Source organism: Hordeum vulgare, chromosome 6H (assembly GCF_904849725.1).
Source record: "Hordeum vulgare subsp. vulgare chromosome 6H, MorexV3_pseudomolecules_assembly, whole genome shotgun sequence".
In the NCBI taxonomy this organism is placed as follows: domain Eukaryota; kingdom Viridiplantae; phylum Streptophyta; class Magnoliopsida; order Poales; family Poaceae; genus Hordeum; species Hordeum vulgare.
This window is the reverse complement of record NC_058523.1, coordinates 14674119-14746207: the sequence shown is the minus strand read 5'-3', so window position 1 is coordinate 14746207 and position 72089 is coordinate 14674119. Positions and strand designations below refer to the sequence as shown.

General features: G+C 44.5%; 2 pseudogenes; both read right to left on the bottom strand.

Moving 5' to 3' along the window:
* Positions 1–31401: 31401 nt before the first annotated feature.
* LOC123404903 lies at positions 31402–33027 on the bottom strand (annotated as a pseudogene).
* A 14344-nt stretch (positions 33028–47371) lies between these two features.
* LOC123404902 lies at positions 47372–71473 on the bottom strand (annotated as a pseudogene).
* Positions 71474–72089: the final 616 nt, after the last annotated feature.

Here is a 72089-nt window from a genome sequence, read left to right as displayed (position 1 = left end):
TGCGCCTTGAAACGTTCAATTTCTTGTACGCTATCTCCGGTGATAATCAGATCGTCGACATAAACTCCAACTAGCAGGTTTGAGCCTTTGAAGTTCTTTGTATAGACTGCGTGCTCGAGGGGACATCTCTTGAACCCGAGCGAGACCAGACTTCGGTCTAACTTTGAGTTCCAAGCTCTTGGCGCTTGCTTTAACCCGTAAAGTGCCTTCTTGAGCTTGTAAACTTTCCCTTCTTCGCCTTTCTTCTCGTAGCCGAGGGGTTGTTCCACGTACACTTCTTCTGTGAGATCGCCGTTGAGGAAAGCGGATTTAACATCCATATGATGAACCTTCCAATCCTCTTGTGCTGCCAAAGCTAGGAGCACTCTCACCGTCTCGATTCGAGCAACCGGTGCAAACACCTCATTATAGTCAACTCCTTGACGTTGAACGTAGCCCTTTGCAACGAGTCTTGCCTTGTACTTCACAATGACACCCTCCGTGTCCTTCTTTAACTTGTAAACCCACTTCAAACCTATCGTCTTTTGGTTTGGAGGTCGGGTTACCAAAGTCCACGTGCCATTGCTCTCAATTGCCTTCATCTCCTCATCCATGGCGTGCGTCCAGCTAGGACTTTTTCTCGCCTCTACGAAGTTCGCCGGCTCCTCAACTCCGAACAGACATAGTCCGGAGTACTCGAGCGTAACTGGCTTTGTGTACTTGTAGACTTTCTTGAGGGTCTTGTAGCGACGAGGCCCTGAGGAGTCCGTTGTGGCTTGCGAAGGAGGCGACACAAATTGTGTCGGTGTTGATGCACTTGAGGAAGACGGCTGAGACCTTGGTGTGTCATCGACATCCGTGTCGTCGGCGTAGTCGTCGTGACCGTGACCATCATCTTGATTGTCGTCGTCACTATGCGCCTCGTTGTCGATGTTGTCGTCGAGATCTCCGCCTGTGTCGTGCGCGGCGTTGTCGCTATCTCCTTGCGACCTATGCGCGTCGTCGTCGGTGTCGGCACCATGATGATCACTACCATTGTGGTCGCCTTGGTTGGGTGTCTTGCCAATCACCTGGACATCCTCCCCTGCATCATCATCAGTTGGAAATTCAACTGCAAATATGTTACTGTTTGGAGCATCGTCGGCTGCGGCGCTCCAATTCCACGCTTGGTTTTCTTCAAACACGACGTCGCGTGAAATCCGTAGACGCTTGGTTTGTGGATCGTAGAAACGGTATGCCTTGGTGCCAGAACTGCTCTCGTATCCGATGAACACCATCTTGGTGCTACGATCGGCAAGCTTTGAGAGATGTGGCTCCGCCGTCTTCACATGTGCCACGCACCCGAACGTCCGTAGATGAGACACATTCGGCTTACGTCCGTAAATTGCTTCATACGGAGTCTTGCCGATCACCGCCTTCGTTGGAGCCCGGTTGAGAAGATAGACCGCCGTCGAGACAGCTTCTCCCCAAAAAATCCCCGGCAGGTTCTTGCTCTTGAGTAAACTCCTTGCCATGTCAACGACGGTTCGATTGCGCCTTTCAACAACCCCATTCTGCTGCGGCGTGTAAGGTGCCGTGAGGAACCTCTTTATGCCAATCTTCTCGCAGTAGTCGTTGAACTCATTCGACGTAAACTCTCCGCCGCGATCTGTCCGTAGAGCGCGAACCTTCAGCTTGTGTTCCATCTCCGTTGCAGCCTTCAGCTTCTTGAACGCTTCAAACGCCTCATCTTTAGACCGTAGGAGAACGACCCACATATATCTCGAGTAGTCGTCTTCCACAAGGAAGAAATACTTCTTTCCAGCGTGAGTTGCCGGGGTGATAGGGCCACATAGATCACCATGGAGCAGCTCGAGTGCATCACTTGCACGATAGGTAGACTGAGCAGGGAATGGCCTGCGGTGCTGTTTTCCAACCAAGCACCCGTCACATACTCGATCAACATGGTCAATAACTGGCATCCCGGATACCATCTGCATCTTTGACATTTTCTTCAAGGCGTAGAAGTTAACGTGTCCAAATCTAGCATGCCATAACCACGAATCATCATCACTCTTGGCAAGCCAACACTCCGGTTGAGATTGATCAAGGTTGAGGATATAGAGCCTATTCCGTGTGCGATTAACACGAGCTAGCACGTTTCGGAGGTTGTCGAAGATCGTCATCACTCCGCTCTCTATATTCACCTTGCATCCATTCTCGTCAAGCTTCCCAATAGAGATGATGTTGTTGCGCAGCCGTGGGATGTAGTACACTCCGGTGAGTATGCGATGTTCGCCTGTGAGACCCTCAAAGAGGACAGATCCTTGCCCGCAAATCTCCACAGCTGAACCATCACCGAACTTGACCGAGCCTTCAACATCGTATTCCAGCTCGAGGAATTTCTCCTTGCACCCCGTCATGTGGTTACTGGCACCCGTGTCGAGATACCACGACACGTTCTGATCACCGGATAACTTTGGTGTCACTTTTTCCTCATGAAGTAGCACCTTCCGGCTTGGTTTCACAACCACCGTTTCAGCGAGATCACAAACTTCGGCCATCAGAAGACCTGGACCTTCGTCTTCCTGCTTTGCCAAATTTGCCTTGATCTCCCGCTTGTTAGGCTTTGGACAATCCTTCGCAAAGTGGCCCATCTTATTGCAGTTATAGCACTTGACCTCGGACAAGTCCAAGTTCCGTGGTTTCTGCTCTTTAGATTGGCCCGCCTTACCACGACCTTGTGGTTTGCCTTTCCTTTGCCTTTTCCGGTTTGTCCATCGCCCTTCGTGTTGCTTGAGCCTTCGCCACCGTCACGCCTTCCTTTGCTACTTGGGGCCTCCCAATCTGCGCGCGAGTACATGAGTTGGTCACTACCTCCTCCTTTGCCTTTTCGATAGCCACGAGCATTCTCTTCCCACGTCCGCAGGCGTCCGATCGCCTCCGTTATGGTCATGTCGTCGATGTCGTAAAGCTGCTCGAGCGTGCCGATGATGTACGTGAATTTATCAGTCACTGAACTGAAAAACTTCTCCACGATCTCGGTCTCCTCGAGCTTTGAACCAAGCGCGCGGATCTCTCCCACCAGAGTAGTAAGACGCATGGCATAGTCGTTCACCGATTCAGTTTCCTCCATCTGCAACTTGTGAAATTGGCGCTTCAGCACTTGTGCCCTTGCCTTGGTGACGCGATCTTCTCCGATCCTCATCTCCTTGAGTGCGTTCCACGCCTCTCTTGCCGTCTCGAACTCCGCCAATGTCATCAGCACGGAATCCGGTACAGACTGGGCTATGGCGGCCATGGCACCTTCGTCAGACTCGTCATCGACGTCGTCGTCCGTGATTGCCTGCCACACTCGAAGGGTTCGGAGAATAATCTTCATCTTCACCGCCCACACGCCGTAGTTGGCGTCGGTGAGCATCGGGTACTGGATGGGGATGTTGCGATGCGCCTGGACGTTAGCGCCGCTCGTTCCTCCACCACTGGTTGCTGACTTGACGCCCTTCTTCACCTTGTCGCCGTTCTTGTTCACCTTGGCACCGCCGCTGCCGGACTTGACCGACTCAGCGTCGCTGTCCGTCATCGTAGATCGTAGATCGTCGAGGCTCTAGATACCAATTGTTGGCTTTTGAACGTGCGTATGCAGCTGTACAGGCGTGCCTACGCGATTCTTGCTTCGGCCGGCTACTTGACGGAACTTGCGTAACTAGCGACACCAATAAAACTGATCAATGAATTTGATGGCTAAAGGCCCGTGTCGAGCCTTTGCTTTGTATTGCTTTTCGTTTTTCTGGTGTTACAATCAACACCCCTAGGGTGTCTTTTATACACGTCCACAAGGGACTATGGAAATAGACTAGGACTAGGAATCCTAATAGTACTAGGACTCGGTTTGGCTTTCTTTCCTAATCCTACATGAGCAACATGATTAACATCTACAGGAATCAACCTCTGACGGTTGCAGTGGTGGTGAGGATGAAAGGCGCGGGAGTCGAAAGTTCCTCTTGCTTCCAGTAAACTGTAAAAAATTCCTCGAAAACTGGATATCTAGGGTATGAGGGCTTTTATGAGGGGGAGCTAGATATTTTTTTACAGGGCTAGGTCCTTTTGCGAGCTATGGATCGGACGTTTTTCGTCTGAAATTGTGAAACGGCGGTTATTTATAGTTTTGTGCCTTTTAAGATATTTTCTAGAGGTGCTCTTAGCACCAAACGAACACCACCGCCAGTGCGCCAGACTACTATTAAAGTAAGGAGGAAGTCGAGAATGAGTATGAAAAGAAGGTGGAGCATCACGAAGACGACACCAAAGAGCACACACAAACTGCTCCAGCGGGTTCACGCAAGTGGCCAAAAAAGTTTAAAGATTTTGATGCAGATTAAAGGTGGAGAATAAAAGTTATCCCTTCAATCAAACATGGTAATATAGTGTTTTGTATTCAAGTCAATATGCTGATAGCCGTTTAAAGTAAGTTTAAAATTCATGTGAACTTTTAAGAGGGGAGGGGGGGTTAACGAATTAAACTCGGTGGTTCCTAGTAGTTTACAAATATTTTGTATTGTAAAAATCCTATCAACTATTAGGATCAACGTTGGATGGGTTTGAGGGATAGAGTTAGATGGCGTGGGCCCGTCCACATGTCTGTGGACAGGCTCGGAGTCTGGAGATGGTCACCTGACATGTCCGTGTGCATGCAGATTTGGGGAGTCTGTTTGATGAACGTTGTTGGTGATGCCCTTAGTAGCTTAAGGGCATGTACAACGGTGCTATCTTAAAGGTGTCACATAGGATAAACATTGACATCGACGAGAAATCATAAAAAAATGAGTTCTTTCTCTTGTTTAAGAGATCATCTCTTTGCTCAACGTATCTCACCATATTTTTACCAATAACTAGTTACGAAAGACAACTCATTGCAGACATTTTTTTCGAAAAGGAGGCATCGCCCCGGCCTCTGTATCGAGTGATGCATGCAACCCGTTATTAAGTACTGGAATAATCCAAAATAAGTACAAAGTATAACGGAAAAGCGTGAAAATAAATTACAAGGCGATCAAGGCCAAAGCCGATGATAAAAGTAGGTGTAGTTGACTAACTCCCTATTCTATCAGCATGTCGCCATCCATATCGGCTGAAGATAGCCTGAGCTACCGTCTCCCATCGGGCACACTTAGTAACCAAAGGCTCCCTGGTTTCCACAGGAGTGAGTAAGGACCACATGCGGATTAAGGCGGTAGCCCTGAAGGTGGCCTGCAAAAAATTAATACATTGTTGTCTGTTAAAAAGTAGGTCATTTCTGCAGTTTCATACAGCCCACAAAAGTGCAGATGTTCCAACTCGAATTAGTTTGGCGAAAGAAACATTAACCCCGTCCAACCACGTCTCAAATAACATGTTAATGCTAGTAGGCGGGGTAATGTTAAAAGCAATATGGATTGAGCGCCATAAGATTTTAGCCAAAGGGCAGTCCAAAAAGAGGTGCTTAATTGTTTCATACGTCTGACAGAAGCTACATCTTCGATTTCCTTTCCAATTTCACTTGGCCAAGTTATCCTTAGTTAAAACAACTCCTTTGTGGACAAACCACAAAAAGATTTTTAACTTAAGGGGAACTTTAACGTTCCAAATATGCATAGATTTTGGAATAAGTGAATTATCAATAATATGGTCATACATTGATTTCACTGAGAATGTACCATTGGAGGTTAGTCTCCAAGTAATACTATGAGGATCATCAGAAAGAGTAACATATCCTTAGTTAAAACAACTCCTTTGTGGACAAACCACAAAAAGATTTTTAACTTAAGGGGAACTTTAACGTTCCAAATATGCATAGATTTTGGAATAAGTGAATTATCAATAATATGGTCATACATTGATTTCACTGAGAATGTACCATTGGAGGTTAGTCTCCAAGTAATACTATGAGGATCATCAGAAAGAGTAACATCCATTAGCCTTCTGACTAGATGTAGCCATCTACCCCATCTATTGCCAACTAAGGATCTGTGAGACTGAATGTTGACAGGAGTCTCACGTAACACTGCCGCAACAGACGTCTGTCTGCGCTGGGCAATATTATACAGCTGCGGATATTGAATAGCTAGTGGCACGTCACCTAGCCAATTATCCTCCCAGAATCTAGTAGATTCACCATTGCCTATGATAAATTTAGTCCTGTTAAAAAAGGTCATTTTTGTCCTCATTAGACCCTTCCAAAAAGGTGAATCTCCAGGTCTCACAGTGACGTGAGCTAAGGTTTTCTGCTGTAAATACTTGTTCTTCAGAATTTGTATCCACATACCTTCTGATTCCATAGAGAGTCTGAAAAGCCACTTGCTGAGCAGACACCTGTTCTTAACCTCTAAATTTTCAATCCCCAACCCTCCCTGATCCTTTGGCCTACAAATAATATCCCATCTAGCCAGCCTATATTTGGTCTTGATCTCATTACTCTGCCAGAAAAATCATGATCGGTAAAAATCCAACCTTTTTCACACCCCACTGGTACTTTAAAAAAGGATAGAAGAAACATTGGCATGCCTGTCAACACTGAGTTGACTAAAACCAACCGTCCTCCATAGGATAATAGCTTGCCCTTCCAGCAGCTCAATTTTTTCTCAAACCGATCCTCGATGCACTTCCAGTCCTTAATAGTTAACTTTCGGTGGTGAATAGGAATCCCTAAGTACGTAAACAGTAACGTACCACCCTCACAACCAAAGAGTTGATTATAGGTGAGTTGTTCTGCTTTTGCGTCCCCAAAACAGAAGAGTTCACTTTTATAGAAGTTAATCTTCAGCCCAGATAGCTGTTCGAATAAGCATAATATTAGCTTCATGTTTCTAGCTTTTTTGAGATCGTGTTCCATGAAAAGGATCGTGTCATCCGCATATTGTAGGATGGAGACACCCCCATCTACTAGGTGTGGCACTAGTCCCCCTACTAAACCTTTGTCATTAGCCCTCCTGATCATTAGCGCCAACATATCTGCTACGATGTTAAATAAAATAGGTGACATAGGGTCTCCTTGCCTAAGTCCCTTGAGTGTCTGAAAGAAATGACCTACATCATCATTTACTTTAATACCGACACTGCCCTTTTGTATAAAACAATCGATATGTTTTCGCCAAATCTCGCCAAACCCCTTCATACGTAGAGTTTGTTCCAAGAAAGACCATTTGACTTTATCGTAAGCCTTTTCGAAGTCTACCTTAAAAAGGACTCCGTTAAGCTTCTTGGAGTGCAATTCGTGAAGGGTTTCATGTAGAACGACCACCCCTTCAAATATATTCCGACCAGGCATGAAGGCCGTCTGCGAAGATTGCACCACAGAATGTGCCATCTTAGTTAGCCTATCCGTTCCCACCTTGAGCAGACATTGTTCAATACGCGAAGCACCCTCTTTCTTTGGTAGCAACGTAAAAGATGAAAGAGTTGTAAGTGCCCGGAGAACAAATCGTGAAACATAGACATAAGATCTTTCTTAATAATATGCCAACATTTCTTATAGAACTCAGCTGGGAACCCATCTGGCCCCGGCGCTTTACCGTTTTTCATACCCTGAATCGCTTGTAACACCTCTTTCTCTAGGAATGGAGCGGAAGGACTCACATTGTCGGCTTGTCCGATCTGAGGAATATCCGCGATCTGATGCTCGTCCATAGACACAAAACTATGAGTCGGAGCACCAAACAACCGTTTATAATAATTTGTGATGTACAATTTTAGATTCTCATGACCTACTATTGTACCCTCGTCTTGCTCTAGTTGTATTATCCTCTTTTTCCGGTGCTTGCCATTCGCAATCAAGTGGAAAAAATTTGTGTTGTCATCCCCCTGGACAATGGCCCTAACTTTAGCTCTAACATCCCATTTCATTTCCTCTTCTCGAAGATTCGAACTCTTTGTTCAGCCTCGTTCTTTAACGACCTGACGTGTTCATCCAGCATGCGAGTCTCTGCCTGACGATCCAGAGTGTCTATAAATTGGAGCAGTCTATCTTGCTCATCTTTATAAAGTCCAGAGACATTCTTAGCCCAACCTCTCAAGAATTGTCTAAGTTGGCGGATTTTATTTTGCCAGATATCAACACTAGACTCCCCCCCATCCTTGTTCCATTCCCTAGCAATCATGTCCACAAACCCCTCATGTGTGAACCAACTTGATTCAAAAGAGAAAGCATCTTTTTTCCCCTTGTGAGTGGCCTGGCCAGAATCTAGTAGGAGCGGGGTATGGTCAGATATAGCCCTTTGAAATGCACAAACCGTGACTAGCGGGAATTTCTGTTCCCAGTCAACACTAGTAAGTACCCTGTCCAATTTTTCAAAAGTTTGATTATGTAGAGAATTGGCCCAAGTATATTTCCTACCTGAGAGATCAATCTCCCTTAGGTTTAGGCTCTCTATAATTCTGTTGAACATAAAAGGCCATCTGCCATCAAAGTTATTATTGTTCTTCTCATCAGCTCTCCTGATGATATTAAAATCACCACCTACCACTAGTGGTAAAGTGACATCGCAAATTCGAACTAAATCCGCTAGAAAGGCTGGCTTTTGCTCTGTCTGTGCCGCCCCATAAACCGCAACCAGAGCCCATTGGAACCCATCTTCCTTGGTTCTAATTCGAAATTTGACCGAAAACTCCCCTAGCACCACTTCTCATACTTGAAGTGTATGACAACGGACACCAAGTAAGATCCCTCCGGACCTTCCTCTTGGAGGAGACAATGCCAATCAAATTCAACACCTCCCGAAAGAGAGTTTAGAAATTGCGATGTGAAATTATCCCGTCCCGTCTCCATCAACGAGATGAAGTCTAGACTATGTTGTAATGTTGTTTTTGCAAGGAACCGAATTTTAGCCAAGTCTCTCAGACCTCTGCTGTTCCAAAACATTCCTTTCATATTTCATCGTAGAATTTTTTTAGCAGTCTTGAATCTAGCGCTCCTACGTATTGCAGATACTGTATAAACCCTCCTTTTATAAGTTCGTTTTCGCTTTTCAGAAGCATACTCCTGGTCCATATAACCAGTCGTATCTTAGCCATCATCATTAAGTGTAACATTGGGTTGCTGGTTATGATGCAGAACCGCCTGTGGCTCCTCTCTATCCTCAGGCGAGACTAAATTTTCACAAAGTAAATTCAGACCTCCCATATTAGATATTGCCTCATCATTCATTGTTTAATTGCAGCTAGGTTGCGAATAATATCCAAAGCCCTATCAACTTCTAAGTCCAATAAGTCGTTAATAGATTTGGAAACCTCTTTGCTTGTACTACCCAAGTTGACCCCCACAGAGGTAGCATTATCTATTATGTCTTGCGGAGAAAAATGAAGAATGGAATGCTCAGTATTAATTGACATACCTGCCGAATTCTGAACCTCTTTCATTTTGGCCGCCTGCATAGCCCGCCCAATCTACAAGTCATCCGCATCTGGCTGAGACTGTAACCGTTGACTAGTCCGTCTATCTGGACCCATCGGATCTGGAACTCCTCCAAATGCTATGACTTCATCAACGGAGATCGCAACGGGCTGCGGTGTAGGAACTGTCAGAGAAGCATCCTCCTCTCCCACCATAGGCCGAACCGGTACAGGCAGAGCGCCGTCCGTGGCCATGCTCGCATCTCCCAATTTAGCAGCACCCATAGCAGCGCCCAGCTCGCCTCTGCTGCCATCCGGCCTACCAATGGCCGGGCATGCTTGTGCACCGCCATGCACCAGACGCTCAACAGTAACAGTCAAAACAGCAGCAGCGTCGGTTGCATTAGCTACAGGTGCAGCCTTACTCGACGCATATAGCTCCTGTGGGTCTCCTCCCATGCATGAACCGCCTCCCATCAGTGTACGTACAGCAGCCTTAGGTGGCTGAGCTGCCGCAAGCGTCGCGCCTGAAGCTGTAACCGGTGCAACAGCTGGCACCGGCTCTCCATCACCTATCAGAGATTTCATAGTGGGAAGGTTCTCCATCATAGGAGCATCCCCAACCCCACCGAAACGGCGAACTGGTTCAGCCTCCATATCCGAATTAATAGACCCAAGTTGGTTACTAACCAACTTTGCTTCTGCCAAATATGTCTCCAAGGAAACTGGTTGTAACCTATTCGTAGACTGCAGAATACCTATGTTGCTCCGAGGCTTCTTTCCCATGAACCTCGGCAGTCTCGCCCGCGAGTAAGTATCCTTGCGCATCGACCGAAAATTTTTTGCCGGCGCAGATGCAGGCTCAAAAGAACCAAATCAGAAGTCAATATTAGAAGCAGAGGCCAAGTGTTTAGTACCAGTGCCTGAGTGTTGCATAGACTGAGCGGGTTGTGATTGCGTAGTCTTCTGAGAAGAAAACTTAGGCCCTGAATCAAAAGAAGTATCCGTATTATCCTTGGCACCATCCGCATCATCACCAGCAGTCATATTGGTATCCTTATCCGTGTCCGGTGCATCAAAAAGAGTAGGGCTCTCAATTTCCAACTAGAGAGTGTATCGCATCCCCTCATAAGTCCAAATGACCTCATCTGGAATAAGCTGAATATCTAGCACACTCACCAGCATCCTCGCGACGCCTTTGGCTCTAGTGAACACCATATCCACCTCCTCTGTTTTACCAATAAGCGAGCCCAAACTCCATACAACTCTAAAGTCATTCATAGCCCTGGAAGGAGCTCCTGCAAAGTGTACCCAAATCTGAGGTAGCGGAACACCCTTGGGCTCCTCACACTTCCAGGCATCAAACTCAAGTACACAGCTTGTGCTAGCCACTCTGCACATACCGAACTTAAGCAAACGAGCCAAATCCTCCTTAGTAGGAAAGATGACCTTAAAGACATTATCTGAAATCAGAACCGGTTCCCACCGGAAAGTTTATGATACAAGCTCCTTGAGCTGTTGCACCACCTGCTCCACAGCCAAGATTCCCCGAGTCACCGTCACCGTGCCCGTGAAACCAGCATCTGGTGTATGTAGTGTCGCCTTCGCCGCCGGCGACTCGAAGAACATTATTTCTTGACTCGAAACACCATAGATGGTCACCACCGGCATAATCCCAATCGTAAGAGGGCACTTAGCTTTACCATGCGTCGGCTTAAGACAATACACACAGAGCTCAGCCTTGCATTCAGAAACAAATTGTCCTGCCTCACTGCAACGATAACACACCATCTTCTCTTTCTTACGTGCCCACTTGGAGGGTCTACCACCTCCATCTCCTTTTGCTACCACAAAATTCTGTTCAACTAGTGCAGGGTCAGCCTCCTCATTCACTGGCTCTGGCACAGTCGCCCGAACAGGCTCAGCAATCTCTGTCAGCGTCTCTTGAGCAGGCATAGGAGGCCTTGGCTTCCTACCTCCCCCTCTGCCCACCCAATTCTGTCGGAATCCACCTCTCTTGTGATGAGAAGGTCCCGACGTCCCCGGCACAAATTTGCCCGGTGGTGCAGAAAAACCCTGGTTGCTAGCCCCATTGTTCGTTGCCGCATGACCATGCCCAGTACCATATGATGATGACCCGCGGTGACCGTCTCCATACGTGGTACTACCATCATTGCCCCAGCGTCCTCGCTACTGAGCCCTATGGTCCCCCGGCTCCCCCACCTGACCGGCTGCCCCGGGCGGTCTCCCTGCCTGTGCAGCGCTATGAGGAAGACGTGCGACCTGCGCAGCAGCAACCTGCTTTGCGGTAGTGGATCGTTCCCCCAGTCCAGGCGGTCTGGGTTGCGTGGCCGGCGGCTGCTTGGAAGCACCCCTGCCCGCCATGTCCCTTCCACCAGTAGGAGGAGGCGGCACCCGAGCAGCTCGTCCTGTTCCCAACGCCGGGAAGCCGCGATTCTGTCGCCGAAGAACCCTAGGGCCAGGCAACTTTGTGCATAGGGTGGCGTCTAGGGTGGGAGAAACCGCGTTGTGATCTAATCTGCCCAAGCCAATCGATAGCACGACAGAATCAACTGTCGAAGGGGCTAAGTCCTGGGCCCTATACCCAAGACTGGCGCTGTCCGACCTGGACTTGTCGACAACGGGCCTGATCGCTTGGGCCATATACCCATTAGTACCCAGGCTGTTGGAATCCAACATTAAACTTGCAGCAACCGAAGCCGATTTAAAAAATGATTCCCTTTGGAATAGTACCTCTGCATGCGGAAATCTCGGCTCGGGAACAGGCGCTAACTCCATGATTCTCGTACCTACCATCTTCTTCTTCTTCCTGCCCTTGACTACACACCAGGCCGCCGACGGGAAGAAATCTGACAAGGTGATCGGTGGTAGCTTTCCTTTTGGCAAGGGACCGATCCATGGACGGACCCTCTGCTTCGTCACGGCTTTCCTCGGGATTCTAGCTTCTGCTTTAACACCTTGCGACCCGGTAGCCGGCTCTAAACGAAAAGCATGAGCTACAGCCCTTGTACTGTCTATCGCTTCGTATTTGATCTCTTCTACCTCATCATCCAAATCCTGATCTGCGAGGACCCAAAAACGCCCTCCAAACCGAGGGGAATTAGAATGAAGGTCAAAACTTACCTTGCTCGTGTGAAGATCCCCTTGATGAGCCTCACAGAGCTCTCCAACGATAAGCTGAAACCCATCAATCTCCATGGTATGTCCGATCTTCGGATTTTCCTGATCCTGCAAGTATCGACCTGCCAAAATGTCGTTATCTTCATCCCGAATGGTAATCCAGCGAGATACCTGATGAAGTTTGATGAAACAGAATTGATGCACTCGATCCTATGAGGAGGTGTCTTCGAACGACACCGCCCACTTCCGATGAGATGCCCCGCAGTTCCCTTTGCCATCGCTCTCGGTCAGAGGGGATGTGCGGATCGCCCTGCCGCCTAGCTCTCCGTTCGCCCCGCCGAGCGCCTCTCCGATGGCCTCAGGAAGCGCCCCTCCGGTCGCCTCAGGGAGCGCCCCTCCGATCGCCTCAGACGTCATCAGATCAGCTGCATGTCGATGACCTTGTGTTATGAACACCCTTGACAGCCAAGATGTATTGTTGGGTGCAAGCCCGGCGTCTGGTTGCACAATCTCATTGAGCATGTGTGCAACTATTGTGTGTGCGGGGTGGAATTGATTGGATTGTAAGTCGTCCACTCATTGTAGACATGATTTTATTATCATCTTTAAATTATATGCAAAAGTTAAGATATGACTATCTTATCAATCATTGTATATGTCCTAATGGTCATTTAAAGCACATGTGTTCAAAGGCATATACTAGAAGAAAGTGACCAAAAGAAAATGTGTGTAGGAGTTGTTGTTAGTTCATAATAACTTTACTACTCCCTCCGTTCCTAAATATAAGTCTTTCTAGAGATTTCATTGGTGGACTACATACGGATGTATATAGACATACTTTAGAGTATAGATTTACTCATTTTGCTTCGTATGTAGACATCTAGTGAAATATCTTAAAAGACTTATATTTAGGTACGGAGGGAGTAGTGTTTACTCCATCTCAGATCTCAACCATTAATTCTAGATGCAACTACTTCCTAGCGATAAAAACGAGTGCAACTTTATGTAGAAGAAAGGTAGCAACTATAAATATTCCATATGGACTACATTGATTTTTTACATTAGTTTGTGCTTCAATAGAGTGAGTGACATTGAGCACCCAGAGGAGGGGCAGTTGCACTGCACACCTTCTAATTCTAGGCAGTGTTGTTCGTTCTCAAACATCTGCCAAATGTGTGACATCCGAGATCTGGATCTTTTCTCCCTGGTTTTAACCATTCGAATGTGAGCATGCGAAGCATCAGGATGATAAGCGCATGCATGAGGAAGATGGTCGTTGCTGGAAACCGTAATAAGCAAGGTGGTGCAGATAGCATGTATACTTCTTAGCTTTGCAAGAGTACGCGAGTGAAGAGTAGAGCTAGCTAGGAAACGTTTTCACTAAAGTGGTTCACGAAGATCTTGATTCGTCCGGTAGCCATCAAGTTGCTAAGACAAACGCAATGTACTTTTGTGATAGCCAGCGTATCTGGGTCGGTACTACAAGGCAAATTAGCAGGCACGGATTGCGGTCAAGACAACCTAGCTAGATAACCAATAAATCCCTCGCCAATTCTCTCGGCGTATATTTGAATTCAAGAATCGTAACCAAATCTCTTGCGTGTATTCAATGCTGAACTGGCTCAAGTTTTCTTCTGGCGCAGAGGATGGTACTGTTCCATTTTCCAGTGATAAAACTGACTTCTCTAATTCCCAAGTGCAGAACAGATGCCACACGTATAATGGTAAACCTGAACCTTTCAGGTCAGTTTTATAAAAGTAGACAGTTAGAACACGATATGCACCATCCAGAAAAATAAAAAATCAAGTTTTGGTGTGCATATATAGTAGCTAGAGCAGCATGGCAGATTCATTTAAGTTTTGAGTCATTCAACCACCTCATCTTTGACTCTGGCCATCTAAATATTTCTTAAACTTACACAACGTTACAGAACCAAAATCAAATGCTGAAAATATGAACAAAATTCAACGGAATGCAAAGTCGAAGCCCATAGGAAAACAACGTATTTCATGGCAAAAAAAGCTCAAGAAAGATGATGACATTTCACACTTTGTTTTTTACCATGCTAATGGTCCCAGCTCTATTTTCATTGGTTAGGTGGTAATTGATCGTGATGAGTCTACAAGGGCAGGCAATGAGATGAAGAACTAGTAGATTCGTACTTGAAGAGGGTGATGCAGCTAGGCTCCTCCAACCCCGACAGGAATAATGTGTCAGACAAAGATGCTCACCTCCATGAGGGCCACCACCAAATCATCATAACCTAGTTAGAGAGTCTAGGTAAAGCAAAAGCTTAGTCTATGGAAGGTTGTATCATTAGCAGATAGAACCTAAGAGAATATGAATCCTACCTTTATCTTCTTTGGGATATCGATATTCCATACGAATCACCTCGACTTTCAAAAGTGCTACAGTAACTCCCTCCACTTGGGTATCATCAAGGAGGCGCCCTCTGAGGAGGCAATGGCTCTTGAGGCCGTGGCTTCGGGCAGTGGCGCAGATAGCCTCTTCTCCATGGCGGAGTTGGAGGAGCACCATTTAGAATCACAGTTCTAACAACCTTGGTTTGCCTCATGTTCTAGTGGAGCAATGCTCGATTCTGGAGCAACTGGAGGTGGAGCGTGTGGATGTTGTTGTCGTCTTGGCACTCCTCGTGGACCTAGATATCATCAACCGGAACCGGACACTATCAACTCCGCATCAACAAGACGTGGTACATCTAACTCTTGAAGGAGCTCGAGGGTGAGTATGAAGAGGAGGTGGAGCAGGACGACGATAATGCCAAAGAGGCACATGACAATTGCTCTGGCAGGTTTGTACCAGCGTCCAACGACGACGAGGCAGGCAACTCTGGTGTGGGGGTCGTCGACCTCACCTTCGATGGGGAGGAGAGTGATTTGGTTGTTTTAAACTTTGCTTTGGTAGCCCCCCATCCCCTAGACTACAAGTTATCCCTTTAATCAAAGAGGGTAAGGTAGCTATCCAAATCAATATATACAGTATGACTAATGTGCATACTAATCTGACCATATAGCCTTTTAAGTAACTTTAATACTATTTGTGTAACTTTTTGAGAGAGGGTCTATCGAAGCATTTTGCATTGCAAAAATCCTATGAATTAGTCCCATCAACGTTGAATGGCACTGTGTCTGTCATGTTCGAGGGATAGGGTTGGATGGCGTCCGCCCGACCGGATATCAGTCGACACATCCGGAGACAGACATTTATGGGAGTCCGTTTGATGAACGTTGTTGGAGATGCCTTAGTAGCTTAAGGGACATTTCAAGAACATGTGTTGAAAAACTGACTAAAGAAAATGTGTATAGTGAAAGGAATTGTAAAGCATCTCAACTCTCCAACAGGGAGAGCCCGCATGTTATATATTGATTGAAAGAGGCCAGATCTGGTAGAGGCATACACCAGGTTGTTACAATGAGAGAAGATACATCAGGGGATAGAGATAAAACAAAACGGAAGATAAACCTCGGCTAACTAACTTGACTTGCCTTCCAAGGCTAGCTACGAGATAGAATTGTAACGTGGGAGAAAATATTTTAACACTCACCCATATTAACAACTGGACTATGTTGAGATTACGTCTAAAATTCTCAAAACTCTTGGTTGGCAAGTCCTTTGTGAAACCATCTGCAAGTTGATCTTTAGAAGGAATAAATCTGATCTCTAACTTCTTGTTTGCAACACGTTCTCTGTCAAAGTGAAAATATATCTCAATATATTTTGTCCTCGCATGAAACCCTGGATTAGTAGTCATGTAAGTAGCACCAAGATTATCATACCATAAACAAGGCGATTGAGCTTAGGACACTCCAAGTTCCTTAAACATAGACTGTATCCAAATGACTTATGGTGTGGCATTGGCAAGTGCCTTGTATTCTGCTTCTATGATGGACCTGGACATATTAATTAGCTTGTTTCTCTTAACACCAGGAGACTAAGTTAGGTTCATAGAAAATTGCAAGCCCAACTATTTGACCTTCTGTCTTCAAGGCAACCAGCACAATGTGCATGTGAGAAAGCACTAACAAGTGTGCAGGATGACTTGTTGAATGTGAGACAATTGGTGAGTGTATTTTTGATATACCTTACAATCCGTTTTGCTACCGTACAGTGAGCTGTAGTGGGCGCATGAAGAAGGAATTGACATACTTTAGTTACTGCAAAAGAAATGACTGGTCTGCTAAGAGTCAAATACTGCAGACCACCAACTAAACTTCTGTAGCCAGTAATGTCATCTTGATTCAAAGTCTCTCCTTCTGTCAAGGATAGAGATTCTGAGTTGTACAGTGGAGTGGGTGAAGGTTTGCAGTTGTGCATGCCAAATCTGTTTAACAGTTCAGTTGCATATTTTGCGTGAGATAGATGAATACCATTACCACTTTTCTTAACCTCAATACCCAAGAAGAAGTGCAGATCTCCTAGGTCCTTAAGAGTAAACTCAGAACCTAGACCGTTAAGCAATGTTGTTATTGCTCCATTAGAACAACTAGTAAAAATAATATCATCAACATATATTAGAACAAATATGGACGTTTGATGCTTAGTATAGATGATTAAAGAGGTGTCAGACTTTGATGGAACAAACCAAAGTGCTTGAAGTTTCAGACCCAACCTTGAGTACCATGCTCCGGGTGCTTGTTTTAATCCATAAAGATCTTTGTCAAGCTTGCATACATGAAAGGGTGCATTTTTATCTTCAAAACTAGGAGGTTGTTTCATATAAACTTCCATCACACCATGAAGAAACACATTCTGCACATCTAGCTGTCTCAGACCCCATCGCCTGGACACAGCAATGAACAGAACAAGATGAATCGTTGTAGCTTTAACAACTGGACTGAAAGTGTCCTCATAATCTATGTCATACATTTGCTTGAAGCCTTTAGCCACAAGTCTAACTTTGTACCGATCTACTGTCCCATCTGATTTCTTTTTGATTTGGTATACCCACTTGCAATCAATCACGTTTCTGCCTTGTTATGCCATGTTTTTTGTAGAGCCACAAACTTATCTTCCATAGATGCCTTCCACCTAGAGTCACCAAGTGCTTCCCTTAGAGTATTAGGTTCACATGTTGTGCATAACAAACCAAATTTGGAGAAAATTGTAATTCAAACGATTTGTAACTCCCCTTGGGAGCCGTGTGCGAGGAGCCACAGGAGAGACCATAGGTGGTGCGGGTATAGGGGATCGAGAGGGCGATGCAGGGGATCCCTCCATGCATGCGTCAGTGCTGCTGACGCCGATCCCTAGTGGGATCTTGTCGCTGTCGCGACCAACCAAGGCGCAGCGGACGCCCGAGCCATCATGGTAGGGCCAGGCGAATCTGGCATCGGATCATGCGGGTTCGTCTTCCATGTGGTGACGGCAGGTTGGTGTGGGTCGCTATCGTCGGGATCACCTACAACCAAGACGCCCCATCTGAGCCAGGCGAGACAGGTGCGGGTGCCGAAGTCGATCTCCCAGCCGCGTGCACGGGCGATCCCGAGGCAGATCCTCCTTGGTCTTTGGTGTCTCCAGCTGGGGGCACATGAAAGTAATGGTTTTTTTTATTGTAATTTGCATTGTTTGAACTCAAATTTTTTGCCGAAGATAAATGTGCAATAGTAGAATCAAGTAGATCATGATGAGTAGCCATTAGTTGTCCTGTACTAGTATTGTCACCCCCTTGATCAACGTTGGATAACGAAGGTGGAAGAAGGAGGATATGTTGCCTAAGGAGAGCACCAGCATTTGGGTGAACTTTTTCTAACGGAAAATAAGTTCCATCAAAAACAATATCATGCGATATGTAAATACGACCGGTGGAAAAATCAATGCACTTGGCACCCTTGTGTTGTGCACTATAGCCAAGTAATACACATTGTTTAGAGCGAAAATTTAACTTGCGAGTGTTGTATGTGCGAAGATTAGGCCAGCAAGCGCAACCAAACACACGAAGGACAGAGTAATCTAGTTTGACATAAAGGAGTCGTTCAATGGGTGTTTCATTGTTGATAACACCACTCGGTAGCATATTAATGAGATGACTACAGTAACAAAAGCTTCATCCTAGAATTTTAATGGCATGGATGTTCAGCAAGGAGTGAGAGAGCTATGTCAACCATATGTCTATGTTCACGCTCGGCTGAACCATTTTGTTGGTGAGCATGAGGACATGAAACATGATGGGAAATTCATATTTTCTGAAAAGAGGAATTAAGTTTCTCATATTCATCACCCCAGTCTGATTGCATGACAAGCATTTTGCAATCAAATTATCTTTCAACTAGAGCTTGAAAATTAAGAAACACTTGAAACACATCACCACGTTTCCTAAGTAAATTGATCCAAGTCTATTTTCTGAAATCATAAATTAAGCTTACGTAATAAATATGCCTATCAACAAAGGAGGGAGGTGGTCCCCAAACATCAGAAAAGATAAGTTGCAAGGGTTTTGTAGACACACAAGTAGAAATAGAATAATGCAACCGATGACTTTTGGCTCTTCGGCAAGAATCACAAATAGTTTCATGATCACGCTCACCCACAAGTGGGAGCTTAATTTTTCTAAGAATATGATAAACAATGGAAAATGAGAGGTGGCCTAAACGATTATGCCATCGTTCTGAAGACACTCTCAAAGCTGCAAAAGCTTGCCTATTTGATTCGCAAAACTTGGGAATCAACGGGTAGAAACCTTGCACACATCTACCGCGATAAAGCACCCTCCTCGTGACCTAATCCTTGATAAAAAAAAAGAAGAAACGATGAAACTCTACGGAAACACCAAGAGTGATGCGATGTACGAAAAGAAGATTCTTTAATGCATTGGGAACATGGAGAACATCATTGAGGAGGATATCATGATGTGGGGTTTCAATAATAGAGTTGCCAACATGACTTATCATCATACCTAGTCCGTTTTCTGCAGTGTGGACTTGCTCGTGGCCGTGATACTTTTCATGCATGGTCATCTTCTCAAGCTCAGAAGTGATGTGCTCCTTTGCACCACTGTCAACATACTAGTTTGAGTCCACTCCATACGAAGTGTCTCCCGCAGCTACAATTCTCTTTCTTTGGGAATTATCCTCTGCATAGCGCCACTTGCATTCTTTCGTGATATGGTTAGTTTTCTTGCATACCCTGAGAAGCGGACGCCACCTCCTTGACGTCCACCGTCGTTGTTGTAGAAGCGATGGGGGATTGTTGTTCTAGTAACCCCCACCACCGCCGTGGTTGTTGTAGCCAGCAGCACCACCACTGTTTCCACGGTAGCCGCCTTAGTTGTTGAAGCCGCAGCCGCCCGCGTTTCCACGGTAGCTGTTGGCGTTGTAGTTGTTATTGGTGCCCGAGGTGTTGTTGTATCCGCCGTAGTAGTTGTTGTAGCCACGGTTGCCGCCACCCCTTGAGTTGTTTCGGTAGCTCTTTGAGCCACCACCATGCCCGCGTGAAGCGTTGTTTGCCGATGGCTTGAAGGCACCCGCACATGTGCCATGTAAATGGAATAGCTCCACGCGCTCATCAAAGTTAGCCATCATGCCAAAGAGATCATCAACAGAAAGTTGTTTAGTGCAGACACCTAAGGCCGAGATAAGAGGTTGATAGTCCATATCTAGGAATGAGACTAGCACGTCCTCTGAGATGGGTTTTCCTGCAACAGCGAGTTCATCGGCTAGGACTCTCATCTAGCTAAAAAAGGATGCGGTGGACTAGGAACCTTTCTAGGCATTGGAACGAGCAGTGCGGCAGTTATTGAATTGTCACCTGGATTGGGCTGCAAACAAGTTTCCTAGAGCCGACTAGATGGCATGGGATTTCTCAAGGGAGGCAACTTGCACAAGAACTTCCTTCGAAAGATTTATGAGCAAGTAGGCTACTAGCTCCTGATCATGGATCAACCACGCAACATAGGCTAGGTTTGGAATTTTTTTTTATTAGAAATGGAGGCGACGCCCCGGCCTCTGCATCGATTGATGCATATAGCCATTTTATTAATAGCAAAATAGTCTGAAAAGAAACAAAAGATTCCCAACAAAGAAAAAGCCAAAGACTAAAATTACAGGGCGCTCAGACCGCCAAATAGCTAAGAATAACCCTCTAATAAACTGGACTAAAGTCCAATCCTATTAGCATGCCTCCATCCAAATTGGTTGAAGATAACCTGAGCTACCATCTCCCATCGGACACACCCAGTAACCAAAGGCTCCCTGGTTTCCATAGGAGTGAGTAAGGACCATGTGCGGATCGAGGCGGTAGCTCTGAAGATGACCTGCAAAAAGTTAATATAATTCAGTCTGTTAAAAGCTAGATCATTTCTGCAGTTCCATATCGCCCACAGCATGGCACAAGTTCCAACCCGAATTAGTTTGGCGAAATGAACATTAACCCCATTTAGCCATGTTTCAAATAACATGTGAATGCTAGTAGGTGGTTCAATGTTGAAAGAAATTTGTAATGAGCGCCATAATAGTTTGGCCATAGGGCATTCCAAGAAGAGGTGTTTAATCGTCTCATGCGTTTGACAAAAGCTACATCTTTTATTCCCTTTCCAATTCCTTTTAGTCAAGTTATCCTTAGTTAAAATCACTCCCTTGTGAACAAACCACATGAAGATTTTTATCTTAAGGGGAACCTTGACCTTCCATATATGCATGGACTTTGAGATAGGCAACGTATTTATAACATCCTCGTACATCGATTTCACAGAGAATGTACCATTCGTGGTCAACTTCCAACGAATAGTATCTGGTAGATCAGAGAGGTTAATATCCATCAGTCATCTTACTAGATGTAACCAACTAACCCATCTGTTTCCGAACAATGCTCTGCGAAATTGAATGTTAAGAGGAATATGCCGTAACACTGTTGCGACTGAGGTCTGTTTTCGTTGTGCAATGTTATATAATTGCGGATACTGTAGAGCCAAAGGTTGTGGGCCTAACCAAGTATCCTCCCAGAATCTAGTCTTTTCACCGTTACCAATAATGAATCTAGTTCTGTTAAAGAAAGCGGTCTTTGTCCTCATTAGACCCTTCCAAAAAGGGGAATCACCCGGTCGCGCAGTGACCTGGGCTAGGGTTTTATGCTGCAGATACTTGTTCTTTAGAATTTGTACCCACATCCCTTGCGATTCGACAGATAATCTGAATAACCACTTGCTAAGCAGACACCTGTTCTTGACCTCTAGATTTTCAATGCCCAAGCCTCCCTGATCCTTGGGTCTACAAATAATGTCCCATCTAGTAAGCCTATATTTAGTCTTGACCTCGTCGTTCTGCCAAAAAAATCGAGATCGATAGAAATCCAATCTTTTCCTTACCCCAACAGGCACTTGGAAAAAGGATAAGAGAAACATCGGCATACTTGTCAGCACTGAGTTGACAAGAACTAACCGTCCTCCGTAGGATAATAGCTTACCCTTCCAGCAGCTAAGTTTTTTCTCAAAACGATCCTCGATACATCTCCACTCCTTGATGGTCAACTTGCGATAATGAATAGGGATCCCTAAATACGAGAATGGTAAAGTACCGCCCTGACACCCAAAAAGTTGGTAATACTTGAGCTGTTCAGTTTGTGCCTCCCCAAAACAGAAAAGCTCACTTTTGTGAAAATTAATTTTCAACCCTGATAACTGCTCAAACAAGCAAAGAATAAGTTTCAAGTTTCTAGCCTTTTTGAAGTCATGTTCCATGAAAAGGATCGTGTCATCTGCATATTGTAGGATCGAGACACCCCCATCAACTAGATGTGGAACTAGTCCCCCTACCAAGTCCTTGTCATTAGCCCTCCTGATCATCAGCGCTAACATATCCGCAACTATGTTAAATAAAATAGGTGACATAGGGTCTCCTTGCCTAAGTCCCTTAAGTGTGTGAAAGAAATGACCAACATCATCATTTACTTTAACACCGACACTTCCTTTTTTTATAAAACAATCCACATGCCTACGCCAAATGTCCCCAAACCCTTTCATTCGTAGAGTTTGTTGCAGGAAAGACCATTTAACTTTGTCGTATGCCTTTTCAAAATCAACCTTAAACAGAACTCCATTGAGTTTCTTGGAATGTAGTTCATGCAGAATCTCATGAAGGACGACCACCCCTTCAAGAATATTCCTACCAGGCATAAAAGCTGTTTGCGAAGATTGCACGACCGAATGTGCCATCTTAGTTAGCCTATCCGTTCCCACCTTTGTGAAAATTTTGAAGCTGACATTTAGCAGACAAATAGGACGAAATTGTTCAATTCTGGATGCCCCTTCTTTTTTCGGTAATAACGTAATCGTTCCGAAATTAAGATGAAAAAGTTGAAGGTGACCAGAATATAGATCATGGAACATAGTCATCAGATCCTCCTTGATAATATGCCAACAATGTTTATAAAACTCAGCTGGAAACCCATCTGGGCCAGGAGCTTTACCATTTTTCATTGCCTCAATTGCTTGTAACACCTCTTTCTCTAGGAATGGTGCGGATAGACTTTCATTGTCGGCCTGACCGACTTGAGGAATGTCCGCAGTGTGATACTCGTCCATAGAAACAAAACTATGTTCCGGAGCACCAAACAACCTTTTATAATAATTTGTAATATATAGTTTGAGGTTCTCATGTCCTACTATGGTACCCTCATCTTGCTCGAGTTGTATAATTTTCTTTTTCCTATGTTTGCCATTTGCAATCAAGTGGAAAAACTTAGTATTGTTGTCCCCTTGGACAATTGCCTTGACCTTGGCCCTGACAGCCCATTTCATTTCCTCTTCCCTTAGGAGAACACGCACCCGCTGTTCTGCCACATATTTTGCCGACCTTTCATGTTCATCCAACATGATAGTCTCGGCTTTACGATCGAGGGCATCTATAAAGTGAAGCAGTCGATCCTGCTCATCTTTGTACTGTCCGGACACATTCTTAGCCCATCCTCTCAAGAATTGTCTAAGGTGTCGGATCTTGCTTTGCCAGATAACTATACTTGAGTTCCCCTCCGTAGGTTTGTTCCACTCTCTGGCAATAATGTCTAAAAATCCCTCACGAGTGAACCAACTGGCCTCAAAAGAGAAAGCATCTCTCTTTCCTTTATGAGTAGCCTGGCCAGAGTCTAATAATAACGGGGTATGGTCAGATATAGCCCTCTGCATAGCAACAACTGTGACGAAAGGAAACTTCTGTTCCCAGTCAACACTAGTCAATACTCTATCCAATTTTTCAAAAGTCTGGTTACGTAAAGAATTGGCCCAAGTATATTTCTGACCGGAGAGTTCAATCTCCCGTAGATTGAGACTCTCTATGATCGTATTAAACATAAAGGGCCATCTACCGTCATAATTATCATTACTTTTCTCATCAGCTCTCCTGATGATATTGAAATCTCCACCCACCACGAGTGGTAGATTTTCATCACCAATTCGAACCAGATCAGCCAAGAAAGCTGGCTTGTGCTCTTGTTGAGCGGCACCATATACCGCTACTAGGGCCCACCGAAAACCATCTTCCTTGTTTCTAATTCTAAATTTTACTGTGAAATCACCCAAAATGACTTCCCGCACCTGGAGTGTATTGCACCGTACCCCAAGTAAGATCCCTCCGGGTTTGGAATGATCTCATCTTTTCCTTCTGGGTTTTTTCGGTAATGGTGGCTAAGGGTTCGACAATGGTTTTCTCAAGGTAGACAAACAAACCTGCCCCAATGATTTGGGAACGTCCTTGAGCTCTTCATAGGATGTAGTTGGTACGGGTGAGGGGTTCAGATATGTTGTTGTTGAGGCTGGCAGAAGGGGTCTGGTTTGATGTGTGGACATGGCGAAAGATAGGTTATGGTCGAAACCTAGATGAGAAGGAAGAGGGAGGCTCTGTATACCATGAAAGGAATTTTAAAGCGTCCCAACCCTCCAACAGGGAGAGCCCGTATGTTATATATTGATTGAACGAGGCCAGATCTCGTAGAGGCATACACCATGTTGTTACAATGAGAGAAGATACAACGGAGATAGGGATAAAGCAAAACAGAAGATAAGCCTCTGCTGATTAACCTGACTTGCCCTCCAAGGCTAGCTATGAGATACAATTGTAACATGACAGAAAATATGTTTAACATACAAGAATGGTTGTTGGTTCAGAGCTTTACTAGTTGTCACTCTATCTCAGCTCTCAACCATGAATTCTATATGCAACTACTTATACTAGTTATAAAATAATACATCTTTATCTATAGAAAAAGAGTATTTAACCAAAAACTACCACAATTCGACCTGACCTAACAAAAAACTATCAAGTGCGAAAAGTGGTTGATTCGGTCCGGCTTAAGCAGGTTTATGACTGGTTGGGTCCATCAATTAGTGTTAACGTGGCAATTCCGTTATGTTAACTGTTATTTTGATCGTTATGACATATGGGACCCACATGTCAGTCCAAGAAAACTAAATTTTCCTCAAATTGAAGAGTTTGAATCGAGATCCAGCCCTCTAGTCGATACCCGTACCTGTCTAACAAATACCTCGTGAAGAGTTTGGATAGAGTTTTAATTGAGACTATCCCATCGTTCTTTGTCTAACAAATGCGTCGCCAAATCAGGTATCCAAAATAAATGCGTCGTCAAATCTCTCTCCGCGCGTGTATCTATTTATAGGACAAAATCGCAGCAATTACAATCCAATCAGAGTGGCACAGTGGAAGCGTGGTGGGCCCATAACCCACACGACCCAGGATCAAAACCTGGCTCTGATATTTTTCAATCTTTTATTTTTTTGCATCCAAGTTATTCTCCCTGATAAATTCAATTGCCATTTTTGTAGAGTTACTTTTCGTTCAGGTTCCCAATTACTTGTCCTGTCACTTCATTCTGTTTGCTGCTTCTATGTTCCCTTCCATCAAATTGAAAGATGAACGAATTTAAGACCTTTCGAACCATATGTTCCTTTTCAAAGTGCACCGGTCAAAGCTGGCGTTCTCTGAAACTCGATGAATGATGACAGGTTGTGAATACGTTCAAATGAATTGTTATTGGCTAACAACTCGGAGAATGAACTGATCCTGCCTCAGCCCTCAATGCTTTCCAACATTCAGAGATATTCCATGCTGGTTGTTGACGCCAAGATGACAGCCTAATCGCTAATGATCAACTGTTGTGTCTATCTACCAGCCCTCACCCCTCAGCTTTTGTTCTGGTGCAGAAGATGGCACTGTTACATCTTCCAGTGACCAAATTGACTTATCTCATTCCCAGGTGCAAAACAGATGCCACACGTAAAATGATAAATCTGAACCTTTCAGGTCAGCTTTATAAAAGTAGACAGTTAGAACACGATATGCAGCAACAACAATAACAACAACAAAAAAAGCCTCTAGTCCCAAACAAGTTGGGGTAGACTAGTTAGAACACGTTATGCGCCACCTAAAACATCTGAGGTTTGGTGCGTATATATAGTAGCTAGGGCAGCATGGCAGATTCATTGAAGACATTGATCTGCACTGCTCTCATCACACACTTGTGCCTCTTAAAATTCAAAATAGAACAGATATTGCTGGCAGACAGGCAACGTAGGCAGGTTTCAACCCCACCTTAGAGACAAGGAACTCGGACTTACACAGGAGCATGTCCTTTGATCTACTCAGCAACGATGGACACCTAGACAGAGCAACGCGCACCTCGGCATCGGACCACCTGAACGTGTTCTTCAAGCTAGTACTCCAGTTTCGTGGAGATCTCCTCCTCGCCAAGGAACGCGACAGACTGCAGCGCTTCCCTTAACATCCCAGAGCCGCGGGGCACGCCTAAACCTTGGGCGCATGCCGCCATCGCCCGGACGCGTTCGTGGTTCGCGGTTCGGAGCCTCGGCACATTGATGCCCAATGAGGCAATATGTCAAACACCTACCCTGAACTCCCCCAGGAACGCGCCTTTGGGCTCGACCACCATCTCGAGGCTGTACGAGAGAAGGCGGGGGCTGTATTTTGTTTCTGTGTAACAGAAGAAAACACCTTCCCACGGAAAGAAATAAGTCTATTTTACACCTCGAAAGAAAACGAGTTTCAACATCATATCCGACGAAAAATGAAATACCACCCAACCAAGCCCACACGGTGCAAAAATAGTTTCCTTTGATAGGTTTTCATGCATTCGAATCTTGGTTCGGATAATATATAAAACATTTCACACACATGCCCACTAGGAACGATCAAATCGGCAGCTTTCTCTCAGTCGGGCTCCCATCGTACATGTAGGGGAACGCGGCGCCGAGCTCATGTGAGCTTGGAGATGGCACGAGATTGGGTCCCACCAAATCACTCGTCCTATTGTGTCACCTTCGGCTGATCGTCGAAGCCCCGTCACTAATCCCCCTCCTCGAGTTCTCTGTCCCATGAGGATTACTCACTGACAAGCAGTTAAGCGTCGAGTCTTCGTCGGACGGTGGTAGATGGTGGCGGCGATTTGTCTTCCTCCTCTTGTTCAACTTGTTTCGCGCCTCCATCCAGCTTCAGCCATGGTTCTAAGTTTGATCAGATCATCCTCCCTACTCATTCGAGCTCAGATCTATGAGCATGTCATAGGAGTAGTTCTATGAGCATGTGGTAGGAGTAGATCTGTGAGCATCTGGTGGTGTTGTAGAGTGTCAATCTGTGAGCGTGTGATATTTTGGTAGATGGTGGTGATGGATTGCTAGCATGCTAGGTTTTGCTTACAGTCTTTGATGATGTTCATGTTGTTTTCCGTATTGGTTTCGGCGATATTATGGCAGATATGGTACTAGCTCGTGAACCAGAGCATGTTAACTATCCTAGTTTGCAATGGTCGGTATGTAGGTATGGTAATGTCTTGAACTCCATGGTATGCTTCGAACTTGGATCACTCATAGGATCTTGTGTCGAACTTCATGATATGTGGGTACTATGCTTACTATCCATGTGTAGTCATCTTTCTGATTGTCCATGGCAGTGGTTTTCATCAGCCTTGATGCTAATACTTGTAGGACATGAGAACCAAGACTATAGTCAGGCCATTGTATTGTCCCAGAACTTCTTGTCGTCCTATATCTGGGACTCCGAACCTCCAATTGTTGAGCACGTGCCTCCAGATTCAGATCTATCTTCGAGGAGCCTACTAGAAATCCATCAGTTGTGCTAGCGGTGATTAATCTTGTTGCTTGCGCATAACCGAAAGGATAAATACGATTGATTAGAGGTTGTAGGTAAATAGGATACTAGAAATTTTAAGCTTAGTTTCCAATTTTAAGGGTAAGAGGATAAATAGTGTTCACTAGAAATGCAACAAAGTGAACACAACCTACATGGCAAGCAAAATTAAAGCAAGATATGCTAGGCAACAATATAGATAGCAATCCAACGAGCATACAAGGCAGAGTAAAGTATGGGAAAGGATAAACCACAAGTGAGTCGGTGACACATATTTAATCCCGAAGTTCACACTTTCATGGAGAAGTACTAATCTTTGTACGAGTAGTGCTTGAACTAAAGTTTTGGGAACTCAAAAAATGATTCATTGTATTCTCCTCGAGACAACCCCGTTAGATGGGCCACGAATCACCCGGGGTTGGTCTTGAAAGTGACTACCACACCTTTACATACGTCTCCGAAGCACACCACAAGCAAGGAAGATTTCATAGGAGCCTCTGACCGTCTAGGAGCCCAAGCTCTAAGAATAACAAGTTGGTGAAGATGAACGAGTTGGGGAAACACAAATCAGTTTGGTAGTAAGATAGATCGGGTGAATCTCCTCCAAACCCCAAACAATCAGAGTATTTCGGTGGATGAGGATGGAGTTCTCAAAGATTTTTGAGTTTGGCAATGGTGGGATATAACTTGAGGAATATTACGGTTGAAGGTAGGATAAGGGTGGCTATATATACCCTCCAAGGGCAAGGTGACCGGTGCCCATCCGGCATCTCCGGGCACCCGGACCGACCATAGTAAATATAGTAGGCCCGGTCACCTGCGAGTATAGGACTCCGGGCTCCTGGATAAAACCGTAGTTGAACAACAGGTGGACCAACGAAACGAAATATGGTAGGCCCGGGAACCCCCAAAAAACTGTAGCTGAGCTCTAGGGAGCACTAGGCACCCATATGAACTCAAGAGTTTGCCAGGTGCCTAGGGGTCCAGGGAACCCAAGCATCCAGTGAGGGAGTCCAGGGCTAAGGGGTCCTCATGCCGCTGACCTTTTTCATGAGCCAGACTCGTGGGCCGCCCTATGATTGTCTTTGAAGTCTGAATTACAAGATAACACTGTATCGTGAACAGACTCTTCCGAAGACTTGGTGTATGCTCCAAGGCAAGATGATAATATCGACATATTTACTCCTTGGTGTAACCGGCAATGTGTAACCCTAGTATCCCTGGTATTTGTATAAACCAGTGGGCTCTAGTCCATAAGACAGATTAAGATCATTATTCCTAGGTTTTAGACCACAACATACGATATCGAGGTAGATCAACTCTGTATTCGATAATCCATCATCAATGTAAACAAGAGAAGGATGCAGGGTTAATTTACCTCCTTCAAGAGGGCACGAACGTGGGTAAACATCATCTCCCTTCTCTCATGTTACCCATCGATCCAATATCCACAGTTCGGGACCCCATACCCGAGATTAGCTGGTTTTGACACCGACACCCGAACCATCGAGGAGAGCTGCAAACTCTCTTGTGTTTCCAAGCACCCACACCACTAGATGAGATAACCCTTTTCTTGGAAGACCATTCCGAAAACTCTGGGTGAAGCTGGAAGTTAAAGAATGTAAATGGAATGAGTTCTCCCAATCCTTAATATCTGCAAGCCATGATTGGTCACAAGCATAGACCCTATATGTGGAAAAAGGAAAAATGGAACAAGTGTCAGGAAAAGATTGACAACCAATACCATGAACACAAGGAATATGTGGAGTCGAACCCTATCCATGTCACTCACAAGGAGGCCTCACCCCAACATACATGGTCCACTATCCAAAACAACGTGAACACGTTTATAGTCCACTATTCTTCTGTGGTTAACAAGAATCAAAGTGGATTGGAGTCAATAGTCACGTACATTGACTTTCTTCATTTTTTCACCATTTGCATTGCTAGCTTTGCTTGTTGCATTTTCGTGAGTAATTATGGTTAGTTAGATGGGATTTGCAGCCACTTTCTATGAACAAACCGAGAAGAAGCCATTCACTTTAACCCATTGTTGGTTGAAATTGAATGGCAAAGCAAAGTGTCAATAAGTTGTCGATAACCTCAAGAACGACAACAATAGCTTGAACAGAAATGGTGGGTCAAGCTCCCAAAAATTGATTGGATTGGATGAGGAAGAGGAAGAAGTTGTAGGAAAGGTTACAACTTGCTCGGGACACGTAGGATTCAAGGATAATGTTTGCCTACAAAAACCTCGTGTATTCATAAGGCAATAAGTCGCTTGAGGTGACAAAGAAGGAAGTCAACCCGTGTAGGCCATACGTGGGGCGAGAGCGCATGGCAGTCGCAGATGTGATCCATGTGGCGACCGTCGAGCGATTCATCATGTTGGCCGAATGTGGTCGAGATGTTGAGTTTCATTTTGGCATGTTTATATTGTTTAATTGTGATTCACTTTGCGTTGTTGCATTGTTGAATTGGTGATAAATTTGTGGTATATGATTGGCGTGCTTAGATTTATCGTTTTGATATGACGAGTGTGGTTGTTCGGTAGTACTTGTGAGGAGCTGTTCGGAGTCGTGTTCGGGAGCATCCGCAGATAATTAGTGGGCGGATTTGCCTGGTCCGGATGTACATGCTGGGTTTGGTAGCACATATATTTTATTTCTATACCACAATAGAAATCAAGCAGTACTAAACGATTTTTGTTTACATACGTATAACTTTTTAATAATATACAATAGGATATTCTCCTACTTCCTCATAAAAAACTAAGAGCTTTATTTCTCTTTTGTTCCATTTCGCAAGCGTTGATGTGTCCTTGTTTGTTGCAATATTCAGTTTTGGGTTTCTTAAACCAGACATGGGCACCACAAAGCGTCAACAATTGCACCAGCTACCGTCACCTAAATGTCACAAGGGGTACAAATACATGGCCGCAACAACCGCCGTGTGAAATTTTGTGAAGGAATGATGTCTTGGGCACACATCATGTCCATTCTCTGACCTTCTATAAATAACTATTACCTTACTTGTGTAATAAAATCACAATAATTGCTAGAGGTAGAAAGTATAACCAAGTGTGCGAGATGGTCAACAATGACGATAGTGCAATTTCCCGGGCAATGAGATGTGTTGGGAATTTGATTGGAACTTGGAGGGATATTTTATCCTTGGAGTCCTCCTCTAGCATTACCATGATTACTCACGGGAGTGGTACAATGCAATTGAGCAAGGAAATGGGGGCCTTTGGCGTTACTTCCTACAAAAAGCTTACCATGAGTGTTCGAACTCTTTCTGAGCGTTACCTCTACAAGTGGTTCCACTTTCATCTTCCAATGTGCCTTGCTGTTGAAATATGTTTGTCAACCAGAATACATGGTACCATAAGAATTTATTCACATTCTACTCTAGTAACAAAAACCTTTTCTTCAAACATGTTAACAATTAAAAGTTGATGTACAACCATCTTCTCAAAATAGACAAGTCGATATACAGCCAGAAGAAAAGTAAAACGTTTGTTATTTCACTTCAAGGTACAAGCAACCCAGATAGCAAGTGGTCTTCAAATGGTGATGACGCTGCACTTCTTTGACGGGAAGTTACGCTCCATCAGGAGCCCGTTGACGAGGACATCAGTAAACATCCTCCCTGTCGTCGTGTCAATGTCGATGGTAACCGTGCTCACATAGTGCAATCATGAGCAAAATGACCACTACCTTACTTTGTATAGCATAGTCACGTTCGGTTGCTAGAGGGAAAAAATGACGAAGAGTGTGAGCAAGGCAACAATGATGAGCATGACGAGTGTCACCGGTCAGATAGTGCAATTTGCTCTACCCCCACGTACATGTGGGAGGAAAATCGAAATCTTGAGGGTAAAGTTACACCGATTGCCACTGAATCTGACACAGCAAAAGATGTGTTGCGATAAGAATTTATTCACACGCAACAAAGTACAGAAACATAAGCTCGTTGGGGGGTAAACAACCTGAGCTTTCCTTTCCTCTTGGTACAGTTAAAAAGTCAATCAATGTACAACCATCTCGTCAAAACACACGAGTCGATATACAGCCAGAATAAAAGAAAATTGTCCACTGTTTCACAGCACAAACAAGCCCAGCTAGAAAGGGTCTTCGGATGGTGATCACCCTGCACTTCTCAGGCGGGAAGTCATTCTCCGTCAACGGCGCCGTAGACAAGGCCACCAGGAACCCGTCCACCCTGGCCGCTGTGTCCGTGTCGATGGTCACCGTGCTCAGCCCTGGCCGACCACATAGATCTTCCTGCAGATTGCAACAAGCTCACAGGGTGGGCGTGTGAGCTTGTCCGACAGCCTACAGACCATCACCCACTCCTTGGTCTCGTTAATCCACATCATCAGGTTTGTGCCGAGGGACTGGTCAAGCATGTAGAGTGTCCCATCAACGACGACCGTCGGGCCAGACCAGCACAGGGCAATCTCATTCTCCTTGCCCCACCAGGTCTGGTCAACCGGGTCGTATATACCCGCAAAGTACATTCTGTTCCAGGACGCCTTGTGGATGGTCACCAGCTCATCATCCAACCCACGAATTTTACGATGTCAGGGGTAAGCATCGGGTTCTTGTGCGAGCACCATGAATCTGTGGCTTTGTTGTAGATGTCCCAAGAATTAGGTGACTTGTCTATCAACCCAAATTCTCCGGTAACATAAATCTTTTCATTCAGAGATGCAGATACAAAATAGCATCTGAAATCAAAGTAGCAAATGTTTCAGTAAGCTGCCCAATTAACCAAGATGATAGGATACATATGCAACAGAGAAAACAAACAGGGAGCAGGGGCTGAAGGAGTACCTAGCAGTAGGCATTGGTGCTGGTTTGCTCCAGTGATTTAAACCAACATCATAAAAATACACTTCATCATTAGCATCCTTTAGCCAACTACAGCCACCCATAAGAAATAACACCATGTCCAAGGCCTCTATGGAAACGCCTTCTTGCCCTGAGCAGGGAGGCTCCATGACTTGGATGACTTTCGAGGACCGGGTCATAGGGTTAGGAACAACAACATAGCATTTGAAGCCTCTACCCCTACAGACAACATATATATATATATATATATATATATATATATATATATATATGTATGTATGTATATATATATATATATATATATATATATATATATATATATATATATATATATATATATATATATATATATATATATATATATATATATCCAGGACTCATCCAATGTCAGGAAACCACCAACGGCTCTGGCGACCACTCATGCTTAGGATAGCGACGAGGCCAAGGGAGCTGACGACCTGGCCGAGAAGAATGTTTTACAAGCAAAAAAGCCCAAGTCAACTCGGCCCAGACGCTTACCCTAGTGTCTAGCAAGCCCACACTGGCCCGCTAGGCGGGTGTAACTACTTAAACAAAGCATGTTTCCTGGACCAGGTGGCAACGGACTAGCGGCTCAGCCGTTGCGTGTCTGGATAGGATAGCGTGAGAGAAGAGAGAGAAGAAGAACTCCTCATGTAATTTGAATTCCTCTAGTACAATTTTTCCCAATTCGTCCTATCTAGTATGTGAGATCCAAATTCCTCACAGTTGGTAATCAGAGTCGTCGCCGGCGTCAAGCTATGGAGGACCTCAGCGACGAGGGTCGTGCCATGTACCATCTGCTTCGGCATGAGATCTCCACGGACTTTGATCTGAAGATCAATGCACAAGAGGAGTCAATTCTCCAGTCCATGAGCACGACGCTGGAGGCCAACAACTCCACGCTCGACGGCCTCATGTCAGCATGGGCCGACGCCATTCACGACGAGGTCATGCTCGATCTCGAGCAGATCAGGGTGGACGTCAACAAGATCGAGGCCGTAGATCTGGGTCCGAAGCATGACGGGGGTTCGTCATCACGCAACGTTGGGCAAGGTAGTGGCGGCGCCACCACCGACACCCTTGGCTACGACAATGACCATCGGGGGTAGGCACATAATATATATGTCCCTCCTCCAGTTAGACGTGCACGAGAATCAAATTCCTTCCCAACAAAATTTTCACCGCGTGATTGCTCTATGACGGATGCTACTGAACCATGTCCATTTTCCCTGCAATTGGATACGCCCAAATTTGATGGTGCCAATCCCTGGCTGTGGCAAAACCGATGCGAGGACCAGTTCCGCCTTAGCATTGTTCCTAGTTATCGATGTATTTCCTTGGCCACAGCTCAATTTGAAGGGGTTGTTGCATGGTGGCTAGAATCAGTTCAACACTGCCTGCCTCACTCTAGTTGGCCTGAATTTTGCACAGTACTACACAACAGGTTCGGCCGCAACCAACATGAAACTCTACTACGCAAGTTATTTTGTATAGCTCAGACTAGCACAGTAGAAGACTATGTTGAACGCTTTGCTGAGTTGTATGATCAATTGACAGCTTATGAGGATACTCCAAATGCTTTACACTACACTATCAGATTCCTAGATGGGTTGAAACCAGGTGTGAGAATTGCAGTTGCCCTACAGAAACCCAAGGATTTGGGTGCTGCATATGAGTTGTCTCTCTTGCATGAGGAATTGGGAGAAGGCATCACACCAATTAACCGTTATTCTGCTAGAAAAGTGTCTACTGCCTCCTCTATTGTTAATTCCAGCAAGAAACTTCCTCATACTGCCAAGGCACAGCCTTCCGAAGACAAGTCGTCTACACTACGGGAGTTTAGAAGATCTAAGGGTTTCTGCTATGTGTGTGGTGAACGTTGGTCTAGGGATCATGCTTGCAAGTCGACAGTTCAGTTGCATTTTGTCCATGAGCTGATTGAACAGTTACAGTCAAGTGCACCCGAGGACTCTGAATCTTCAGAAAGTGATCACAAAACCAGTTCTACTTCTTTAGTGCATTCCATCAGGTTATCAGCTGCTGCTTCGGGAAGGGAACCAGAGGCCCCGGTCTTACAGCTAGAGGTGTTGCTTCAAGGCCAAAACCTCAAATTCCTGGTTGATTCTGGCAGTACCCATTCCTTCTTGGATAATAAATAGCAGTCACTAATTGGGGTCACTCCTATTCCTCTAGTGAATGTTACTATTGCAGGGGAGCTTTAATGTCTTGTCAACAAGGCATACCTGATTGTGTTTGGTCGAGTAATGGGGTTCAGTTTGTGTCTGACTTCAGGTTGTTACCTCTCAACACCTATGATGGTATCATTGGCTTGGATTGGTTAGCACAACATAGCCCAATAAAGATTGACTAGATAGAACAATGTATATCCTTCCATCAGAATGCAGAACTAGTCACCCTACAAGGGACCAGTTCAGTTGAGTGTTCTTACACGTGTGTCTCTATTTCTACCATTCAAGTGACTGACCCTACTTGTGTTCATCCTTGTGTTCTTCATGTCTGTGTCCTATTTGTCCACAAATCTTGCATGCACAAGGCTTCTTCATTTGGCTATCACAGTGCTTCTGGATGAGACGGGATCTTAACAGAGTCTTCTTGAACTCTTCCCAAGTTTTTTCTCCATTACATCCTTCTACGGCTTGATGCATTTTCCACCAGGTTGCGGCACTTTGTATAAAGTACTGAAGAGCATATCGAACCTCATATTGCCTTGTAATCAAGTTGTTCCCAAAGTGATTCTCCATGTTCTGAATCCATACTTCTACCTCCAGCTGGGTCATCGGTCCAGAGAATACAAGCCCATCTTTATTCACCATCTATTGGGTCCAAGGGTTTTGGGATGAGATACGAGAGAGATATAGAGGGAGATACACACAATACAAACAGTAGTTTTTAAATAGGTTTTACTTGTGATTGTCGATAAAACACACAATGATAGCTCACAATTCATCGGCTCTAACGTGATTATATAACAGGGGTTTGGTCCTCTAAAGGTCCTATAAATACTGGAATGCTTCAGGGTCTTCGAATTATTCGGGTCTTGAGAGTCTTCAGTTGGTGCAACTTCAATTCTTCAAATGCATGGTGAAATTCTATTTACTCTGAACAGGCCATCAGTTGTTTCGATATCTTGTCCTTCTCGAAGTGGTCTCAGTTGATCCTTCATGTGGTCAGAGGGGAAAGGGTATTGTCTAACTATTTGGAGGCTTTCCAATTTAGAGATATCCTTTCCTAGAGGCTTTCCAATTTCTAGGGTCACGTCCTATCGTCGACATGTGCTATGATATCATATCTGTAGCAACCCGATTCAAAACGAGTCAAGCATCTATGTTACTATGCCATTCTTGGATCAGTATGCTGGCACACACAGTACATTATATATATATATATATATATATATATATATATATATATATATATATATATATATATAATTATTCTGTATATTTGGTACCTGAAATTGAAGATTCTATCAATTATTAGGGCGCGGAGGACATATACTCCGACTGAATGCTGATAGGAATCTAGAATCTTAGTGTATATTGATATGAAATATCAATTATATGGGCAGGGAAGACCCCCCTCAAAAAAAAATGCAGCATGTATGCGTACGCATATCAATAGCCAATGCACACACATGTGCATGTTTCCAGCCAAGTATGCCCGCATACACATATCAGCAGGCAGTGTACGGGCACATGCGTATCCAAAGATTGTAATATTCCTTAAGATTAAAGTCCAAGACAAAATCATGACGAAGAAGAAAATCAAAAAAGAAGACAATGACACCTCCATTGGCAGCCAATACACGGTGTGCAAACCTCTCCAACATGCACTCAATACCCTAGAAAGAAGGGCTATAATGGCTACAAAGCCTATAAAGCCTAGTAGGCCTAAAAACTAGGTGCATGATGGACAAGGAGAAAGAAGGACGAAATAATAGAGGAGCCTTCTCCCAGAAGCCATCCAAGAGGTGCTCTCTTGCCTATAAAAGGAGGAGCCTTGCTGCGAAGAGAGACACCAGACGGAGAAGAACCAGCCACAGATAGAGCACAGAGTTGCAACTCTGCTAGCAAGCTCTTTGCACAGTAGTAGTAGTAGTAGTAGTAGTACTTCCTCATCGTGTAATAAAGAGCTACAATATTTAGAGCATTTGTAAGCTCGCGAAGGTAGTTAGAAGGTAATTTCTTTACCCTTGTGTAAACCCTTCGGGGGTTCCCGAAAGGGAAAACCATATGTAAATTATGTTGTGGAAATGATGTAGTTTCGTGTTTTCACTTGGTATTTTATTTTTGAATTTATGGAACGAGTTCTTATGCTAGGGATCCTATAGGAGAAAACTCTGCCGGTAGTTCTCTGTGTAGCCTTTTATGGCATTTGAATGAGAACCTTATGGCCGTAGAGAAGTGTTCCCTTTGGGTGGAACTGCCTGGGAAGACGATAGGAATTTACTCCATAAATTTGCAACTAAAACATCAAGTGAACCAACTTAGTGTTTGAATTATGCCCTAGAGGCAATAATAAATGTATAGTTGTTATTATAATTCCTGTATCAAGATAATAGTTTATTATCCATGCTATAATTGTATTGAATGAAGACTCATTTACATGTGTGGATATATAGACAAAACACCGTCCCTAGCATGCCTCTAGTTGGCTAGCCAGTTGATCAATGATAGTCAGTGTCTTCTGATTATGAACAAGGTGTTGTTGCTTGATAACTGGATCACGTCATTGGGAGAATCACGTGATGGACTAGACCCAAACTAATAGACGTAGCATGTTGATCGTGTCATTTTGTTGCTACTGTTTTCTGCGTGTCAAGTATTTATTCCTATGACCATGAGATCATATAACTCACTGACACCGGAGGAATGCTTTGTGTGTATCAAACGTCGCAACGTAACTGGGTGACTATAAAGATGCTCTACAGGTATCTCCGAAGGTGTTAGTTGAGTTAGTATGGATCAAGACTGGGATTTGTCACTCCGTGTGACGGAGAGGTATCTCGGGGCCCACTCGGTAATACAACATCACACACAAGCCTTGCAAGCAATGTAACTTAGTGTAAGTTGCGGGATCTTGTATTACGGAACGAGTAAAGAGACTTGCCGGTAAAACGAGATTGAAATAGGTATGCGGATACTGACGATCGAATCTCGGGCAAGTAACATACCGAAGGACAAAGGGAATGACATACGGGATTATACGAATCCTTGGCACTGAGGTTCAAACGATAAGATCTTCGTAGAATATGTAGGATCCAATATGGGCATCCAGGTCCCGCTATTGGATATTGACCGAGGAGTCTCTCGGGTCATGTCTACATAGTTCTCGAACCCGCAGGGTCTGCACACTTAAGGTTCGACGTTGTTTTATGCGTATTTGAGTTATATGGTTGGTTACCGAATGTTGTTCGGAGTCCTGGATGAGATCACGGACGTCACGAGGGTTTCCGGAATGGTCCGGAAACGAAGATTGATATATAGGATGACCTCATTTGATTACCGGAAGGTTTTCGGAGTTACCGGGAATGTACCGGGAATGACGAATGGGTTCCGGGAGTTCACCGGGGGGGCAACCCACCCCGGGGAAGCCCATAGGCATTGGGGGAGCAAGACCAGCCCTTAGTGGGCTGGTGGGACAGCCCACAAGTGCCCAATGCGCCAAGAGAAGAAAAATCAAGAGGAAAGAAAAAAAAAGGAAGGAGGTGGGAAGGAAGGGGGACTCCTCCCACCAAACCAGGTCCAACTCGGTTTGGGGGGGGGAGTCCTCCCCCCCCTTTGGCTCGGCCGACTCCTTGGGGGTCCTTGGACCCCAAGGCAAGGCCCCCCTCCCTCCCACCTATATATACGGAGGTTTTAGGGCTGATTTGAGACGACTTTCTCACGGCTGCCCGACCACATACCTCCACGGTTTTTCCTCTAGATCGCGTTTCTGCGGAGCTCGGGCGGAGCCCTGCTGAGACAAGGTCATCACCAACCTCCGGAGCTCCGTCACGCTGCCGAAGAACTCTTCTACCTCTCCGTCTCTCTTGCTGGATCAAGAAGGCCGAGATCATCGTCGAGCTGTACGTGTGCTGAACGCGGAGGTGCCGTCCGTTTGGTACTAGATCGTGGGACTGATCGCGGGATTGTTCGCGGGGCGGATCGAGGGACGTGAGGACGTTCCACTACATCAACCGCGTTCTCTAACGCTTCTGCTGTACGATCTACAAGGGTACGTAGATCACTCATCCCCTCTCGTAGATGGACATCACCATGATAGGTCTTCGTGCGCGTAGGAAAATTTTTGTTTCCCATGCGACGTTCCCCAACAGTGGCGTCATGAGCTAGGTTCATGCATAGATGTCTTCTCGAGTAGAACACAAAAGTTTTTGTGGGCGGTGATGTGCGTTTTGCTGCCCTCCTTAGTCTTTTCTTGATTCCGCGGTATTGTTGGATTGAAGCGGCTTGGACCGACATTACTCGTACGCTTACGAGAGATTGGTTTCATCGTTACGAGTAACCCCCTTTGCTCAAAGATGACTGGCAAGTGACGGTTTCTCCAACTTTAGTTGAATCGGATTTGACCGAGGAGGTCCTTGGATGAGGTTAAATAGCAACTCATATATCTCCGTTGTGGTGTTTGCGTAAGTAAGATGCGATCCTACTAGATACCCTTGGTCACCACGTAAAACATGCAATAACAAAATTAGAGGACGTCTAACTTGTTTTTGCAGGGTATGATTGTGATGTGATATGGCCAATGATGTGATGTGATATATTGGATGTATGAGATGATCATGTTGTAATAGAAATATCGACTTGCACGTCGATGGTACGGCAACCGGCAGGAGCCATAGGGTTGTCTTTATACTAATGTTTGTGCTTGCAGATGCGTTTACTATTTTGCTAGGATGTAGCTTTAGTAGTAATAGCATAAGTAGCACGACAACCCCGATGGCAACACGTTGATGGATGATCATGGTGTGGCGCCGGTGACAAGAAGATCGTGCCGGTGCTTTGGTGATGGAGATCAAGAAGCACGTGATGATCTCCATATCATGTCACTTATGAATTGCATGTGATGTTAATCCTTTTATGCACCTTATTTTGCTTAGAACGACGGTAGCATTATGAGGTGATCTCTCACTTAAATTTCAAGACGAAATTGTGTTCTCCCCGACTGTGCACCGTTGCTACAGTTCGTCGTTTCGAGACACCACGTGATGATCGGGTGTGATAGACTCAACGTTCACATACAACGGGTGCAAAACAGTTGCGCACGCGGAACACTCGGGTTAAGCTTGACGAGCCTAGCATGTGCAGACATGGCCTCAGAACACATGAGACCAAAAGGTCGATCATGAATCATATAGTTCATATGATTAGCATAGGGATGCTTACCACTGAAACTATACTCAACTCACGTGATGATCGGACTTGGGATAGTGTAAGTGGATCATGAACCACTCAAATGACTAGAGAGATGTATTTTTTGAGTGGGAGTTTAGCATATAATTTGATTAAGTTGAACTCTAATTATCTTGAACATAGTCTAAGTCCACTTTGAATATATTTGTGTTGTAGATCATGGCTCACGCGACAGTCATCCTGAATTTTAATACGTTCCTAGAGAAAGCTAAGTTGAAAGATGATGGAAGCAACTTTGTAGACTGGGCTCGTAATCTTAAGCTAATCTTACAAGCTGGGAAGAAGGATTATGTCCTTAATGCTGCGCTAGGAGATGAACCACCCGCTACGGCTGATCAGGATGTTAAGAACGCTTGGTTAGCACATAAGGAGGACTACTCAATAGTTCAATGTGCAGTCTTGTATGGCTTAGAACCGGGACTTCAACGTCGCTTTGAGCGTCATGGAGCATTTGAGATGTTCCAGGAGTTGGAGTTTATCTTTCAGAAGAACGCCCGGATCGAGAGGTATGAGACATCCGATAAATTCTATGCTTGCAAGATGGAGGAAAACTCGTCTGTCAGTGAACATGTGCTCAAAATGTCTGGGTACTCAAACCGTCTAGCTGAACTAGGGATTGAACTCCCGCAAGAAGCTATCACTCACAGAATCCTTCAATCACTGCCGCCAAGCTATAAAGGCTTTGTGTTGAACTACAACATGCAAGGGATGAACAAGTCTCCCGGCGAGTTGTTTGCGATGCTGAAAGTCGCAGAGTCTGAACTCCGTAAAGTGCATCAAGTGTTGATGGTGAGCAAGACCACTAGTTTCAAGAGAAACGGCAAAGGCAAGAAGGGCAATTCGAAGAAGAGCGGCAAGCCTATTGCCAATCCGCCGAAGAAACCCAAGGCTGGACCTAAGCCTGAAATAGAGTGCTTCTATTGCAAGGGTATTGGTAACTGGAAGCGCAATTGCCCCAAGTATCTGGCAGATAAGAAGGCGGGCAAAGAAAAATCAGGTATATTTGATATACATGTTATTGATGTGTACTTAACCGGCTCTCGTAGTAGTGCCTGGGTATTTGATACCGGTTCTGTTGCTCACATTTGCAACTCGAAACAGGAACTGCGGAATAGACGAAGGCTGGCGAAAGACGAAGTGACGATGCGCGTAGGAAACGGTTCCAAGGTTGATGCAATCGCCGTCGGCACAGTGTCACTTCAGCTACCATCGGGATTAGTGATGAACTTAAATCATTGTTATTTAGTGCCTGCGTTGAGCATGAACATTATATCTGGATCTTGTTTATTGCGAGACGGTTACTCTTTTAAGTCTGAGAATAATGGTTGTTCAATTTCTATGAGTAACATCTTTTATGGTCATGCACCGAATGTGAGAGGATTGTTCATATTGAATCTTGATAGCGATACGCATATACATAACATCGAGACCAAAAGAGTTAGAGTAAACAATGATAGCACCATATTTTTGTGGCACTGCCGCTTGGGTCATACTGGTGTAAAGCGCATGAAGAAACTCCATGCTGATGGACTTTTGGAGTCACTTGACTTTGATTCACTTGACACGTGCGAACCATGCCTCATGGGCAAGATGACTAAGACTCCGTTCTCCGGAACAATGGAGCGTGCAAGTGACTTGTTGGAAATCATACATACCGATGTGTGTGGTCCAATGAGCGTAGAGGCACGCGGCGGATATCGTTATTTTCTCACCTTCATTGACGATTTAAGTAGATATGGTTATGTCTACTTGATGAAGCACAAGTCTGAAACATTTGAAAAGTTCAAGCAATTTCAGAGTGAAGTGGAAAATCATCGTAACAAGAAGATCAAGTTCCTACGGTCTGATCGTGGGGGTGAATATCTGAGTTTCGAGTTTGGTGCTCACTTAAGACAATGTGGAATTGTTTCGCAGTTAACACCGCCTGGAACACCACAGCGTAATGGTGTGTCCGAACGTCGTAATCGCACTTTGTTAGAGATGGTGCGATCTATGATGTCTCTTACTGATTTGCCGTTATCCTTTTGGGGTTATGCATTAGAAACAGCTGCATTCACTTTAAATAGGGCACCATCAAAATCCGTTGAGATGACACCATACGAACTGTGGTATGGCAAAAGGCCAAAGTTGTCGTTTCTTAAAGTTTGGGGATGTGATGCTTATGTCAAAAAGCTTCAGCCTGAAAAGCTGGAACCCAAAGCGGAAAAGTGCATCTTCATAGGTTACCCAAAAGAGACAGTTGGGTACACCTTCTATCTCAAATCCGAGGGCAAAGTGTTTGTTGCTAAAAACGGAGCTTTTCTCGAGAAGGAGTTTCTTTCGAGAGAATTGAGTGGGAGGAAGATAGAACTTGACGAGGTTGTCGAACCTCTCATCCCTCTGGATGGTGGCGCAGGGCAAGGGGAAACCTCTGTCATTGCGACGCCGGTTGAGGAGGAAGTTAATGATGATGATCATGAAACTCCAGTTCAAGTTTCTGTTGAACCACGCAGGTCAACGAGATCACGCGCTGCTCCAGAGTGGTACGGTAATCCCGTCTTATCAATCATGTTGTTAGACAACAATGAACCTGCAAATTATGAAGAAGCAATGGTGGGCCCAGATTCCAACAAATGGCTAGAAGCCATGAAATCCGAGATAGGATCCATGTATGAGAACAAAGTGTGGACTTTGGAGATACTACCTGAGGGCCGCAAGGCTATTCAGAACAAATGGATCTTTAAGAAGAAGACGGACGCTGACGGTAATGTGACCGTTTATAAAGCTCGACTTGTGGCAAAGGGTTTTCCACAAGTTCCAGGAATTGACTAAGAAAATGACATTCTCTCTTGTGGCAATGCTTAAGTCCGTTAGAATCATGTTAGCAATAGCTGCATTTTTCGATTATGAAATCTGGCAAATGGATGTCAAAACGGCGTTCCTTAACGGTTTCCTTAAGGAAGAGTTGTATATGATGCAACCCGAATGTTTTGTCGATCCCAAAAGTGCTGACAAGGTGTGCAAGCTCCAGCGATCCATTTATGGACTGGTGCAAGCATCTCGGAGTTGGAACAAACGCTTTGATGAGGTGATCAAAGCATTTGGGTTTATACAAGTGGTTGGAGAATCTTGTATTTACAAGAAAGTGAGTGGGAGCTCTGTGGCGTTTCTAATATTATATGTGGATGACATATTACTGATTGGAAACAACGTAGAGCTTTTGGAGAGCATAAAAGGTTACTTGAATAAAAGTTTCTCTATGAAGGACCTAGGAGAAGCTGCTTACATTCTAGGCATTAAGATCTATAGGGATAGATCAAAACGCCTGATAGGACTTTCACAAAGCACATACCTTGATAAAGTTTTGAAGAGGTTCAAAATGGAACAGTCCAAGAAAGGGTTCTTGCCAGTGTTACAAGGTACGAGATTGAGTAAGACTCAGTGCCCAGCAACTGATGAAGATAGAGAGCATATGCACTCCGTCCCCTATGCTTCAGCCATAGGTTCTATCATGTATGCAACGCTGTGCACTAGACCGGATGTTAGCCTGGCCATAAGTATGGCAGGAAGGTTCCAGAGTAATCCAGGAGTGGATCACTGGACAGCGGTCAAGAATATCCTGAAGTACATGAAAAGGACTAAGGAGATGTTTCTCGTGTATGGAGGTGACGAAGAGCTCGCCGTAAAAGGTTACGTCGATGCAAGCTTTGACACAGATCCGGACGACTCTAAGTCGCAAACCGGATACGTATTTATTCTTAATGGGGGTGCAGTAAGCTGGTGCAGTTCCAAGCAAAGCGTCGTAGCAGATTCTACATGTGAAGCGGAGTACATGGCTGCCTCGGAGGCGGCTAAGGAGGGTGTCTGGATGAAGCAGTTCATGACGGATCTTGAAGTGGTGCCAAGCGCACTGAATCCAATAACCTTGTTCTGTGACAACACTGGTGCCATTGCCTTAGCAAAGGAACCACGGTTTCACAAGAAGACCAGACACATCAAACGACGCTTCAACCTCATCCGCGACTACGTCGAGGGAGAGGACGTGAATATATGCAAAGTGCACACGGATCTGAATGTAGCAGACCCGCTGACTAAACCTCTTCCACGGCCAAAGCATGATCAACACCAGAACTGTATGGGTGTTAGATTTATTACAATGTAATTCACATGGTGAGGTGAGGGCTGGATTATTGACTCTAGTGCAAGTGGGAGACTGTTGGAATTATGCCCTAGAGGCAATAATAAATGTATAGTTTTTATTATAATTCCTGTATCAAGATAATAGTTTATTATCCATGCTATAATTGTATTGAATGAAGACTCATTTACATGTGTGGATATATAGACAAAACATCGTCCCTAGCATGCCTCTAGTTGGCTAGCCAGTTGATCAATGATAGTCAGTGTCTTCTGATTATGAACAAGGTGTTGTTGCTTGATAACTGGATCACGTCATTGGGAGAATCACGTGATGGACTAGACCCAAACTAATAGACGTAGCATGTTGATCGTGTCATTTTGTTGCTACTGTTTTCTGCGTGTCAAGTATTTATTCCTATGACCATGAGATCATATAACTCACTGACACCGGAGGAATGCTTTATGTGTATCAAACATCGCAACGTAACTGGGTGACTATAAAGATGCTCTACAGGTATCTCCGAAGATGTTAGTTGAGTTAGTATGGATCAAGACTGGGATTTGTCACTCCGTGTGACGGAGAGGTATCTCGGGGCCCACTCGGTAATACAACATCACACACAAGCCTTGCAAGCAATGTAACTTAGTGTAAGTTGCGGGATCATGTATTACGGAACGAGTAAAGAGACTTGCCGGTAAAACGAGATTGAAATAGGTATGCGGATACTGACGATCGAATCTCGGGCAAGTAACATACCAAAGGACAAAGGGAATGACATACGGGATTATATGAATCCTTGGCACTGAGGTTCAAACGATAAGATCTTCGTAGAATATGTAGGATCCAATATGGGCATCCAGGTCCCGCTATTGGATATTGACCGAGGAGTCTCTCGGGTCATGTCTACATAGTTCTCGAACCCGCAGGGTCTGCACACTTAAGGTTCGACGTTGTTTTATGCGTATTTGAGTTATATGGTTGGTTACCGAATGTTGTTCGGAGTCCTGGATGAGATCACGGACGTCACGAGGGTTTCCGGAATGGTCCGGAAATGAAGATTGATATATAGGATGACCTCATTTGATTACCGGAAGGTTTTCGGAGTTACCGGGAATGTACCGGGAATGACGAATGGGTTTCGGGAGTTCACCGGGGGGGCAACCCACCCCGGGGAAGCCCATAGGCATTGGGGGAGCCACACCAGCCCTTAGTGGGCTGGTGGGACAGCCCACAAGTGCCCAATGCGCCAAGAGAAGAAAAATCAAGAGGAAAGAAATAAAAAAGGAAGGAGGTGGGAAGGAAGGGGGACTCCTCCCACCAAACCAAGTCCAACTCGGTTTGGGGGGGGGAGTCCTCCCCCCCTTTGGCTCGGCCGACTCCTTGGGGGTCCTTGGACCCCAAGGCAAGGCCCCCCTCCCTCCCACCTATATATACGGAGGTTTTAGGGCTGATTTGAGACGACTTTCTCACGGCTGCCCGACCACATACCTCCACGGTTTTTCCTCTAGATCGCGTTTCTGCGGAGCTCGGGCGGAGCCCTGCTGAGACAAGGTCATCACCAACCTCCGGAGCGCCGTCACGCTGCCGGAGAACTCTTCTACCTCTCCGTCTCTCTTGCTGGATCAAGAAGGCCGAGATCATCGTCGAGCTGTACGTGTGCTGAACGCGGAGGTGCCGTCCGTTCGGTACTAGATCGTGGGACTGATCGCGGGATTGTTCGCGGGGCAGATCGAGGGACGTGAGGACGTTCCACTACATCAACCGCGTTCTGTAACGCTTCTGCTATACGATCTACAAAGGTACGTAGATCACTCATCCCCTCTCGTAGATGGACATCACCATGATAGGTCTTCGTGCGCGTCGGAAAATTTTTGTTTCCCATGCGACGTTCCCCAACACTTAGCTACATCTGAAACAACATAATGATAAATATGGTGAGTACTGAGTAGGATATTACACCACTGCGTACACCTCAGTCGTCTTGTTGGCCTCGACAGTCCCTCAAAGATCCTGCAATATAAGCGAAATAATTTAAAAACACTTCGTATTAAAAATTATATAAAATAAATAAATAAGTTTGTATTTACTCGTATACGTAATCACGTATATCAACATTAAAACCTAAATTTATAACTTAATATAGTTTAGATTTATTATTAATATTTTAATTATTCTGTATATATATATCAAAGTGCGATCACATGTAAATAACGTAAAACTTATATATACCTGATATATCTCAGCGGAAACAGTCAAACGGGAGTGGAGTCCCATCAACGCCAACGGCAAGTTGAGTGTAGACCATAACCCTATATCGTACTATTACTTGTCGGAGAAGTATCTGCAACATAATACGTTGCAACCGTTTAGGTCAGTACATTGAATGTATCGGCAAGCTCACAATAAGAAGCAGATGATAAAACTATTCTATATGCAATATGGCTTTGTGGCTCTCTGTCTGAGGTTTTGCATAAAAGATGGTTTTATTTTCCCTACAACAAAGAGGCAAACGTAATATCCCTACTATAAAATTGGTTGTTAATGAGATGGTTCCGCCAACCAATTCACATATCCCAAAATTATTAATAAACCCACTCATCATAATTAATTGTGTTGAGACTAGCTGATAGTATCATCTCCGGTGCTCATGATATCTGTAACCGGGGACACGGCTAATCGATTAGTTTAACACTCTGGAAAGGTTTGTACACTTTACACGCAAGATTCAATCCCTCTTGTTGTGTACTCGCACTACGTGGTGTTTGAAAACGGGACAATCGAAACATAGTCGTCCAAAGCGATCCTCCAGTAGAGGTGTTTGAAAACGGGACAATTGAAACATGGTATTCCAAAGCGATCCTCCGGTAGAGAGTTAGTGACCATCCAATCTCGTAGCAATCTGACCTACCAGAGTCACGACTAAGGTTAACCAAGCTAGACCCAATAATTACTTGTGGTTGCACACGTAAGATTTCCGGTCTTGAAGTATCCATCCATCTCTTTGAGACTGGATGGCATTCCGTCAAGATGATCTACCAGGATTCCGGGACATAACCATGATGGTTACTAGGCTGTCAAATGTGGTCAAATGAAGGATGGCCAATGAATAGGTTCATGACACTGTTTCAGTTCTTAGCGAGTGAACAGGGAAAAGACGGTTTGACATGATGTGAAAGATCAGATTCATTCACATTCAACAAGTACAAACATACAACTCACCGAGGAATAAACAACCTGAGGTTTACTTTCCTCATGTTACATTTAAAATTCAACGTACAATACAACCAAAAATACATAAGTCGATATACAACTAAAAGAAAAGAAAAAGTATCCACTGTAATTGCAGTTCTTCACGTGGTGATGAGCCCGCACTTCTCTGGTGGGAAGTCATGCTCCATCGCTGGGCCCGTTGACGAGGACACAAGGAACCCGTCCATCCTGGGCGCCATGTCCATAGTGATGGTCATCGTGCTCATCCCTCGGCCAATCATGTAGATCTTCCTGTCGATAGCCAAAAGCTCATAGGGCGGGCGCGTGAGCTTGTCTGGTAGCCTGCCATACATCACCCACTCCTTCATCCCATTAATCAACATCATCAGCTTGGTATAGAGGGATTGATCGAGTATGTAGATCATCCCGTCAACAATGATCATCATCGGGCCAGCACAAGGCGATCTCATTCTCCTTGCCCCTCTAAAAGTTGGTTAGTGAGGTCATATATAAGTGTAAATTATGTCATGTTCCGGGACACCTTGTGGACGGTCACCATCTCTATCATCTAACATCACGGATTTGAAAATGTGAGGGGTGAGAATTTGTTCTTGTGCGAGCACCAGGAGTTTGTGGTTTGTCATAGATATCCCAAGAATTAGCTGACTTGTTTGTTAGTATGAGGACTTTGGTAACATAAATCTTGTCGTTTAGACCTACCGATACAACCCTTCATGATGTTTTGTTGGTTGAAGCTTGGTTGGCCACAACATGGACCTTATATTTGGAATGGAGCAGAAGGGAATAAGTACCAGGAAAAGATTCATAAGCACTACCATGAACATAAGAAATATGTGCAGTCGGACCATATCCATGTCACCCGCAATGAGGCCTCTCTCCAACATAGATGGTCCATCGTTCAAGACAACGTGAACAAGTATGTCGGCCACCATTCCTCTGTGGATTGCAGGACTCATGGTGGGGTTGGAATCAATAGTCATGTAAGTTGACTTTCTTTATTTTGTCATCATTTCAAATGCTAGCTTTGATTGTTGCATTCCCATTAGTAATTCTTGCTTGATAGATGGGGTTGGCGGCCACTTGTACCAAGAAATCAAGAAGAATCCATTCACTTTAAGCTATTTTGGTTGAAATGAAATGTCACACCAAAGTGGCAACAACTTGACGATCACCTCAAGAACAACAAGAGGTTGAAGGGAAATGATGGCTTAAGCTCCCAACAATCGATTGGATCGAATAACGAAGAGAAGAAGTTGTAGGAGTGGTTGCAACTTGCTCAAGACACGTAGGATTCGAGGATAATGTTGGTCAATGTATATCTTTTGGATCCGCACATTAGGCTTGAGGTGAGGTGGAAGGAGATCAACCCACGTAGGGAGTGTAAGGGAGCTAGAGCGGCCACGGCATGCAACCGTAGACATGACCCATATGGCGACTGTTGAGTGATTCGTTATGTTGGCCGCATGCGGCCCTTACGTTGAGTTTCATTTGCCATGTTTGCATTGTTTAATTGCGGTTCATTTTGCTTTGCCACATTGTTCCATTATTGAATTGGTGATGAATTCGTGTCATATGATTGACGTTCATGGATTTGCATGGCTTTTAGGGTTTTGATATGCGGAGCGTGGTTGTTTGGTACGACTTATGAGGGGACATCCGACACTGTTCGGAGTTGTGCCCGGGCACGGCTGCGGATGTTTACGAATAGGGTTTGGTAGCACATATGTTTCAATTTTGTACCGTGATGGAAATCAAGCTTTGTTATACATCTTCTATTTTCTCATAAAAAGCAAGAGTTTTATTTCTCTGTTGTTTCACTTTCCAATTGTTGCTTTGTCCTTGTTTGTTCAGCTTTGGGTCGCTTAAATCGTAGATGGGAACCACAAAGCGGCAGCAATTCTTCAAGAATTGTGTCGCCTAACCCTCAAAAAGAAAACTATTCATCACCTTCTATCATAATAAATATCACAAGGGGTAGAAATGAATGGCCACAACAACTGTCATGTGAAGCTTGATGAAGGAATGATGTCTGGGCCACACATCATGTCCATTCGCTAACCTTCTATAAATAACCACTACCTTAATTGTATGGCAGAGTCATGTCTAGTTGCTAGAGGGAGAAAGCATGACCAAGTGTGTGAGGAGGCCAACAATGATGAGCATGATGAGTGTCACCAGTTAGATATTGCAATTTCATGGAGGGCAACAATGATGAGCATGATGAGTGTCTCCGGTCAGATAGTGCAATTTCACGGAATGAGATGTGTTGGGAATTTGATTGGAACTATAACGAACTAAATATCCCTGGAGTCCTCGTCTAGCATTACCTTGATTACTCATTCCAGTGGCATGATGAAACAAGAGGCTTGCCGTGGGTGTTCTCTCACCCTCATCTAATGGCCTCCAGTGTGCAGCTATGTTGTTCAGCTATTGCAACTTTCAGAGTTACCCTCATGTGGGAGGAAAATCCCAAGCGTAAAGTTACACGGATTGCCACTCAGTCATGACATCATTTCAATTTTCAACTAGGGGATAGGGCGAAAACCTCATTCTCCTTGGCCATCAAGGACTGGTCGACCGTGTCTTATATACCCGCAAAGTACATCATGTTCCTGGATGCCTTGTTGATGTTCACCAAGTCATCATCCAACACCATGAATTTGACGATGTCAGGGGTGAGCATCGGGTTCTTGTGGGAGCACCAAGATTATGTGGCTTTGTCATAGATGTCCCAAGAATTAGGTGATTTGTCTGTTAATCCAATCCCACCCGTAACATAAATCTTGTCACTCAGAGTTGCTTTTCATTTAGTACGAGGGGGCGAGAGCGGCCACATCAGTCGCTGGCGTGACCCAGATGGCGACCGTCGATTCATTCATCATGTTGGCCAGACGCCGCATAGACGATGAATTTCATTTTGACATGTTTGAATTGTTGAATCGTAGTTTATTTTGCTTTGTTGCATTGTTGAATTGTTAAATCGGTGACGAATTTGTCTTATATTATTCATGTCCATGGATTTGCATCAATTTGAGGGTTTTGATACGACGAGTGTGGTTGCTCGTTAGGACTTTTGAGGGGACGTCCAACGCTGTCCGGAGTCGTGCACGGGTGCGCCCGCGGATGTTTAGGAGGCGGGTTTTCTAGTCCGGCTGTAGATGGTCTTACGAACTGGGTTTGGTAGCACATATATTTTATTTCTGTACCGCGATAGAAATCAAGAAATACTAATAAGTTTTTATTTACATACTTATATGTTTTTAATAATATATAATAGGATATTCTCCTTTTTTCTAAATGTTGACTAGGATATTCTCGTACTCTCTCATAAAAAGAAGAGAGTATTATTTCTCGTTGTTCTACTTCGCAATAGTTGATTTATCCTTTTCTGTGCAACAGTATTCAGCTTTGGGTTGCTTAAACCATAGATAGGCACCACAAAGCATCAACAATTCTTAAACAATTGCATCAACTGCTATGAGAATAAATTTCACAAGGGGTAGAAATGAATGGCTATCATGTGAAGTTTGGTGAAGGAATGATATCTCGGCTAGACACTATCTCCATTTGCTAACCTTCTATAAATAACTACCTCACCTATGTAGCTCAATCACATTTAGTTGCTAGAGGGAAAATGCATGAAAGTATACAAGGAGAGCAAAAATAACGAGCATAATGAGTATCACCAGTCACTAGTGGGGACAGGGCCTATAGCCCCGGCCCGTAAGGGGCTTTAGTCCCGGTTCACCAACCGGGACTAAAGGGGCGGGATTAAAGGCCTAACCTTTTCGTCCCGGTCCTCTTACATGCCGGGACTAAAGGTGCTCCACGTGGCCGCCTCGTAGCGCCCCAGGGGCAGGCCCTTTAGTCCCGGCTCGTGCCCTTTAGTCCCGGCTCGTTACACGGACCGGGACTAAAGATTTTCAGATTTTGCTGGTTTTTGGCTTTTTTTTTGAATGAAATTATTTTTGGGTTTTAGGGTTGTAGGGTTTAGGTGTTCGGAAGATTAACGTGATGCCTAGTTTGGTGTTCGGGTATTAGTTTCAATATAATTTAAAATAGAAATAATTATGCATATATATATATATATATATACATATATAATTAACTTATCTTACAAGCGAGCATATATATACAATTATATGGAGATCTGAATTATCGGGACTAGAGTCCGTCTATTCGATTACATGGACGGACATCAGTAATGGCCCCTAGCTACACTAAATCGTCTTTTGTCATCTATAGCTTGCGTCCTCAGAAAGGTCGCAAGCTCCTCTGCAACAGCAATCGCGCGTTGCTCTGGTAGGACCTTCGTCGTCATGGCCGTGTGCTATATAAGAAGAGGAGATGAATATGAATATCAATCATGATAGCAAAGAATGACGGGTAAAAATAGAGGTGTGAATGTTTATTGCTTACGTCGAATCTGTGATCCTTGTGCTCAGAGGTAAACATGCGAATGGTCTCGCAAACATACTATCCGCATAGATGTGTTCCCCGTGGCTGCTGGTCGCACTTTACGAGAATAGAATATATATAATCAAAATAATAATCTAGCATCATAAATGTATTGAAAATTAATAGAAGTATATCATACTACTACTTACCTGAGCCGCTTTAAAGGTCAGCTTCTAATGAAAGTTACCGGGAGTCACGCACTTGAACCGCTTCCAAACCCTGCCCGACAAGGATAATGATTTGCTCAGTTTTTCATTAATTGATATATCAGAAAATCATCGAAAGAGACCGATAGAGCGCAAGAATGATTAAAATTACCCTTGGAGCATGTCCTGCAGGCTTTGGAACTGTTTCAAGGGTCTCGATAATGGGTCGACGGCATCAACTCTTCCCTTATCAATTTGAATGTCCAACAGAATCCAATGGAAGCTGCACATGTATATATATATAAGTGTCAGTAACTTATCAATCACACTTATAAGTGAATGGACACAACAGAGTAAAGACCCTCACCTGAAGTTGTATGGAAACAGTATGTGGTCACAGAAATTTTGATCTATTAGAAACCTTAGAAGGTTTTCCTCCGTCTCCTTGGGATAATTAGTTAGCGTCGCTATATGTATTTTATCTGGGTCAATAAACCCAATATTTAGGATGCACTTACTTTTACAATACAGAATCTTCATTCTGCATAATAGAGTACAAGTTATATATAGATAATGAATTGAAATAACTAAACAAGTTATATATATGTAGACAACGAATTGAAAACCTTACAGACAATAGCAACTCATATACGATTTGTCGAGGGCGTCGCCATTGTACATTTGGAAGAGTTCATCAAAGTCGATATGGATTTGTGCAGGGCGGCCGTAGTACTCCTTGGGGACACTCAGCACGATCATCGTTCTCCCGTTCTTTGATTCACTTAAGTACCATTGATGCAAGTAACGCATATTTGTTGGGAGATCATCTTTGCTGACCAAAGCTCACCCAAGACAAACTGTGGCTTAGGGGCTACCACAGCCTTGGGTATCTTGTCGTCTTGGGAAGACAGCAATTCTTCAACCGAGACACCACATGCAGCCACCAACTTCTTTGCACTTTCTAAAGCTAGACCCTGCATCGAAGGGGGAACATTCTCGATTAACACCTTGAGGGGTGGGATCGACTATTTGGCCTGTTGTCCAAGCTGAGGAACGTCTGATTTTTTCTTGCTTGTAGTTGAACTTGATTTGCTCCCACTTGCACTTGCACGTGATCTGCTCTTTTTCACTTCCTTCTGCAATGTACGTGTATAGTCATCAGGCTTATGGTGTAAGTCATAAGGTCTGATAGGAAGATTAGCATGACGTACCTTTGGGAGGGGCGACAGTTTGCGCTTTGGGGTGCTCTGTGGCTTAGGAATCGTCGGCGTAGCGTTCTTGGTGGCATGCTCCCGCTTAGTATCCGGAGCGGGAGGCGGTAGAGACGGACGACCCAAGTCCGGCGGTGGTGATCGAGATGGACTCGTGTTGTGCTGGCAATGTGCATGTATAGTCATCAGGCTTATGGTGTAAGTCATACTGTGATGGAAGGGGGTACGATCATAAGGTCCGATAGGAAGATTATCATGACATACCTTTGGGAGGGGCGACCGTTTGCGCTTTGGGGTGCTCTGTGGCTTAGGAATCGTCGGCGGAGCGTTCTTGGTGGCACGCTCCCGCTTTGTATCCGTGGCAGGCTCAGGCTTTGTATCCGGAGCGGGCGGCGGCGGAGCGTTCTTGGTGGCACGCTCCCGCTTTGTATCCGTGGCAGGCTCAGGCTGCGTATCCGGAGCGGGCGGCGGCGGAGCGTTCTTGGTGGCACGCTCCCGCTTTGTATCCGTGGCAGGCTCAGGCTGCGTATCCGGAGCGTTCTTGGTGGCACGCTCCCGCTTTGTATCCGTGGCAGGCTCAGGCTGCGTATCCGGAGCGGGCGACGTCGGAGCATTCTTAGTGGCACGCTCCCGCTTTGTATCCGTGGCAGGCTCAGGCTTTGTATCCGGAGCGGGTGGCAGCGGAGCGTTCTTGGTGGCACGCTCCCGCTTTGTATCCATGACAGGCTCAGGCTTTGTATCCGGAGCGGGCGGCGGCGGAGCATTCTTGGTGGCACGCTCCCGCTTTGTATCCGTGGCAGGCTCAGGCTTTGTATCCGGAGCGGGCGGCGGCGGAGATAGAGATGGACTCGTGTTGTGCTGGCCGACGTCATGTGGAGGGCTTGGAGGTAATGGAGGTGTAGGTGACCTGCGACGACTCGGAGGCGGTGTTGTCCTTGGGGCCGAGCCTGGAAGCTTGATGTAGTTCTTGTCCCATAGGATGACTCCACCCAGTACTTCTCCGAGTGTCCTCTCATCTTCGGGTCCAGCTATGTCGAGCTCCATATCACTAAACCCCGTCATGATTTCATCCACCCCGACTTTAGCAAAGCCAGCTGGAATCTCACGGCCATGCCAGCGTGCATCAGGGCCAGAAGGTAAAGCTTGTCCAACAGCCACCTTCATGTATATGTTCTTGAATTTCTGATGGAGTTCACATGATGTTGACTCCTTGATTCCATCCACGGGGTAGCCGGGACCGCCCTGTATTATTCTTCGTTCATCGCCGGGCGGGGCCTCAAATTCAGCCGCGCTGCTTTTCTACTTAGATGGGGCGCCGGTAATATCAAGTGCAGGATCTTCCTGGCGCGGTACTCCTCTAAGCTCATCAATCTGCTTCTGTTGCTCGTTAATCCTCGCAAGCAACTGGTTGAACTTGTCATTCTCCTCATCCTGCTGGCGCTTCTTTGCTCTCTCTCGGCTTCTGTAAGTGTCTTGGTCTCTGGCAAACCCAAGCCACCACGGGTAAGATGGACCGAAGCCTCGCGTTTGTCCTCCATGTTCGTCATTGTCGAGGACCAGTGTGAGCAAATCTTTATCTCTATCTGCAGTGAACTTTCTTTGTCCCTCCTTAATTTCTTTCACTATCCTTTTCCAATTCTCCCTGGGTATCCTAAGATTGTCATTGCAGATGAGGTCCCCTGTTTTTTCGTCGTACGACCCACCATGCGCAAGGAACCAATTTCTTGCTCTCAATTCCCACTCATCACGGAGTGGTTCAGGTACGATGCCTTTATCTATCAGATCTTGCTCTTTCTTTTCCCACTTTGGGATGGCAGTCTCATAGCCCCCTGGCCCCAGCTTGTGGTGATATTTCTTCTTATCTGCATTTATCTTGTTCTTTTCTAATAATGCCTGGGCATCTTCTGACTCCTTGTACTCTTGAAATTCCTTCCAGTGATTCGCCTGCTTGGCTAGATACCCCTCGAATACTAGCACTTTCTTGGTCTCAAGATAGTTTTTCCATAGCTTCTTCTTCCAGCTACGGAACAGTTCGGCCATCTTCTTTAGAGTCCACTACTTGACTTTGGCCCTCAGTTTGTCTGCGGCGTCTTCATTCTCATATTCTGACAGGTTGAAATGTGACATGAGATCATTCCAAAGATTATCTTTGTACCTTTCAGCGACATAGTCACTATCGGCTGCCCCTTTGCGCTTGTTTCACTCCCGAACGCTGTTCGGGACGTGATCCCTAACGAGAACTCGGCATTTCTTCTTGAATGTGTCAGCAGCATTCTTAGGAAGCTTGGGTTCGCCCGTAGGCATTATCACCTCAAAGGTGTAATGCGTCCGTGCATCCAACTTTCTAGTCGGGCCTCGTTTCGTAGATTTGCTCGATGTGGAGGCCTAAGAGGGAGAAACATTCATCAAATGAATGTATATGTATACAATATAGAGCTATCTCCAATATTTTTCACATATTACAAGTGATTGTCGAACTTCATATGTATACCTCGCCGGACTTTATTATTTTTTCACCGGCTTCTCCACCGGCTTCTCCATCAGTGGAGCTATCATCGCCTTCTCCTTCATTGGACCTATCTCCTGCCCCATAGGCTTCATCTTCGTGTCGCTCGACCTCCATTCCATATCCGGAGTCATTTAGATATGACGTCGGAGATTCGGCTGGTTCAACGTCGGGGCCGTCTTTGATTATATCTTCAAGAAGTTCTTCCTCTTCGAGGTTCCTGATATGTGGATCCATAGTTCTGCAAAAAACGGACATTTGATTAACTAATAAACTAACAAACTATATAAGAGGGGTTGGAAACTTCGAAGGCTCGTTTTATATAGGAGGACCTTTAGTCCCGGGTCTTGGCTAGAACCTAAACTCTAAAATACGAGCCTGGCGGAGCCCAGTCCCGGACACTTAAGCATATACAACAGCAAAATTAAACTAGTTTTATTAATTTTCTTCCTAAAAATAAACTATTAACACTTAAGCATATACAATAGAAAAATTAAACTATTAACACTTAAGCATATACAATAGCAAAATTAAGCAATAATCTAAGTAACACTATTAACACTTAAGCATATACACTATACAATAGCATATACACTTCTTCTTGTAACCCTAAACTAATTTTTTCTCTTCTTCTATTTCTCCTCTTCTTCTACTTCTTCTTCTACTTCTACTTCTCCTATTGTTCTACTACTTCGTCTCCTCTCCTCTTCTTCTATTTTTCCTTTTCTTCTCCTCTCCTCCTCTTCTTATTCTCCTTTTTCTTCTTTTCTTCTCCTCCTTTTCTTATTCTCCTTTTCTTCCTTTCTTCTCCTTTTTCTTTCTTTCTTCCCTTTTTCTTCCTTTCTTCTCCTTTTTCTTCATTTCTTTTCCTTTTTCTTCCTTTCTTCTCCTTTTTCTTCTTTTCTTCTCCTTTTTCTTCCTTTCTTCTCCTTTTTATTCCTTTCTTCTCCTTTTTCTTCTTTGCTTGTGCTGGCCGGAGTGTTGGGGAGGAGGGGGCGTGGGGCTTACCGGCCGGGGGTGTCGACGGCGCAAGGCGAGGAGGACGGCAGCGCGCGGCGAGGAGGAGGGCGGCGCGCGGCGACGAGGACGGCGGCGGCGGCGAGCAGGACGACGATGACGGCGAGGAGGACGGCAGGCGGCGACGAGCAGGACGGCGGGCAGCCTGACGGCGTCGTCGAGTTCGTCGCTTGCCGCGCCGGGCAGGAGAACGGGAGGAAGAGAAGAGAAAATGGACGATTTGGGTTCGAAATTTTCTAACTCCCGCTTATACACGTGGATCTGTAGTCCCGGTTCGGGGCTCGATCCGGGACTAAAGACCCCTTTAGTCCCGGGTGGCGCCACGACCCGGGACTAAAGACCCTTTTTCGGGCAGACTAGACGGCGGGAAACAGGGGACTTTAGTCCCGGGGCGTGGCTCCAACCGGGACTAAAGGGGGTCTTTAGTCCCGGGTGGAGCCACGACCCGGGACTAAAGGCCCTTTTTCGGCGGACAAGAAGGCGGGAAGCAGGGGCCTTTAGTCCCGGGGCGTGGCAAGAACCAGGACTAAGGTTTTGCCTATATAAACCCTCGCCCCTGCCCGCCATATCCCCTGTTTTTTGGTTGTTGAAGTGTGACCATGCCATGCTCTTGCCACTCTAGTTCATGCACATGACGTGTTCGATGAAATGCCCGAGCCACTCTACTTAAGCTTTCTCCTCTCCAAACTCGACCTCCAAGCTTCATTTTCCTTAATATTTGTCTAGGTTTGGCCGTGCACACCAACTGCGAGCACCACCGTGGTGAGCCTCTTGTTCTTATCTTCTTTTTAAAATCAAAAAAATCTTACTTGTATGATTTAGATACATACTTGTATAAATTACTCACTTTCATTATTTTTTGTTATTATAGTGCGATGGTTTTGGTATCCGCCTCCGTCGGCCCTCGTCCTGTCTATGATTCGGATGTGGTATATATTATCATTTATAACTATTTGTTTTATTTAGTGTTTATGACAACTATGACGACCAATATGACATATATTTTTTAATCTAGGAGGTATGTGAACCGGAAATTACAACCCACATAAAAATTCTTGTCGAGAAGTTAAATTTGGTTAAAAATAAAACAAATATTTGAAGAAAAAATTGAAAATAATTGAGGATAAGAATATGGAACTGGAGCTGCATGTCGCCGATGTCATCGATGATCGCAAGATGAAGATCGATGCGATGCGGTTGAAGATGGATGCAATGCGCTTGACGATGGATGAAATGCGCTTGAAGATTAGGAATATTAGAAAATATGCCATTGATAAAGAGGCTTGGTATCATTATGTTGTTGGGTCAATTGTTACCTTAGTTGCGATTTTGATCGCGTTTGTTGTTGCATTTAAATGTTTTACATAGTTGTATGTTGTTTTATGAGAGAACTTTATGTATTTATTTTTTGCAATAATAACATTTGCTCACTACTGTTCTTTGGCTTTAATGTGATGATGAACTTGTATTAATTTGGCCATATGTTCTGCAATGATTTTTTGAACTTATTTGAACTCCATACTTTTTGTGTGTTCAAAATGCACCATTCAAAGGCACATCACAAAATTTCAACAATTTCTCACTTCATTTGGTATATTTCATGGATTTACTTTTTTTTCAGCTAGTTGACCCTGAAATTGAAAAGCACTACAAATGAACTCTGAAAATGTTGAAAGTTGGCATGCTATCATCATTTCACCCACATAGCATGTGTTAAAAAGTTGAGAGGGCTACGACAAAACTGGATGCACTTCGTGTACAAAACGGCCAATCTCTCTCGAAGTATCACGGTTTCGAACGAGAACTCATCTCTTACAAAGGGATTTCATTTTTTTGAACTTATTTGAACTCCATACTTTTTGTGTGTTCCAAATGCACCATTCAAAGTCACATCACAAAATTCCAACAATTTCTGACTTCATTTGGTATATTTCGTGGATTTACTTTTTTTTTTTGAGCTAGTTGACCCTGAAATTGAAAAGCACTACAAATGAACTCTGAAAATGTTGAAAGTTGGCATGCTATCATGATTTCACACACATAGCATGTGTTAAAAAGTTGAGAGGGCTACGACAAAAACTGGACGCACTTCATATACAAAACGGACAATCTCTCTTGAAGTATCAGGGTTTTGAACGAGAACTCATCTCTTACAAAGGGATTTCATTTTTTTGAACTTATCTGAACTTCATACTTTTTGTGTGTTCAAAATGCACCATTCAAAGGCACACCACAAAATTTCAACAATTTCTGACTTCATTTGGTATATTTCGTGCATTTACTTTTTTTTTGAGCTAGTTGACCCTGAAATTGAAAAGCACTACAAATGAACTCTGAAAATGTTGAAAGTTGGCATGCTATCATAATTTCACCCACATAGCATGTGTTAAAAAGTTGAGAGGGCTACGACAAAAACTGAATGCACTTCGTGTACAAAACGGACAATCTCTCTCGAAGTATTAGGGTTTCGAACGAGAACTCATCTCTTACAAAGGGATTTCATTTTTTTGAACTTATTTGAACTCCATACTTTTGGTGTGTCCAAAATGCACCATTCAAAGGCACACCACAAAATTTCAACAATTTCTGACTTTATTTAATATATTCCGTGCATTTACTTATTTTTTTTGAGCTAGTTGACCCTGAAATTGAAAAGCACTACAAATGAACTCTGAAAATGTTGAAAGTTGGCATGCTATCATCATTTGACCCACATAGCATGTGTTAGAAAGTTGAGAGGGCTACGACAAAAACTGGATGCACTTCGTGTACAAAATGGACAATCTCTCTCGAAGTATCACGGTTTCGAACGAGAACTCATCTCTTACAAAGGGATTTCATTTTTTGAACTTATTTGAACTCCATACTTTTTTTGTGTTCAAAATGCACCAATCAAAGGCACACCACAAAATTTCAACAATTTCTGACTTCATTTCGTATATTTCGTGCATTTACTTATTTTTTTGAGCTAGTTGACCCTGAAATTGAAAAGCACTACAAATGAACTCTGAAAATGTTGAAAGTTGGTATGCTATCATCATTTCACCCACATAGCATGTGTTAAAAAGTTGAGAGGGCTACGACAAAAACTGAATGCACTTCGTGTACAAAATGGACAATCTCTCTCGAAGTATTAGGGTTTCGAACCAGAACTCATCTCTTACAAAGGGATTTCATTTTTTTGAACTTATTTGAACTCCATACTTTTGGTGTGTTCAAAATGCACCATTAAAAGGCACACCACAAAATATCAACAATTTCTGACTTCATTTGATATATTTCGTGCATTTACTTTTTTTTTTGAGCTAGTTGACCCTGAAACTTAAAAGCACTACAAATGAACTCTGAAAATGTTGAAAGTTGGCATGCTATCATCATTTGGCCCACATAGCATGTGTTAAAAAGTTGAGGGGGCTACGACAAAAATTTGATGCACTTCGTGTACAAAACGGACAATCTGTCCCGAAGTATCAGGGTTTCGAACGAGAACTCATCTCTTACAAAGGGATTTCATTTTTTTGAACTTATTTGAACTCCATACTTTTTCTGTGTTCAAAATGCACCATTCAAGGGCACACCACAAAATTTCAACAATTTCTGACTTAATTTCGTATATTTCGTGCATTTGCTTTTTTTTTGGAGCTAGTTGACCGTGAAATTTAAAAGCACTACAAATGAACTCTGAAAATGTTGAAAGTTGGTATGCTATCATCATTTCACCCACATAGCATGTGTTAAAAAGTTGAGAGGGCTACGAGAAAAACTGAATGCACTTCGTGTACAAAATGGACAATCTCTCTCGAAGTATCGGGGTTTCGAACGAGAACTCGTCTCTTACAAAGGGATTTCATTTTTTTGAACTTATTTGAACTCCATACTTTTGGTGTGTTCAAAATGCACCATTCAAAGGCACACCCCAAAATTTCAACAATTTCTGACTTCATTTGATATATTTCGTGCATTTACTTTTTGTTTTGAGCTAGTTGACCCTGAAACTTAAAAGCACTACAAATGAACTCTGAAAATGTTGAAAGTTGGCATGCTATCATCATTTGACCCACATAGCATGTGTTAAAAAGTTGAGAGGGCTACGACAAAAACTGGATGCACTTCGTGTACAAAACGGACAATCTCTCTCGAAGTATCAGGGTTTCGAACGAGAACTCATCTCTTACAAAGGGATTTCATTTTTTGAACTTATTTGAACTCCATACTTTTTGTGTGTTCAAAATGCACCATTCAAAGGCACACCACAAAATTTCAACAATTTCTGACTTCATTTCATATATTTCATGCATTTACTTTTTTTTTTTTGAGCTAGTTGACCCTGAAATTGAAAAGCACTACAAATGAACTCTGAAAATGTTGAAAGTTCTCATGCTATCATCATTTGACCCACATAGCATGTGTTAAAAATTTGAGAGGGCTACGACAAAAACTGGATGCACTTCGTGTACAAAACGGACAATCTCTCTTGAAGTATCAGGGTTTCGAACGAGAACTCATCTCTTACAAAGGGATTTCATTTTTTTGAACTTATTTGAACTCCATACTTTTTGTGTGTTCAAAATGCACCATTCAAAGGCACACCACAAAATTTCAACAATTTCTGACTTCATTTGGTATATTTCGTGCATTTACTTATTTTTTTTGAGCTAGTTGACCCTGAAATTGAAAAGCACTACAAATGAACTCTGAAAATGTTGAAAGTTGGCATGCTATCATAATTTCACCCACATAGCATGTGTTAAAAAGTTGAGAGGGCTACGACAAAAACTGAATGCACTTCGTGTACAAAACGGACAATCTCTCTCGAAGTATCACGGTTTCGAACGAGAACTCATCTCTTACAAAGGGATTTCATTTTTTTGAAATTATTTGAACTCCATACTTTTCGTGTGTTCAAAATGCACCATTCAAAGGCACACCACAAAATTTCAACAATTTCTGACTTCATTTGATATATTTCGTGCATTTACTTTTTTTTTGAGCTAGTTGACCCTGAAATTGAAAAGCACTACAAATGAACTCTGAAAATGTTGAAAGTTGGCATGCTATCATCATTTCACCCACATAGCATGTGTTAAAAAGTTGAGAGGGCTACGACAAAAACTGGATGCACTTCGTGTACAAAACGGACAATCTCTGTCGAAGTATCAGGGTTTCGAACGAGAACTCATCTCTTATATGGATACTATGAAAATGAAAAGTGTTTGAAATTTAGTACATTCCATACATGCATTACATAAAAGGTTTAATACATTATTTCATTATTGCACCAATATTCCTATCTATTATTTCTGTTTTCTTCTGGGTCGTAGCCATGGAGAATCTTCATCATTCAGTAGGATTCTTGGGTCAGTTTTCACTTTGAAGGGCGGAATTTCATGAAACTTATTATAATCTTCTGACATGTCTGTCTTGTCATCTACTCCCACGATGTTTCTTTTCCCTGAAAGAACTATGTGGCGTTTTGGCTCATCGGACGATATCTTCTTTTGCTGATTTCTTTTTCTCGTTAATGTAGACATGTCCTTCACATAGAAAACCTGAGCGACATCATTGGCTAGGACAAATGGTTCGTCCATGTACGCAAGATTGTTGAGATCCACTGTTGTCATGCCGTACTTTTGGTCTACAACTACCCTGCCTCCTGTCAGCTTCACCCATTTGCACCGAAATAAAGGGATCTTAAAAGTAGGTCCATAGTCAAGTTCCCATATCTCCTCTATGTACCCGTAATATGTTTCCAAACAGTGCCCATTCTCGTCTGTTGCATCAAAGCGGACACCGCTATTTTGGTTGGTGCTCTTTTTATCTTGGGCAACCGTGTAAAATGTATTCCCATTTATCTCATACCCTTGGAAAGTACATATAGTCGAAGATGGTGCCCTGGCCAAACAATACATCTCATCTTCAACGGTGTCGTCATTCATGAGATGTGTCTGCAACCAACTGCCGAAAGTCTTCTCGTGTTCCCCTTTAATCCAAGAGTCAGCCTTCCCCGGGTTTTCGGGGCGTAGAATATTCTTGTGTCTCACGATATACGGAGCCACCACGATGGAATTGTGTAGAACTGTGTAGTGTGCTTGAGAGAAAGAATGCCCGTCCATACATACTTTTGCTTTCCTTCCTAGTGTGCCTTTTCCTGTCAGCCTACCCTCATACCGAGATTCAGGAACACCAATCGGCTTAAGGTCAGGAAGAAAGTCCACACAAAACTCAATGACCTCCTCTGTTCCATAGCCCTTGAAGATGCTTCCTTCTGGCCTAGCACGGTTACGAACATATTTCTTTAAGACTCTCATGAACCTCTCGAAGGGGAACATATTGTGTAGAAACACAGGACCGAGAATTCTAATCTCTTCGACTAGGTGAACTAGGAGGTGTGTCATTATATTGAAGAAGGATGGCGGGAACAACAGCTCAAAGCTGACCAGACATTGGACCACATCAATCTGTAACCCTGATAGACTTTCTCGATCGATTACCTTCTGAGAAATTGCATTGAGGAATGCACATACCTTCACAATTACCAGGCGAACATTTTCCGGTAGAATTCCCCTCAATGCAACCGGAAGCAATTGCGTCATAAGCACGTGGCAGTCATGAGACTTTAGGTTTTGGAAATTTTTTGTCTTTCATATTTACGATTCCCTTTATTTTCGACGAGAAGCCAGTCGGGGCCTTGATACTGAACAGGACTTCAAAGAAGATTTCCTTCTCTTCCTTAGTAAGAGCGTAGCTGGCACGCCCTTGAAACTGCCCTGGATGCATGCCATCTCTTCCTTTATGACGTTCCTGGTCCTCCCGTGCTTCCGGTGTATCTTTTGACTTCCCATACAAGCCCAAGAAGCCTAGAATATTCACGCAGAGATTCTTCGTTAGGTGCATCGCGTCGATTGCCGAGCGGACCTCATGGACTTCCCAGTAGGGTAGCTCCCAAAATATAGATTTCTTCTTCCACATGGGTACGCGCTTATCAGGGCCGTTAGGAACAGGTTGGCTGCCAGGACCCTTTCCAAAGATTACTTTTAAATCTTTGACCATATCAAATACTTCAACACCAGTACGGATGACAGGCTTCCCCCGGGGTTCTGCCTTGCCATTGAAATGCTTGCCTTTTTTCTTTAAGGGATGCTTGGGCGGAAGAAAACGACGATTGTACGGATACACATTCTTCCTACAGTTGTCGAGATATATACTTTCTGTCTGATCCAAACAGTGCGTGCATGCATTGTATCCCTTGTTTGACTGTCCTGAAATGTTACTAAGAGCAGGCAAATCATTGATGGTTACGAAAAGCAACGCTCGAAGGTCAAATTCCTCTTGTTTGTGCTCGTCCCACACACGTACACCTGGTTCGGCCCACAGCTGTAAAAGTTCATCAACTAATGGCCTTAGGTACACATCAATATCGTTGCCGGGTTGCTTTGGACCTTGTATAAGCACTCGCATAATAATGAACTTCCGCTTCATGCACAACCAAGGAGGAAGGTTGTAGATACATAGAGTAACGGGCCAGGTGCTGTGACTGCAACTCTGCTCCCCAAAAGGATTCATGCCATCCGTACTCAGACCTAACCATAAGTTCCTTGCGTCAGCTGCAAATCTCGGGAACTCTCTCTCGACTTTTCTCCACTGCCGACCATCAGCGGTGTGCCTCAACTTATCGTCTTTCATACGATCTTCCATGTGCCATCGCAACAACTTCGCATGATCTTTATTTCTGAATAGACGTTTCAACCGTGGTATTATAGGAGCATACCACATCACCTTGGCAGGAACCCTCTTCCTGGGTGGCTCGCCCTCAATATCACCAGGGTCATCTTTTCTGATCTTATACCGCAATGCAGTGCATACCGGGCATTTATCCATATTCTTGTACTTCTCACCGCGGTAGAGGATGCAGTCATTAGGGCATGCATGTATCTTCTGCACGTCTAATCCTAGAGGGCAGACAAGCTTCTTTGCTTCGTACGTGCTGGCGGGCAATTCGTTCTTTCTTGGAAGCATCTTCTTCATCAGTACCAGCAACTTTTCGAATGACAAGTCAGTCACACCGGTCTCTGCCTTCCACTTCAGCAATTCCAGTGTGCTACCCAGCTTCTTCTAGCCATCTTCACAAGTTTGGTACAACAATTTGTTGTGGTCCTGTAACATCTGCTCGAACTGCAACCTCTCCTTTTCTGTGTCGCAACCTCGTCGTGCATCAGAAATGACCCGGCCAAGATCATCAGCGGGCTCATCTGGTTCCCGTTCTTCATCCTGATCTTCTTCTTCATTGTCTTCCATTGCGGTATCAGCATACTCAGGGAACATAGATCGGTAGTTGTCATCATCATTCTCTTCTTCTTCATCGTCGTCTTCCATCATAACCCCTCTTTCTCCGTGCTTGGTCCAAACATTATAGCCTGACATAAAACCGGACCGAAGCAGGTGGCTCTGAATGACTCTTGAAGAAGTGTAATCCTTCTCATTCCGACATTCAACACATGGACAAAACATATAGCCACCACCATGCTTGTTCGCATCGGCTGCATCTCGAAAAGAATGCACGCCTTCTCTGTAAGCGGATGTGCGTCGATCACCGTACATCCATGGATGGCTCATCTGCGTTATACGACAGTATATCAAATACAATCACGATCCTAAAAACTAGTACCGCACGGTCTAAACGAGGAAATATAGTTGCTAACCTTTTAGAATAAGTAGAAATAAAGAGGAAGAGGTTTAAGCGTGGCTCGGGCATCTCATATCGTAGTTGTGTTCGGTGAACTGAAGCGGCATCGCTCTAACACACATTTCAACAAACACCTCTAGTGCATCAAAAAAAGTGGAGAGCAAGCACCCACCCACAATCCTCCATCCAAGAAAAATGCAACGAAGAGGGGAGAGGGGGGCTGTGCTATATATAGGCAGAGGACTTTAGTCCCGGTTTGAGAGGCAAACCGGGACTAAAGGTGGCGCGCATGCGGGCTGCCCACCGCGTAGCCCTTTAGTCCCGGTTTGGGACACGAACCGGGACTAAAGGCTCATTACGGGGCGGGACTAAAGGCTCGAGGGAGGATATGAGAATTGGGGCGACGTGGCCGGGCCTTTAGTCCCGGCCCAGAGGCAGGCCGGGCCTTTAGTCCCGGCCCAGAGGCAGGCCGGGACTAAATGGTCCCGGTCAAAGGCCCGTTTTCTACTAGTGAGTCAGATAGTGCAATTTCCCGGGGAATGAGATGCATTGGGATTTTTATCTGAAATGTGATGAACCGTTCATCTCTAGAGTCCTCTTCTGGAGTTACCGTGACGATATAGCCGACTCCACATTGCTTTCTGATTCAGTAGGTCAACAACGTGAAGAATGAACTGATTCTTCCTGGAGCTTTCCACCATTTAGGGATGTTACATGTTGAACTGGCTCTATCTATCTACCGTCTCAAGTTTTGTTCAGGTGCAAAGGATAGAACATTTCCATTTTTGAGTGACAAAACTGACTTCTCTCATTCCCTAGTGCTAAACAGATGCCACAAAAATAAAGGTAAATCTAAACCTTTCAAGTCAGCTTTATAAAAGTATACAACACGATCGCCAACACCTCGAAAAGAAAAAAAAAAAAGAGGTTTTATGTGTATATATAGTAGCTAGGGCAGCATGGCAGATTCATTTAAGACATTGATCTGCACCATGATGATCACACACATCTGCCTCTTAAAATTCAAAATAGAACACATATTGCAGGATTTCAGCAAGGTGCGTGCATATAACAGGGAGCATCGCGGTGCACACTTTCAGAAACCAACAGATACCATTTTGGAGTTACAGTCAACTCTACTCTTATAAAAGACCCAGTTGGTAATGATGGTGTGTCTGCCATCCATCATTTCTAACCATCTCATCTGCATCTAATGCATGCGAGGCAAGTTGTTATACTTTTGGCAAAAACACCCCTCCCACTATGCTATACATTGGCAGAAAACCCCTTAGTCTCTCCAGACCATCCTCGTCTCTCCACCATCTCATCCAAACATGAATGAGGAATAAATTTTGGGCAAAACCTAAAATATTTTAAGTGATATATATACCAGAAAAAAAGTTGATTTTGTTTCAAGTTTATGAAAATGCATTAGTCTATTTTGGATCCGTTGCAAAGCAAGGCACTTTTCTAGTATCAAGAAACACACCAACATCATGCTCGTAACCGCACAATGTGCACCTTTCTTTCTTCCGGAGCGCCTCAAAAGGTTAGATATTGTTGAATTAAAGCCTGATGCATCATTCCAAGCAAGAAAAATGCGCCTGATGTATTGTTGAATATGATCCTACTTCTTGTTGCTCCACATTGTCTCAACAGGTTCACAAGGGACAAGTGTAAACTATAGCCATGCTAGGCATTGAACAAGCACCAAGACACAAAGTATAATGTATAAATGTTTATGCAATTTGCAAGCTTTGGCAACAAAGCATCTGTTAAGAACAATTAAAATGGAAATTTATCAGGCTTAAAAATTCTATATAAGCACCACAGAGAAACTGACCAACAATACTTACCAAAACGTGAGTGTAGATATTTGTTTTTTAGCAAAAGAGTGCAAAGATTGCATAGTGTAAGAATAGAGGAACATGTGTCTCTTATCCCCCCAAAAACAGGAGCTTCATCTTATTGAGAAATCCTAATTCTGCTCAACATAGGAAGCCATATTGCATTCCCATTCCCAAATTTACTTTTAAGTACGCCAACTTATCATAAGCACTAATCTAATAAAATACATATTGCATTCTGGTCAATATGGTCAGTGTACACAAATATGAAGTTTGTCAGTATAGTCAGAGTTGTTGAATTAACATAATTTTATTGGAGAAAGGACATAGTACATAGCTATGAAGATATTGATTTCAACTTCTTTCACTCTTTCACCCTACAGTGTTGCTGAGTTGCATCTGATATATCATTGCAATCTTCATGCATCTCATAAAGATGTACATCATCTAGATTCATGAATGTTAAGAAAAGAAAATGCAAGTTGAAGGCTTGCAATTGACTAAGGATTTACATATATCATGCCCTTCTACATGTACATTATCTCAGATTTGGATCAACCACACATAAACATGATGGCATTGACATATCAGGATTCGGGAATCAAATTATCAGTTTCATCACGCATTAGCAACGACCAAGCAGGTGTCGAATAGACATATAACAGTCAAAGCGGACAAACAACATCCACTAAGACAAAGAACACCGCGAAAGGAATTAGCACCTTACCACACGGGGAGAAATTTTGGTTGTGTCGTAGGCAGTCCCAATTTTCATAGACCATTCTCGGTTCCTGTCAATGTGAATCCAGTGGGCACTTCCCCTCGGCAAGCTGTGTCATAGTACTTAGCAAGGTGCGATGCAGCTTCCTTATGAGGGAATATATACGCCTCAAAGAATACCTGATTGGTTGCCTTGAAGATTGTATAGTACTTGGGGATGCGCTTGTGCAATCGATTTCCATTAGAAACATTATAGGGAGCCACTACATAACGGCGCAGCACATGCGTCTTTCGGTGCCGCAGTTTCCTTCACGCACATGCAAACTAATACACCTGCATGACATCAGCAAAGATTCCTCTAATGTTAAACTTTAAAAAAGTTTTATCTCTTAAACTATAAATTCAATTGACGATCTGTTTTCATTGTTAACTTTCTCGTATTGAGATTTTCGAAACTAGATCCCATGTTGATATGTTTCGACAATATTTTTTTCATCGATAGTTGCCAGAATACTATTATTTACTTGTCACATTATTTATCACATAGTTCTCATATTAAATTAACTTGATTATCAGGTTTATGAATGTCGATATACCCCACCGAAAAACTTGATTCATTGTGCTTGTGTTGGTTCATGCATTTACTTGCTTATTGTTAGTGCTTTAATAACCATTTTTAGCTCCACATAACACTGCAATACTTAAAAGGTATAAAATTATTGCCCCGGTAACTATGTATAATTTTTGTGATAACTGCACACCCATAAGATGACAACTATCATGACATAAATGTGACAACTAGGAACGACGAAAAAAAATCAACGAAACATGTACACATGGGATCTTATTTTGAAGGTTTCGTCGAGACGAACCTAATGGTAAAGGCGAATCTTTAATCAAATTATTAATCTGTGAGATAAAATCATTTTTTCAGCCACATGCATGCATGTATGAGCCCATGCTGTTGTGGAGCAGTTTGAAAGCGACGGGTGCCTTTTTTTTAATGCTTGGACGTGAACGCACGGGAAGGATTGGATGCGGCGGTGCAAATTAGATTTTCCCAACATTAGAGCATCTCCAACAGGCGCGCTATACAAGCGCCGCGCCGTAAAAAAAAGACAGTTTTAGCGCGCGCGCAACGCGGCGGCAGCTCTAGCGGGCGCGCAAAAACGGCGCGCACGCCATTTCCAGTTCAGCACGCTGGCCGAAACGCAATCCCGCGCCCATTATTTGCTGTGCCGGCTCCCGCGAGCGCGACTCTCCCGCGCTCGCTCCTGCTCTCTCCTGCGCTCGCTCCTGCACTCTCGCGACCGCGCCGCCGCCCCCATCCGACCGCGCCGCTGCCGCCGCTCGCGCCCCCGGCGACCGTTCAGCGCTTCCCCGGCCTATCCCCGCGCCGCCGGCGACAACTCAAGCGCTTCCCCGGCCTGTCTCCGCTGCGGCCGCCGCCCGCGCCCCCCGGCAACCGTTCAGGCGCTTCCCCGGCCTCACCGCGCCGCCGCGCTTCCGCCCCACCCCCTCCTAGTCCGGCCGGCCCTCGCGTGACTCCGACGTCCGAGGAATAGCGCCCGAGCGCTCGCTGCCGCGCCGCGCCAGCAAGGTGTTCGACAAAACGCCTACAAGGTATGTATTGCTTCAAACTTATGAATTTGGTGCATGTTTTGAATTGTAGTTTTTATAGTATAGTATTGAACATTGTAGATGAGTTCGTCGTATGATTCTTCCGAAGAAGAATTTGATATGGAAGAGGAGGAGGATCTTGCAATGATCATAGCTATGCATATCAATAAAAAAACCCAAGCACGGTGGTTCGGTTATGGGTCGGGAAAAAATTTGGAGAGATAGGATTGATGCCCATAACAGATTGATGAAGAACTATTTCGTGGAGAATCCCACATATCCGGAGTCGTATTTCGTCGCCGGTTTAGGATGAGCACAGACTTGTTCAAGCGCATTGCAGAGAAACTAGCGAGCCATGACCGGTTTTTCAAGCAAAGGAGGAATGCCGTCGGAGAGCTCGGGCATAGCACCTTTCTGAAGGTGACAGCCGGTTTGCGTATGTTGGCATACGGTATCCCGGCTGATCTAGTTGATGATCACTTGGCTATGGGCGAGAGCCAAGCCATCATGTGTGTCAAGCGCTTTGCAGTGGGAATTGTGCAAGTGTTTGGCGACGAGTATTTGAGATCTCCCACTGCTGAAGACGCCGCAAGGCTATTGGCGATGAACAAATCTCGCGGCTTTCCTGGCATGCTTGGCTCAATAGATTGCATGCATTGGAGTTGGAAGAATTGTCCAAAGGCATGGCATGGGCAATTCCACGGCCAAAAAAAGGGTTCCACTATAATCCTTGAAGCGGTGGCCGATCATGAGACTTGGATTTGGCATGCATTCTTTGGAATGCCTGGATCTTTGAATGACATCAATGTTGTCAACCGGTCACCACTGATGAATAAGATTGCGAATGGTGAATTGCCACCGTGCAGTTTGTAGCAAATGGCCGTACGTACAACTATGGCTATTATCTAGCGGATGGCATCTATCCAAAGTGGCAAACCTTCGTGAAGCCGTTGAAAAAGCCAGAAGGTAAGAAAAATCTTGATTTCCACAATGCTCAGGCGGTTGCTAGAAAAGATGTGGAGAGAGCATTTGGGATTTTGCAAGCCCAATTTGCTATTGTGAGAGGACCGGCTAGATTTTGGGATCAAAAAATGCTTTGGTACATCATGCACGCTTGTGTGATCATGCACAACATGATCATCGAGAATCAGCGTGGCCAAGATGTAGACTACTCACAGTATGAGCTCTTGGGACATCCCGTGCGAGTGCGACGGAGGGCTGAAAGGGTAGCCCATTTTGTTGCCTCGTATCATGCCATTCGACGTCCCGCAACACAATGATCTTCAGAAGGATCTGATTGAAGAGTGGTGGGCATGGCATGGACGACAAAGAGCATGATTTGATTGCATTATTTGTATTGTATTGTTCATGAACTATTGGTTGTATTTATTGCATTATTTGTTGTATTGAACGATAAACTATTTGTTTGAGTTGTAATAACTATTTATTGTTAATTTATTTTGTTTGTTTGATCGTTTTTCTCCTATTTTTTAAAATGTATATGTGGTTTGTGCGTGCTGCGCGCGCTGCATTTTTGGGCACTGCTGGAGCGGCGCGCGCTGTGCATTATAGCGCGGCTGTTGGAGCCAGCGCCTATCCCTGCGCTAAATCAGCCGGTGTGCGCTGTAAATACATTTTTTAGACGCGGCGCGAAGCGCGGCTGTTGAAGATGCTCTTATAACGTAGTGTATTTTTTAGGCGCGGCGCGAAACGCGGCTGTTGAAGATGCTCTTATAACGTAGTACCTGGGCCTGAGTCGGCCCTCGAGGCTAAGACAGAGAATTCCGGGCACACGAGCAACGTAGGCCGGTTCCAACCCCACCTTATACATAATGAACTCGGACTTACGCAGGAGCTTGTCCTTTGATCTCCTCGGCAAAGATGGATACCTACAGGGAGGAGGGAGCAACGCGCACCACGGCATCGGACCACCTGAAGGTGTTCTTCAAGTAGTCCAGTTTGGAACACGACGACCTGCAGCGCTTCCCTGAAGATCCCAGAGCTGAGGGGCATGCGTAAGCCTTCGGCGCATGTTGCCATCGCCCGGACGCGTTCGGGGTTGGTGGTCAGTAGCATCGGCACATTGATGCATGGCGAGGCAATATCTCGAGCACCTACCCCGCACTCCCCCAGGAACGCGACGTTGGGCTTGATCGACCACCGTCTCGAGGCTGTACGAAAGAAGGCGGGGGCTGTGTTTGGGCACCCCGAGGAGCCTGTCGGAGGAGCTGATAGTACCGCAGCTTGGAAACCGGTGAGCGAGGCAATGAGCGCGATCTCGGAATGCAAGGCGAGGCGAGGCGAGGTGAGCCCGGTGACGATGGGGGAGAGGGTTCCCTCCACTTTGGCGCAGAGTAGATTGAGACCTTGCGCTCGGGTGTGGTACGAGGTAGTTTTGGACGACGAAGCCGCCGGCGCCGGGGTTTGCAAGAACAGGGGGTGCCGTGGTTGAGAGCAGGGTGGAGGAAGAAGAAAGGGGGTATGGTGGAGGCCGAGGAAGAAGAGAGCTGTTGGGTTAGGATGCACTTCAGGAGGCGGAGCATGTTGCACATGGCGCCAGTGCCAGTGCAGGTGCCGGCGAGCGGAGAAACTGGCAGAGGGGATCGCGTTATGTGGTGACTTCTATTTC